The 67,884-nt window shown below is 40.3% G+C and overlaps 7 protein-coding genes across 8 annotated transcripts; 4 read left to right on the top strand and 3 right to left on the bottom strand.

Moving 5' to 3' along the window:
- Positions 1-8,671: 8,671 nt before the first annotated feature.
- unc45b (unc-45 myosin chaperone B) lies at positions 8,672-16,747 on the bottom strand. The gene is made up of 20 exons (XM_079222518.1): positions 16,679-16,747; positions 15,827-15,988; positions 15,678-15,714; positions 15,415-15,590; positions 15,071-15,160; positions 14,783-14,950; positions 14,492-14,657; positions 14,146-14,316; positions 13,843-14,014; positions 13,414-13,714; positions 13,118-13,212; positions 12,708-12,849; positions 12,486-12,626; positions 12,248-12,375; positions 11,887-11,953; positions 11,342-11,455; positions 10,868-10,983; positions 10,630-10,747; positions 10,354-10,509; positions 8,672-9,664 (listed from the first exon to the last, which is right to left on the bottom strand). Exons 2-20 carry the CDS (start codon positions 15,986-15,988, stop codon positions 9,392-9,394), a joined length of 2,793 nt encoding a protein of 930 aa, XP_079078644.1. The 5' UTR covers positions 16,679-16,747; the 3' UTR covers positions 8,672-9,391.
- Positions 16,748-18,668: 1,921 nt separating this feature from the next.
- kif2a (kinesin family member 2a) lies at positions 18,669-35,911 on the top strand. 2 transcript variants are annotated; one of them, XM_079222507.1, is made up of 22 exons: positions 18,669-18,795; positions 23,292-23,386; positions 25,912-26,034; positions 26,853-26,907; positions 27,205-27,321; positions 27,588-27,632; positions 28,936-29,036; positions 29,199-29,294; positions 30,103-30,160; positions 30,272-30,434; positions 30,647-30,737; positions 30,859-30,922; positions 31,032-31,123; positions 31,204-31,346; positions 31,637-31,841; positions 31,977-32,087; positions 32,183-32,250; positions 32,528-32,653; positions 33,594-33,741; positions 34,082-34,183; positions 34,923-35,058; positions 35,157-35,911. In XM_079222507.1, exons 1-22 carry the CDS (start codon positions 18,735-18,737, stop codon positions 35,240-35,242), a joined length of 2,286 nt encoding a protein of 761 aa, XP_079078633.1. In that variant the 5' UTR covers positions 18,669-18,734; the 3' UTR covers positions 35,243-35,911. The 2 variants fall into 2 exon arrangements, with proteins under 2 accessions (XP_079078633.1, XP_079078634.1); XM_079222508.1 differs by lacking the exon at positions 32,528-32,653.
- A 996-nt stretch (positions 35,912-36,907) lies between these two features.
- Positions 36,908-40,512, bottom strand: dimt1l (DIM1 dimethyladenosine transferase 1-like; the record flags this gene model as incomplete). Its single annotated transcript, XM_079222193.1, has 12 exons — positions 36,908-37,332; positions 37,467-37,573; positions 37,662-37,725; positions 37,832-37,896; positions 37,999-38,091; positions 38,234-38,357; positions 38,450-38,499; positions 38,582-38,675; positions 38,784-38,845; positions 39,519-39,605; positions 39,728-39,801; positions 40,455-40,512. 12 exons carry the CDS (start codon positions 40,510-40,512, stop codon positions 37,290-37,292), a joined length of 921 nt encoding a protein of 306 aa, XP_079078319.1. The 3' UTR covers positions 36,908-37,289.
- Positions 40,513-40,768: 256 nt separating this feature from the next.
- Positions 40,769-42,949, bottom strand: cenph (centromere protein H; the record flags this gene model as incomplete). The annotated part of the gene is made up of 9 exons (XM_079222429.1): positions 40,769-40,897; positions 40,981-41,138; positions 41,303-41,354; positions 41,950-42,013; positions 42,089-42,145; positions 42,265-42,333; positions 42,450-42,495; positions 42,576-42,631; positions 42,828-42,949. The coding sequence occupies 9 exons, from the start codon at positions 42,947-42,949 to the stop codon at positions 40,805-40,807; spliced, it is 717 nt and encodes a 238-aa protein (XP_079078555.1). The 3' UTR covers positions 40,769-40,804.
- A 1,518-nt stretch (positions 42,950-44,467) lies between these two features.
- Positions 44,468-48,933, top strand: LOC306739712 (betaine--homocysteine S-methyltransferase 1-like; the record flags this gene model as incomplete). The annotated part of the gene is made up of 8 exons (XM_079221754.1): positions 44,468-44,488; positions 45,003-45,135; positions 45,231-45,343; positions 45,453-45,644; positions 45,728-45,875; positions 45,979-46,161; positions 48,028-48,256; positions 48,470-48,933. The coding sequence occupies 8 exons, from the start codon at positions 44,468-44,470 to the stop codon at positions 48,585-48,587; spliced, it is 1,137 nt and encodes a 378-aa protein (XP_079077880.1). The 3' UTR covers positions 48,588-48,933.
- Positions 48,934-49,362: 429 nt separating this feature from the next.
- On the top strand, positions 49,363-52,368 carry LOC306740641 (betaine--homocysteine S-methyltransferase 1-like; the record flags this gene model as incomplete). The annotated part of the gene is made up of 8 exons (XM_079222870.1): positions 49,363-49,380; positions 49,923-50,055; positions 50,413-50,525; positions 50,636-50,827; positions 51,208-51,355; positions 51,445-51,627; positions 51,822-52,050; positions 52,253-52,368. 8 exons carry the CDS (start codon positions 49,363-49,365, stop codon positions 52,332-52,334), a joined length of 1,098 nt encoding a protein of 365 aa, XP_079078996.1. The 3' UTR covers positions 52,335-52,368.
- A 2,795-nt stretch (positions 52,369-55,163) lies between these two features.
- Positions 55,164-66,656, top strand: LOC306740066 (junction-mediating and -regulatory protein-like; the record flags this gene model as incomplete). Its single annotated transcript, XM_079222176.1, has 10 exons — positions 55,164-55,994; positions 58,988-59,161; positions 63,510-63,660; positions 64,263-64,432; positions 64,526-64,691; positions 64,899-65,071; positions 65,368-65,442; positions 65,531-65,626; positions 65,717-66,254; positions 66,349-66,656. The coding sequence occupies 10 exons, from the start codon at positions 55,164-55,166 to the stop codon at positions 66,654-66,656; spliced, it is 2,682 nt and encodes an 893-aa protein (XP_079078302.1).
- Positions 66,657-67,884: the final 1,228 nt, after the last annotated feature.

Below are 67,884 nucleotides of genomic sequence, written 5' to 3'. Positions count from 1 at the left end.
ATGATAAACTGGAACTGTCTGCCTCTCGAAACAGAGAGAAAACCACATCTTAACGTGTCAAAACTTCCATTTGGAACAAAGCAATGCCCACTGAATTTTGTCTACTAAAATTCTGTATTTTTGTAAATTACATAAATACAAACAAGCTCAACAATTGCTGTTGAGTGTGCTAAAGCAGCTTACCTGCTTTCAGGGAAGCTCTTAAAACTACCAGCATAGCGTACAAGAAAACCAGTTCACACTTTTTCCCTTTGGACTGGAAAAGCTATTTCACAGTTGCAGCCTTGCTGCCAACTACCAGGGGGAGAAATGTAGCACTTTCCTGTAAAGAGCAGTGATACTGCTGTAGTACTGAGGCTCAGGCCAGTAAATGAAAGGCTGACCCAATGCAACATCTAACACAAACACCTGGCTGATACAGGATACAGCACATATGGTGTCAAAAGGATTTAGCAGCTGTGTCTGCAGACTCTGCACACATGCAGTCCATCATTAACTTGGATTTCAAAAGGTCGAACTAAGGCTTTAAGGCATCTCAACATTAGCTATATTCTACACTGACATCAGGAGTTTAGTTTTTCAGATTTCTATTATTTTTATGTTTTGAACATGTAGCTTTCTTCTTCTGCCCCCTAATGTGTTACACAACCTCCAACATACTTTCCTCATTTCCTGGACAGACTTCCAGTTCTTCATGTATAGTGTAAGAGTTGAAGACAATCCTTCCTCATTATTTTAGAAAACAGCAAAAAGTAAATGTTGATACAGCAAACACTAGTGACTTTGACGCAGACACACTGGTGGTGCGAAATGCTTTATCCAAACAATAACAGAAAGAAGAATTTAATAAATGTAGAGTTTACAAATTACATTCAAATTCAAATGTGCGACCTCCTTAAACCACACATTCATTCTATACGTTCACTTACATTGTGTAGTTTAAATGATGGTAAATACGAAAACATAACCTCACTCGCTTCCTGACCTCTAAACAATAATATAAAGCATATTCTGTTCAGAGAAAAAGGCGAGTTGGATAGATATATCTATATGGTAAAGTATGTTGTATTAAAGAGAAATAACACTTTAATATCCGACCAGAAACAGTTTAAGCGCACCTGCGGGGTTTCACCTGTCGTAACACTTGAGGACGCATGTACCATGTACACCTGGACACGTAAAAACACGAAATGTAATGTAGGCTATGTTGGGCAACGGCCTGTCAGTGTAGTTCACTTCAAATCGTAACCAGATATCTAGATATCAAACTCATAGAAACCTTACCAGCAAATCGTCTTCTTCTGCGTAGCCGTGTAGAAATAATAATATGTTCCCTTAGTGTCTCAGTGGCTGCTGCAGTCCTCACAGAAAGCCCCTTCCTCAAGCACTTGGTCCTCAACAGATAAATAAATGCGGTTCAGAAAAATATCAGCTGTATGTGGTGTGTTTTCCACCACAAGCAGACTGAACTGAAGAGTCACTCCGCGAGAAGACCTGCGTGTCTCTGTGTTCCTGCCCCTGCCTGTCTACATGCAACCATGCCGTTCAGTGCACCACTGGACGCAAACAGGAAAAGCGACTCCAGTATGCCCCCTGCTGGCCCGAAACAGGTGGAAATCTACATCCAAGTCTTAAGTTTGTTCAGGAATAATATTTATTTAATTATTTCATTACATAAATTACAACTGTATATAAATAATATGGTATATTATTAGTAATAGGTTATTTACATCTTAATGCACATCCTAGAGGTCCTTAATGCTAGTGCATGATAAGGCAACTTGTATAGCACATTTCAACAAGGCGATTCAAAGTGCTTCACATAAAACCATTACAAGCATAAAAACATAATGAAGAAGAAAACACAATTTAAAAACAATTAAGAACGTTTATTTTAAAACAGTAAGAAACTGTAAAAATAAAATCAAAATATAGAATAAAAGTTGCAGTGCAGTTTAACAAATAAAATACAGATCACGAACGTATTTTGGCCCTAAACCAGTCAGTGCTTTATAAACCAGCAGCAGAATTTTAAAGTAAATTTATTTGTTGGACAGGAAGTCAGTGCAAAGACCCCAGAACTGGAGTGATGTTTCCTGGTCTTAGCGAGGACTTGGGCTGCAGCTTTCTGAATCAGCTGCAGCTTTCTGATTGAGTTTTTACAGAGACCTGTGAACACACAGTATTCAGTAACTTGTGGTGGATGCTTGCACAACAAAAAAATAAAATATAGACTGTTTCATACCTAACATGTACATAAAAAAAAACAAAAAAAAACTAAAGAATTACCGCATAAACATACTGCGGGTATGCCTCCGCCAACCAGTCAAGTTGCAGTTAACATCAGAGTAATTTTACATCCATGTAAATTGGATTCATCAGTTCATCCTTAAGTCCAATTAGATGTTTGTGCGATATTTGAAGAAATTAACCAAAGGATTTCCTGAGATATTTGGAAGATGACTAAAGTAAACTGTAGATCAATGAAGCAAAAACATCAGAAAAAAATTAGGCTGCAGGAGTTGAAGCTCCCTGATCACGGTGAGAAATAGCGCTGCCATCATCCAATCCAGGAGTATCACTAAAGATGCAAAAAGTCAGAATAAGTATATTTAAATCTACATTTACACATTCTATAAATTATATATGGTGCCTATTTAATGTGCACTAACCTCTCAATGGTTTCTCCAAGTCTTAGCAGTTCAGTCCCAGCAGGGTCACTGAGACAAATTTATATTAAACATGACAACGTGTTGGTAATATATCACAACAGATACACATATGAATAAAGGAACATTGTAAAAAACAATAATATATTTCCAACTACCTTGGCTGTGGATTTGGCTCTCTGCTTTGTCCCTTTTTTTGTGCAAACCGACGGTATATACACCAAGTAACCACTACTAATATTACTACTAGTGCTGGACCACCTGTAGAATCAAGAGATGGATATTTAAGATAATTGCAAGAGTATGTATAAACACAACACACCATACAATTTTGATCTCACCTTATTGTTAGCATTTGAAAGACAAACATTTCAACCCTCAGCGAAAGCAAGAAGACAGAGGATAGGAGGGCAAAAGCAAGTTGGATTAATAGCAAAAAGCATTATTTTCTTGAATTCAACAAATAACTTATCATGGCAGGCATGGGTGACATGAATGGTGAGATAAAGATGTACTGCTGGCTGCTGACAGTTTCTTGTTCAACAGCTAAATAAACATGTCCTAAGCAGCATCATAATTAGAGTTTAGAACTTACAAACTCCACCAACGATGTATCCATGTGCTGCATTGTCCCTTGTGGTGACTCCTGATGAAGTGTTAGCTAGAGGAAAGAGAAAAAACTCCAGTCGATGGTCAATCAAAACAGTGAGCTAATGATGTAAAGTGTATCTTTAGGAAAAACTCACCACTGATAGAAGCACAGATGTCTCTGTAGTCTAGTTGAGACAACAAGATACGTTTTACTATGTGTTATTAGACAGAATGGCATCAGTTATTGGTCAGAAAATATAATTTACATTATAAAATGGGACTATAGATACAATATTTTGGTTTTATTAGGAAAATATGCTGGGTGTGACATTCTAAATTATCCTTTGTATGAACAGTTCCATTAATCATGTTATGATACATATTGAACAGAAACATTACACATCCAGAATCTAGTCACGGGTGTTTCGTGTTGCATCTTGTAAAGACTGCACCAACCAGTCAGTCAGCAAAAGGAGACAGAGAAATTCAATAGCTAAAATTTGGTTGAGAATTTTACCAGTGTAATAGAATTTCCCTTTTACATTTTTAAGAAAAAAACACCTTCTGCTGGAGAGCTCTGACATGCAAAAGTGAGGCTGATTTGACATCATGCCACTTTCGTATCACTTCCAGTGAAACAGGGAATTAGTTGCTTAGACGTATAAATATCCATCTCAAGTACACAGGTATAGAATATCCAGGTTTATCAAAATTAGCACCAGGGTTTAAAAAAAAGGATGAAACTAATATGTGAGGCTTACACATAAAAACAAAACAAAAACAGGGATACTAATGTGCATGTAAACACACTCAATCTGTGAAAACTGTTTCAAGTTGACATCAAAGGGAATGATTGAACGAACATGATAATGTATATTACGGGCTTTAGAAAGTAAATGTAAGCACCTGTACATTTTGCGGACCAAATATGAACGGATTTCCCTTCAAAGTCGCAGTCACCACCTGTATCAATGGAAACAAATGCCCGCCCACCATGCTGGCAGACAGTATTGGGCGGTGGAGGGCCTCTACAATCTGCGATGCTGCTGGGATCGAAGAGCTGCTTGTCGTTGCAAAATATGCTCGTCACGTTATCGGCACATCCTGGAATCTTGCAGAAAAACAACTGTGCAGATCCTTTCCCACCTGTAACAAACGGTATTTCTATGAGATATCTCACATAAACTTGTATCTTATAATCATGAGCGGTGCAAACACGTACCTTGACTTGCTGTGACTGGAAAGCACTGAGCGAGTTCAGCAGCAAGAAGCGGCAAAAAGATGAAGCACAGCTCTGTCGAGACAAAAATAGAAATTAAACTGAAGGCTCTCTAATGGTTGATACTTGACATAGTTGAAATTTGGCAAATTGTCAGAAACTTACCATTCATGTTTGAGATCAGTACTGAAAAAACTTTCTGGATTACAATTCCTGTTGGAGAAAAGGTTTCCCATCAGAAACATAAACTTACAGCATTCCTAATTAGTCTATACCGGGACACCCTCCTGTCCTTACCACTCTGTCAGACTCAAGTCATCAGCTAGAACTACTTCCTCCTCACCAGCTTTGCCTCAGATCTTTTTGTTCCGTTTTCTTCGCCCCTCCATCATGTGTTTTTTTTTTCATAGCTACTTCCTGCACACTCACTTGACCTTCAACAAATAACAACTGTCTCCACGAAAGTGAATCTTGTTAGTCCTGCATGTTTCTTGTAAAGATGTGTGAGATGAAGTTTATCTTTGAGACATTTGAATATAGGTTAACAGTGATAACTGCATTCCTATTAATTAAAGAAGAGGTGGTTACTATAGTGAATATGTCTATGGATTTCAATTACTGGAGAAAAGCATGTTTGTACTACTTGTGGAAATACACAGTTTATTTAGTCTGTGATGACAGTTTCTGTTCCTTAGCGTATACCCCCATTTAAATGAATGGGTTGGACAAAAGCCGTTGACGTCAGTATAACACAATACATTACAAATGCACCACAAATTGCATCAGAATATTGCATCAGCTATTTAGCTGTTACTTAATAAACTGGCAGCGAAGTGTAAAAACATTTATCCCAAATGTAAACTTCTTCATTTCGACTTTTAAACATTGCATCAGTCTCTGATTATACTGTATGAGAAGCTAAACTATATCAGCGTCGGAAATACACGAGGGCAAAGGGCAAAACTGCCCCTAAGAAATATAAATTTGTCCCTGATATCACTAGGAGAGGGGCAAAAAATGTCCCCAAAATGTCCTCTAATAATTATGATAATTTAATCTAGCGCTATAAAAAAAAACTGTAAGGGGGGGAGGGGTTAAATGTTATTTAACAAGTTTACAAAAAAGAAACCTTTTTTTAAAAATGCCCCTGGATTTCAGTCAGTGGGGGCAATTTGTAAATGTCCTATCCTGAGCTATCTGCATGTTTGGCTGTTTGTAAACAGGTTAGTAGATGTATTAAAACAAAAATAATGATAAACCACCTGTGAGGAGTTCGAACTTTCCGGATCAATAACTCCGAATCTCTTTCCAACTTTACTGAACTCCTGGGAGGCTTGTCTTTGAATAAACGTACCTGACAGATCCACGCTCAAATCAGATAGCTTCCGACGTAACGTTCACAGCGCAGCATACGACTAAATCAGTGCGTTGAAAACAGGGAATAACTGCGAGAAAATGAGCTGTCATCCGCCAGTCCTCGCTCCTTCCCCCGCCTCTCAGCTGCAGCAGCGAGTTTATCGGGGGAATCGGTTAAATTCAGCGGTAGTGCGTTATCGCTCTCTCTCCTCCGTAAACTTCGGGACCCGGCTTACTGCCCGTGCGTTGGGATGCATCAAAGCTGTACGGCTCGCTTCTTCTTCTTCTTGACGTTTTACGGCGGCTGGCATCCATATAGATAGTGCATTACCGCCACCTTCTGCTCCGGAGTATGGAGCAGACAGTAGGCTCTCTTTACCCCAGAAACAAAACCACCCCAAAAAATTAAAGAAAAGAAAAGAAAGAAAGAAATAAAAGAAAGAAATAATTAACCTCTACACCTCATCCCTACATTTCAATTATACCCTATAAACCCCCTGTGTTCTTTAAGAACACTAGTAGTACCCTAACCTGTGATCTCCCACCCATGCTCAGTATTCCCTTCAGTGTACACTCATGCACCCCTAATTCCTTCAGATTCTTCCTCATCAACTCTCTCTGTGTCTCATGTGCCTTACAATTCACATCCGTCACACAGCCCTGTCTGGTGTTTGTAGTGTCTTATTGTTATTGAGTGCCGTATGGCCCAACCGTAGCCTTGTCAGCACTGTTTCCTCTCTCCTGTTCCAACTCCCCACCCTGGTTGCCTTAACGCTCCTTTGAATACCGTACAAGTGTCTCCCTTTCTTCTCACTGTCCCACCTATTTTGCCACATTTGATTGACGTTTTCCAATGTTAATACACTTGACCTCTGCCTTACTGATGCTAACCCTCATCTCTATGTCTCCTTTCTTTAATGCCCTCTTTGCCAACTTGTCCGCCCTCTCCTTCCCACTCACGCCTATATGTGCTGGAGCCCACATGAATTTAACCTGACCTCCCTGGCTGGTTATGCGTGTGACCGACTGAAGGACCTCATAGATGTCTTGACAACTGCATGAACGAAAATATCTTATACTTGATAGGACTGAAGCTGCATCGGAGCATATCAATACCTTTCCCTGTTTTGCCTTTTCCACCCATCGTAATGCCACCAGCACTGCCACCATCTCCACTGTGTAGACCCCTAGACTATCAGATGTCCTGTTGATCCCTACTCCTTTGCCTGGTATTGCCACCCCAAATCCTCTCACTCCTGTCTCAGGCTTCTTAGCACCGTCCGTATATATTTTCGTATATATTCACTGTATAGTTTCATTACTCAATATTCAAACCAATTTAACAAATCACCTGTGCCTTTCCCTTTTCTTTTGACATCTAACAGATACCAGTCAACTTCAGGCCACACCAGTGTCCATGGTTAACCACAGAGGGGCTTATACACAGACCAAACACCTTAAACTCCCTTGCAATGTCATTGCTTACTCGACCAACGTTATCTTTCTGACCCCTCCCATTCTCCCAGACCTCCTGCAACACTCCTTTTGCAGGGTGAGAATCATCGTGTCCCTGCAAATTAGCCCAGTAGTTTGCCATTAGTTGTTTTCTCCTTAGATCTAGCGGCATTTCTCCCATTTCTACCTGCAGGGCAGGGATTGGCGATGTTTTAAAAGCTCCACTACATACTCTTAATGCCTGCGCCTGGACCACATCTAATTGACCAATTAGAGATTTGGCTGCTGACCCATATGCAATGCTTCCATAATCCAACACCGATTTTATCAAGGCCACATACATGGTTCTCAATGATGAACAGCTGGCTCCCCACTCTAGTCCCTACCACTCACATCTCATCACATTTATAACTTTTTTGCACTTTTCCTCTACCCTCCTGATGTGGTCTGCCATTGTTAACCGTGAATCAAAAAGAACCCCCAGACATTTAAATGTTCCAACCCTTTCTAAGTCTTTCCCATGCGTCGTTCGCTTCATCCCATCCTTGACTATTTTCCTGGTGAAAAAGACAGCTGGACGGCTTTTCCGGTTTGGCGGTTTTAGGCTTCAAAATAAAAGCAAAAGCATGTGTCATTATTTTATTTTTTATAGTACAAATATCGCACCCTTTTTATTCTTGTTTTGTGTATTAATTAAATACTATTTAATTTCAATTCATTATTTTCATACAGTGTATTATATATATATATATATATATATATATATATATATATATATATATATATATATATATATATATATATATGACAGTTTAAAAATATATAGTACATATGACATTTTAGTTTGTCCTAGTTCCCATCATTTATAGACAAAGAAAGATGATAAAGATGCTTTTCTTTTATATATGTGTATGTAATGGTTTTCACAAAGGTAGCCTTTTTATCACAATCTGTATGTCTGCTATTTACAGTCAGTTGGTCTACAAAATTGGCTTCAACTATGTTTAACAATTTGTTCAAAGGACAAATCAAGTATGTGTAAGTCAAACTGTGGCTAGTAGGCCACAGTAAAATGTTTATATTGTTATTAGGTGTAATTAACATCAGTCTGTGTATGTTTTGGGTTTGGTTATAGCTCACAAAATGCCACAGTGGCCTTTCGTTTTGTCATTTCTACCGAGTGCAGAGTCAGTCACAACCGGAACAGCTACAGATCAAAGCTCAAATGTCTGGAAATGAAGGCCAACCTGTCACAACATTCCCCAGGGCGTAATGGGAGGAGACTGATTTGATCTGTTATGCTTTCGTTTTTTTCAAATAGCTTCCATGTTATGTGTCCAAGTGACTCCAAATCAACACACCTCATCATATTGGATTTAAGTTCTTCTTATTTTATTTCCAGAGTAGTTATACATTTTGGTATTTGCATCACTTGGTCACATTGCATTAAAACTCCTGAAAAAAACATGAATTTTGTTTAAATATATTTCAAAAAAATAGAACAATCACTAAAATCTTGCAGAATAAAACCTAATTTAATATCAGAGAAGCGGCCAAATGTACCCAACTAATAAACCAAAAGTGGGACGCATGTATGTGCTTTAAATTGACATTGAACGATTTAGGTTTTATTTAAAGGGTATATTTTGTCATCTAACCATGCAAATGCCAAACAGTAGGACAAACTGGTTAGTCTCAAAACATTAATTCACAGTAATGGCTCAGCACAAAATAGAACATAACACATTAATTTTTTCTTTATTTGTTTTTCATCCTAATGGGAAATCCATCATTTAATATTGGAGCAGGTTGGAGAATCCTTTTTTATTGTTTATTTCTTTTATATCATCTTTGTGTCTATATTACAGTACAGCCAAAGATAGAAGGGCGAGAAAGAGGGGACGACATGCAGCAAAGGATCCTGGGTCAAATGTGAACCCATGCAATAGGACTCAGCCTACATGGGCACTCGCTATGAGTTACCAGGGAGCCCCATCCTTTCATATCTTTGATGTGGGAAAAAACATTTGTAAAAAAGTTTTGTATTTAAAGGAAATAAAGAAGATTGTCCATGGTTGTTGTTTGTCTTGTTGCCAGCATTTTAAGGAAGGCTAGCGAATGGTTTGATGAGACCAAGATCCATAGCTTTGACTAGGCATGCGCGTGCAGCATCAATGGCATCCTGCCTCTTGGGATTGTCCTCCGCCTTGCCAATCACTGAGAGGATTTCCAGCAGCTCACTCTCCATCAACTTCTTGGCCAGCTCACTGTCATCTGAGTTGAGCATGTTGTAGACAATCACAATGCCACGATGCTGTATAGAAGGGATGGTTTGGAGACACAACCTCTGCAGGATCTCAAGCCATTGGGTTGTCTGTTGGGAGTGATTAGTTAGTCAAATGTGTGAATGATGAATCAAAAATGCTATAGAAGCTGCTTTTCAAACATTTTTGAACACTTGTAATTCCAAACAGTGGAATCCATGAGTAAATTAGTGTGTGTACAACTGTGATTGAGTTGTATTATTAAGTGTAGGAGCCATTGTTTTTGGAGGTTGACCAATAGGGCTCAAAGTCAGGACACTGCAACCATTGATGGTTCCATTTTGACGATTCCTTTTTCTTAATGTATCTCTTACAAGTCCCCTCTCACAACGTCATAGTTTAAAACTAAATCATTGCAGATCAGTTAACTGATAATGATAATGTAATGCAATTGGTAAATCAAACTTAACCTACAGTAACATAGGTCTGAGTTAAAAGGAGCTACAAATATTAGGCCCCACAAAAGTGTATGAAAATGCTCCCAAGTATCATGAAGGTTCATTTTGTTTAAGTATTAAAGAGTAATAACATAAGGCTTTTGCAATCATATACAAAGAAAGTGTGTGTTGACCAGATTGTTTTCTGCTGTGGATTCAGCATCAGTTCCTAAGGGAAAGCTATTTAGGAGATTTCTAGGTATTTCTCATAGTGGGGCAGACATACTTTCAAAACAGACTCTGATGTGACACTATAATTTATATTCAACAGCAAAAGCAGTACTGAACGCTGTTGTACATACCACGAGGGTCAGTTTGTGGCAGAGTTTCTTCTGAGAACCAGTGAGCATGGCGAGAGCTCCAGCTGCAGCTATCTGAAGATCGTCGTCGTCCTCGCCACATAGCAGTACCATCAGCTTCAGTTTATCATTGCCATCTTCCAGATAACGATCTTGGACCTAATACAAAAATAGTTGACATTTTCAATGCACTCCCACCTGTTGGACACATGTTTCTCACATTTAATATATGCATCCTCCATTATTAGGTGAGGTTGCTAGCTCTTGGTCTGTTCTCACCTCTTTACATGAAACAAGGTTGCACATGCATTCAGTGGCAGCCTGTCTGATCTGGTCATGATCTTCAAACATGTAGTTCTCAATCTCTGGCAGAGCTTTCTCTTTCACAATCTTTACTCTACAAAACAGATGAAGGTGAGAACTTATAATAAGGCAAAATCTGTAAATTGCAGTACAAGTCACTTGTAGGAAATTAGGCCTCACAGTGACCATAAGATTATATGGTGAAAAATGTTACCGTAGTTTGTCACTGAAACCAGCCAAGTTAGTGAGGCCTCTCAGAGCTTCAAAGTTCTGTAATCCGTCTTTGTCTGTTTGAAGGAGGCTAACTAAAGGTCTCACCACCTCGTACACCTGTCAAACAAGAAAGAAAGACAATTGTGTTGTTTTGTTGAACTATGAGGTAAACACCACATCAGCATATACATACTTAATTCAGAAACATTCCGATTCAGAAAGTGAGTAACAAACAACAGTATCATCAATCATCAGTATTGATATAAACTGAGATTTCGAAACACAACAGAATAAATGGTCCATCATCTATGATATAGAGAAACAAAAAACATAGGCAAAGAGAGGCAATGTCAAAAGCAAAAGAAGTGTGTAGTCAAGGGAAAATTAAGTAGAGTGTGGTACCTCAGTAAATTGCCATTCTCCTTCCCCTACCACCAAGGCATATAAACAAGCCCACTACTATTGTATGTCTTACCCTCTCACCGGGGAAAGCGATTTCTGGGTTGGAAATAGCTGCAATCTTGGCAATGGCGTGGCTGGCTTTCGTCTTCCCAGCATCTGTCCCCTCCAGTGCAAGTGGTATTAAAGCCTGAGGGCAGAGCAAGATGTGAACAATAGTGGGGGAATTTTGCAACAACCAGTTTATCCAGTGACAGTTACTGTTCGGAACATTTAACTAGTTATGGAACAGTCTAAATGTTATATTGATGTCTCTAAATGACCTACATAAGTAGAGAAAGATTGGCTAATGTTTAATAGTTATTGTAGCTGCTTGACATCTGTGCCACTGGGTCAGATTTTGCGCTACATCACATGAAATCATGCAGGGGCTGGAGCACTGGTGTTTGGAAACTTCACCTGTTTCGTCAGGGACCGCCAAAATTAACACAAAATGAAAGTTCCTTGAAGTAACCCTTATGTGTATTCAGTTCCTCTGGGATTTGTTTGGGGAACACTTGTAAAGACTTTGGGAAATGTCATAGATTCACTTGTACATTGCATTCCAAACCTTTCACTCACCTTCCCCCCACCCTGCGCTACAATAGTACCACGGTCTTTGGGATCCATTGACAATGCCAAGAAAACTCTAAAGATAAAAAATAGAAAATAGATTTAACATTCATGTATTTCGAAGCAATGTTGCAATTTAAGGAGGAATAAACAAATACTTGGATGTATACATTTGTACTGTAGCTTGCATTCCCTAATCTCTTTTTGGGGTTGTGACTGCGGACAAAAGTGATTTGTTGGCATCAGCTTCTCTGTAGCCAAGCTGTTATGATATGATTCATGATGTGTTGTGATGAGTTATATGTGTTTTGTAGATTCCAGTCAGTTGTACAACAAGTTTGATGAAGCATCAAAATGTGTCCCCTCCCACCTTGACAGCATCTCTTTGGTATGGTTGGTCAGGATGGAGCTGTCTGCTTTGACCATGCAAGCAAGAGCTGAAATGATTCCAGCCTTCAGCAGCCTTTTCACTCTCTTCTCGATAAAGTCCTTCTTGTCCTAAAAAAAGAAAGTATGCATATGAATAACAAAACCTGCTCTTCTTACGTATGTCAATTTATAGATTGTGATCGCCTGTCTAGTTTAGATTCCTTTTCTTTCTCTTTTACCTTGGGATGTTGTTCGGGCACATGTTGCTTTGAAAATTTGGCTAGTTGAACCAGCTCAGGGAGGACATCCTTCTTTTCATAGCAGTTGGCACAGTTAACCAAGGTGCAAGCTACTGAATATATGATTGTCTTATCCTTAGACTAAAACACAATGAAAGGAGAGAGATTATTTCTAACATATACTCAGATATACTCTATGTTTCTTTTCTGTTATTTTCATACCTTGGCCAGTTCAAACATAGCTTTCAGGGCAGCCTCGTCCTCAACAAAGTCATCTTTCACGTCAGCATCATTAGTCAGATAAGCTAGACCCTCAATAGCCCACTTCCTTGTTTTTGTATCAATTTTGGGATTACAGAGCCACCTAGAAGAGTAACAAAGGAAACCAATGGTGTGAAGGGGTATGATTGAAATGTACAATGACATTCTGGGGCTGTATACATAGTGAAAGGAATTATATCCATTTTGCATCAAAATTAGATAATAACTAATTCAGTATTGAGCATGTATTCAACTAATATTCAACTAATTCAGTATTGAGCATGTATTCAAAAAATACTGATGCAAGTATCAGTTTTCTCACAGATTTTCTACATCTATTACCATTTGTTTGCTGCTATGTGAATACTCACTTTCTGCACTGCTTGGCCAGCTTCTCTGTGGATCCCTCAGCAAACTGCCTTAAACCATAATCATCACCTCCAGCTGAACCCAGTTTACAGAGACCCTGGAGATGACATGGACATGAGTATGCAAAACCCACACAAAATCTAGAAGTTGTGTAGTCCAATTCACTGTCTAATCATGTTCATACCTCTAACTGTGATGTTTTCAGCATGTGTTGTATTGTTATTCTTTATTGTGCGTGGGCTATGGCAAAAACATCATAAAGTTCTATACTCTTCCATTCTTTCCTTGGCACACTCACCACCAACGAACGTATTTTAATCTTCTCATTAGTGGTCTTTTTGTAGACATCCTTTAGAAGTGAAACACCGTTGGTGATGATAAATGAGGCGCGGCTCATCTTAGAGGCGGCATGGATCAGCGCCTCTATAGCAACCATCTGGTCCACCTCACGTTCGGAGCCACACAGTGCTACCATCATCTCCATTATGCCTTGCCGTCCGACAAGGGCGTTACCAACATCGAAGGGACCCTGAAGCAGCCCGGAGATGGTGTTGATAGCATGAATGGTCCTGTCCATGTCATTGGGGTCAATTTTGGATCTGTGGAAAAGGAGGACAAGGAAGGAAAAAAGCATATAAGATGGCATAAGTTATGTTGGCTAGATCTACATTTAGAAACTCTTGGCTACAACACTGGTAAATGGTGAATCTGTATTTTATGGACGTACTTGATATATTCATCACAAACGTCCCTGAAGTTGTCTCTCTCTGGGTCACATGAGAGATCGTCATAGAGCTTGGTGAGTAGCACACTGGCAATCAGCTGAGTGTTCTCTGTCAAGGGAAGCTGGTCTGGCAGTTCGGGAACCTGACCACACACTTTGAGTATCTTCTTGAGACCTGGAGAACAAACACATATCCGTATATACGTAGATGTGGTCTGGCAAATGCATTTTGTCAGGGAGTCAGGGATGCAGAAATAGACTTTTGCTCAAACCAAATAAATGACCCGATGCAGCTGTCTGGCTCACCGTGGTCAATAGTGAAGAGTGCCTTGGAGTTGTCATTGTCTTTCATGTTAGTGCGCGGTACATTCCTGGTCAGAAGATTCAGTGCCTGGTCTCTGCCATGGCCAGACACCTTCTTACTTGCAACCATCTCCAGGAGAGAGAGGAGAATGGTTTTCAGGTCTTTTGATGTATCTGCAGATGGACAGATGGTAAAAACAGAAGAAGTATGTCTCAATCAGTAGTACTGTGCCAAAAGACTTAAAGCAGCACAGCCACAGCCATCTGTGATTAGATGGGGTTTAGTTAAATATTACAAATTATGCTTTGAATAAGTCTCAAGATGCAGGTCATTTTTATTCTGTCTCACCTAAAACCAAGGCCTCTTCTTTCCCATATTCCCTTTTATCTCCACCAGTGAGGGAGTCGTTGGTGCACTGGAAGAGGTTGCAGGTTGCGAGTGCAATCTCCTCATTGTCAACAGCCATGATGCTGCACATCTTATCAACACCCACCATGTGAATAATGGCCATGGCCTGTTTAGGGGTAGTGAAAAGAGTACATTTTGTGAAAAAAAGTCTTGTTGTCTTTCCAACTCTTTGATTTTCTTTTTCACTTTCACTTGCCTTTCACTTGACTAATTTTCAATGAGCATGCTCACCCGAGATTTGTGTCCTGTGCACATTCCTGACAAAGTGCGAACAGCAGACAGGATCATCTCTGGTTTGCCTGTCTCTATCATGTTGAGCAGCAGAGGCACTCCGTTATTCTCGAATATTCGCTCTGCTCCGGCATCCTCTCTTGACAGCACAATCAGGTTGTTGGCAGCCTAGACATAAAATAATATGTTGTTGAAGTGAAGCCACAACTATGCACACACATGTTATTAAACAATAAAAACAGAAAGGTCCTTGAATGTTTTTAATTTACACAAGAAGAAAATACCCACTTTTTCCCTCTTGTCCTTTTCCATTTCATCATCAAGGAGAATGTCAAACATGTTCTGTACCCTCGAATCTGTGGAGAATGTAGACTTAAGCTGTGGAGAATCAAAATGAAACATTTAATCATTTTCAGACGCTGACATGACCAAATCATACACATTAATTTTGGTTGTGCTTCAGCATAAGACCATCTTTCAAATTTCCTTATCTTAAAAAAAACATGTAACCACAACCAAAGCTATCTAATCAGATTGTTAAGCCAAAAGAATATTGTTGAATACATGTTGAAATGGTTCATGCATTTAAGCAAAGTAATGGATGTAGCTGTATTGCTCTTTTTAATGCTGACCTTGGCCTGGATGTCTGCTCCCAGCCTGCGTAGTGTCTCAATGAAGGTGGTATTCTTTGGTTCAATGGTGGCACATCTCTGCACATCTTTGAAAGCCAAATCCAGTTTTCCTAGTTTCTCAAGAGCTTGGCAACGTCGGTATAAGGCTTTAATATCTGCTGCATCGACGTCAATTGCTATGTAAGAGGAAGAAAGATTATAATATATATGTTTTTGGTGCCATTGCTGATATTAGAGGTTTAATCCTGTATGTATTTCTCTACCTTTGGATGCATCAGATGCTGCATTGGCAAAGTTTTCCTAAAGAAAAACAGAAACATTCCAAAAAAAATGTAAATTTGACAATTATAGGAAATATGCTATAGTTGGTATTCTCTTGTTTTTGTGATGTATGCTTTACAAAACTGCTTACCTTTTTTAGGTAGCATGCAGATCTGTTCCTGTAAATGATAGCAAGCACGTTTTTGTCCTTGCAGGCCTTTATGGCTTTACTGTAGCACTCAATAGCTTTGTCAATATCTCCTGACTGGAAGTGTTGGTTTCCCTCATCTTTTAACTGGATCGAGTCTCCCATCTGGTAAAAAGAATAAGGTGTATGAGTTGTGAAATAAAATACGACAGATCCATTAACTTTGGGTTTTCATGTCCACTTAATGTTTCATCACAACAATATCAGCGTCATCAGTCAATCAAATGTAAATGCAATATCTTAACGGTTTTCCAAATCTTCATACCAAAATCATTCATCAAAAGATAAAACACATACATACAACTATTTCAAATAAGCAAACATAAGAACAAATCTGAAGAACGGTTTTACAGTTTTTTGTTAGTTCAAGGATAAAAAAGTATATAAGAATATAAATATAAAAGCAGTTCAAAGCGTATATGCATTGCGTGTACTTATATTTGTAGGTTTACTAGAAATTATCTGTCAGCAAGCTAATGTTTTTTTAACTACTGTAACTAGAAATATTTATATTCTTACCATTGTTTGTAATCAGTGTCCTGCGGACCCGAGTTTCTCTTAGCAAATGGCCATGCACATGCTATCTCTAACTTTAAATGGCCTCCTGCCAGGCCTTATTTGGGCATGATCTCGTACCCCAGTTGGAGTCATACAACAAATGCCACTTTCCCAATGGACAGATACCATCTCGTATCATCTAGGCACAGTCTATTCCCCTACTTATCCTAAGTACCCTCTGCATACCTGAATGTCCCTCAAATAAAATAAAAAACACATCTGAAAGTTGTACAGTACCTTTCTATGATTGTGTGTTGTCTCTCTTGCTCTGCGTAGATGGTCCGGACCTAGTCGCTCAAATTTGTTACAAACTTTTTCTATCGCATATAACATATAACTTCCCCCAGCAACTCGTTGATATTTATAGAGAATCTCAATGAGGTGGGACCCGAACTGAGGTGTACCATGCATCACACAAAGGGGTTCACTGCAAGCACACTAAACCCCCATTAGGCAACTTTGTACCAGAGGTCATTATAAACCATTATTTCTTGTATTTAAAAAAATATCCTTTCAATTCCTTAGAATTATCCAAAGCTTTATGAATAAAAAATATTTTCCATTTAAGGATGTCTGTCAGAGTAACTACCTCAAAGATGGTCTGCTCCTGATAAGGTCTATTTAAGGCACAGACAGCTGAGAACTGACCAGCCCAAAGTGAGGGGGGTTTAAAAGACAAGTGTGTGTGGAGACACAGGGTTGGGGGGTGGACAGCTGCAGGACCAGGACCATAGAGGCTTCTAGAAAAAGAATGATCTCGAGCCCCATTAATTGGGGTTAGGCATTGTCTTGCTGTTGTCTCTTGTTTGTGTGTGAAATAGTAAAGAATACAAGAAAATAAACTATGTGGGGAACTGGTGATCTGCTAAGGATGTTTGTTTGTCTTCTGCCCAGGCAGGGACATCTGGAATAAGCATGCAGACATACATTAGAACAATAATTGATTTGAATATAACCCAATGAAGAGTTATGGCAGGGTGTCATCTGAGTTGACTATTTTTACTTTCAACAATATTAAACATATTTAGTCAATGATGTCAAATGTCACATGTGGTTATAATGACGTCACACACACACACACACACACACACACACACACACACACACGCACACACACACACACACACACACACACACGTATAGTGATAATAGGATTGAGCACTCTCTGGGGATGGAATGAAATGATTACTTGGACAGCGCGTACAATCTGTCCATTGAATATGTATTGGAGGAGGAAAAGAGGGTTTCTTTGCTTGGGCGGTATACTTGGACTATTCAAGCTCTGCCACCAGGTGGCAGGATCCATCCACTTAGTTTTGTGTTTGCCAAAGTGGTGCGAGAACGATTTAGAGTCTTTACTTTAGTAAACGCTGCAATGTCACGAATGCAAACACACTCTTGAAGAAAAAGACTTGCATTAAAACTGTTTAAGAACTAAGGTGAGGACACTTTTCACTGAACGAATCAGGCGCTCCCAGATGCCACCTTGATGGGAAGCTGCTGGAGTGTTCAAGTTAATCATGAGGCAGATGACAACACACGATGATAGTACCTGTAGTGACTGTATACAACATGTTTGGGTGAATGTTGAAGAAGACAGAAGCCAAGAGCAGCTACAATGCCTGTATTAAAAATCTTATTTTTTGTAAAAATGAAAAATGGTTGAATGTGCCATGAGCATGTTAATGTACTTAATTCTCTGTATATATTTAAGAGCTAAGAAGCAAAAAGAGATACAAAATGTATTTGCTATTATAGTGACTAAAGACCTGGAATGACATAATGTATTGTATGTTGATTTATCTCAACACTAAACATCTTGTTACAAACAAATTGCTGTTGACCCTTTTCACATCAGATATTTTGACAAGTTATAACATTCCCAGTACGGTTTTCCCTCTTAGTGCACATAGATTACCTATTAACGTTAAACACGTTCATTTATGGAAGCAGTATAAGTATAGTATTTATTTTTATCACAATCATACGGCAATGAGGATAAGAGCAATAAAGCACTTTTCATTTTTTCATTTTTCATTTTCATCTTGTTTTTTTTTATTTTACTGGCGGCAATGGTCTTCCATAAAGAGCAGATATTGCAATATTTTATTTTGAAAAATGCCGGACCGGAAACTATGTGCTATTCCTTCTAGCTAACGCTACGAAACGCTAGCTCATTCTACCGCCTGCATCTTCCTCCGCGACCAAAGCCTGACAAACACAAGAAGCTGCATTCACCCGGCACATAATAAGTCATTAGCCCCGTGTTTGTTAACTGTTTAAGTAATGTAGAATGGCGTCGTGTTTTGGGAAGATTGTCGTTGGTACTTATGTGGAGATAAAGCGCAGTGATGGTAAGTTTCACCCGGTCTAATATTTCCCCGTCGCACTGTGCAAGTTGTCAGCGGATCTTTGTTGCTGCGGTAGCTTCCCCTGCTGTTGAATACAGCAACCGTTGTTCCTGCAGAGCGTTGCGTTCACGTTAGCTGTAGGAAAACATGAATATTAGCTGTCAGGGCGGAGTAGTAATGCAACATGGCCCTTTGAATGAGATCTCACCTTTGTTAGCTGCGATTCAAGAGACATTTGTTGTTGGCCCTTGATTCATATCGTGAGACAACACCAAAGGCTTTCAATTGGGAATTAACGACGCGAAAATACCAACGACAGTACCGCTGAATAACGTTAACCTCAGTGGTTGTGTTCTGTCATGGACTGGAAATGTGATATGCGCTAAGCTAGCTCCATTGCTAGCCAAGCTAACGCGAGGAGCTAAACTGCTCACGGTGCCGGTGGTAACTACAGCTGTAAGTTAACGCTGTCGTGGAGTCTAACCACCGTCCAGTTAGCTTTACCTTTTGGCTGTTAGCTTATACCCAATATCATGCATTTTTTTCCAGGCTATTCATTGTTTACTGAGACTAATCTAACACTAGTTGTTGTGGAAACCCTCTAATTGTCCAGAATCAAGAGTTTTAAACAAACGACATGTTATGTATTGATAATAACACCGTAGACTGCAGTTACTGCATTGACTATGAAAATAGAAACGTTATAAGAACACCTCTCATGGCAAGGAAACGTATGTTAGATAATGTAAATGTTTTCAACGTTCGAAGTGCAACATACAGTCGTGTGAGAGACGCTTATGACTGATCTGTGCTTACTTCCTTACACATTTACTGCATATTATAACCTGCATATTATAAACCTAATCAGGAAGAAGCTGTGATTACAGGAGTCATTTCTGCTTTTTTTTCAAGGGTTAACAGGGGAGTCGACAGGGAAAAAAATAGGCTGCTTATTTTATGACTCTTCTCTAAGCTTTATTCTGCCTGCCCTGTGTAATGGTAGAGCATTGCTTCAGGGAGCCACAGATGACTGAAAAGTTTGTGTCATTGCTGCTAGCCCTTCCAGGATAGGGCTACACCCAGTTTTGCAGTAAACCCTGAAACAACTAATTCGGTTTTGAACAAAGCACTTGAATGGACAAACAGTTTAAAGCTAGTGGCAAGGGTGTGTTTTTAACTGACGCATGGTTGTTGTTGATGTCGTCCTCAACTCAAATCATCCCTGGGTGAGATGTGAAAGAATCACGCGGCAGGCAGAGAGACAGGCGGTCCCGTTTCCCTGCTGGTTGGTGTTGCCTCCAGAGCCGGGATTGCCCTCTCTCTGGGGGGGTTGGTGACGGGCTGGTTCAATTTCAAGCCAGATTCAGGCCACCACTCCATCTGTTACATCTAGCTCCCTAGATTCTGCCAGACGTTTATTGTGCTAGCCTGTGTTTTTGTCTGTGTCACAGTCAGCCCTGATGAGAGCAGGACCTCATATAGAATATCATTTAGTATGACTATTCAGTATATAAAATGAAGTTTATTTGTGTGCTGTTTAATGTTGTACATAGATTATCTGTTTCTTGGCATTCATTATTGTGTTAAAGAGTGTATTTTAAAGCAGAATTCTAGAGAGACATATGTCACCTACCAGCTTAGTGATTATGGACTGCATCATATTTCTCAATCCGTAACATGGTGCCACAGTTTCATCAATGAATCCCTTTGGTTTTGTTGTGAAACTGATGCTTTGAAGACTGTTAGTTATTTAGACTTAGCAGAGCAAAGTCTTTATCATCTGCACTATTGATAACTACATTTCTGCAAGCAACAACCTTGATTAGAAGGCCTTTTCGTGGGCAAGTAGTCTTACTTTTTACATTATGATTTTATCATGTCTTCGTCTTTTAATTTGTGCTTTTGGTTTAACGTCTGCTGTCAATCCTTGTTGGCATTCGCGCTCTACATCCACATTGTCTGGATCACTGTATTAAAACACACTGTATCATGTCAACAATAGGCCTGCATGAGTTTGGCCAAAATTATAATCACGATTATTTGTGATCAATATTGAAATCAAAATTATTTATAACAATTATTCTTTGATTTCATGGACAACATGTTTGTGTTGCACTTTCACATATAAATACTGCCTTGTCTTCCCTGTTGTGCACGTTCCTGCTAATGTACAAATAATGGCATCAAAATAAGACTGGTCCTTCATCTTCCATCTCATAAAAACAAAGTCAAATTGTAACAAAGCTTTTTGCCCAACATTACGTTTGACTATTATAATCTCCAGTAAATTACTGTTCACCATAAAATAAGTGGTTGCTGTGTGCTGGTTGTTACACCAAACATCTTTTTTAATTCAGCATTGAAAGACACTGACCACTTCATGTTACATGTAATTATTTCAAGCTGGTTTACTGTTGTAATGTCATTGTAAAGTTGTACAGTTTCCATTAGGATGTGTAAAACTAAAATGTGTAATTTGCATAATTAAACATTTAAAAATAGTTGTATATTGTAATGAACTTCAGCTTTACTGCTATGTTACGTAACAAGACTCGCACTCAAGTGGAAGTGGTTGCTCTGCAGTTACTTAGGCAGCATGTTGTTGAATAGAGTCACACAACCAATCGCAAGGCTGTGAGCTCACATTTGACCACTGACTTTAGCCAAAGGAAGCAGCAATGATTTGGAGGGCCTTGCCTGACCCTCTGTTGTCACCGTAAATCCTCTGAGTGCTGCAGTCACTGCAGCATGGCATGCTCTCAACACTCCTTACGTAGCTGTGTAAAACTAAGCAACATGTGAATGTTCCAGCCACATTTACTGTTGCCATGGTTGTGTTTTAACCTACTGTGTCATTTCCACAATGGATTATTTGCAATACATCATGTCTGGCTGTCTTTCCACTGTGCAGACCTATTGGCATAGTCGTTTCTGAAGTACACTCAAAAGTTGCATGTAGTCAAACATGTACCCCCATACAAGGAACAAGGAGTGAAGGGAATTATGAAAGGATGTGAATGATTTGATGATGACTTAGTTCACAGTCATCAGATCTCCATCCGATTGAACAACTTTACTATGTCACCTATGTGTTATACTTTTTTTCTGCCTTTTTAAATTAGATAATGCCTGTTTGAGTAGATGAAAAGTGATTTACTGTCAATGGAAAAGAATCATGTCATTGGCTCTCATAATGCTGAGCTAATGGGCTTTTGTTGCCCACATTGTAACATTGTGGCTTACTTTTAGATTATCGAGACATAGTAGGTAATAAATGGTTACTACCTCGCTTTTCAATTTATTTTTAATTTTGTATCTATTGTCTCTGTTAATAGTAGCACTGACTCATCTAATAACATAATCGTTTATGGGGACCACAGTAATTTCTGATGAAGGGTAGGGCCGGGTTGTCAGGTTAACAATATTATTGTTCATTAAATTTTTATGGCAGTATTATATATCACTGAATTTATATTTATTATTTATACAAAATGACCAAATTAATGTTGCATTTAAATGTGTAGCAATGTCCATTCAGATCATGTCACTTGTAATATATCTGGTACAATGTATTTTGTACACAACATTATGTATCATATAACACAATTGTCCAGTCACCTTCGATCAATGTTGATGGATTAAATGCGTATCAAAACTGCAGTTGATTTACTAAGTGTATACATTTCGTTTTTGTTTTTTTTAACGTTTTGCCAAATACAACCATTGTAAGGTAAACAGGTCAATCAAAGCAATGTTGAGCAGTTAAGAACACTAAAAGCATCTTTGCTCGCTAACTTCCTGCTTGTCTGAACAATAGATCCAGGAACATTGCGTTTCCCTGGATCATGCTGGGAATTTACAGTCAATTTACAGTGGGATGCCCGAGCAGATTCTCTCTAGCAAGTATTATTACACTGCTGAGAGAGGCAGAGAAAAGCATACACAGGCTGCAGCAGCTGTGCTTGTCTTTATGGTCAGTGATTCTCTCCAAAAGGTCATTATCAAACCTCATAGTCAGATCGTTCTAAGATAGAACTAACCTCAGCCGAATGCCTTACTCTTATTTGAAGCTTAAAAGACCTAATTGCCGCCTAATGTTTGAGGTGTCATCAAAATAAAATGTGCTGTTGGTAACTTGGTATAGTTTTAAGGAGCACAGACATGATTCCATTTAGTAGTGCATCATTTAACATTATGTTGTAACCAGCTGTTTTTTGTGAAGTCTTTAGGGACGATACAATTGAGATCATGATCATAATATTTATATTAGTTTATATACTGAAAGACAGATTAATTAGACTGGCAAAGCAATGATATGTGGTCCACTATTTGCATTACATGTAACCACATTTTTCACATGAGTAAAACTGGTTCAAATGAGGTGTTGCATAGCACATGCACAACCTTTATCGCTATACTTATACTTGTAAACAATACAAATATTTCCACCATGATTGCTACTAAATGAGGATGTTTGTGTTTCTCTGATACCTTTACAGGACGAATACACCAGGCAATGGTGACCTCACTGAATGAGGACAACGAGAGTGTCACAGTGGAGTGGATAGAAAATGGAGACACAAAAGGCAAAGAGGTAAATTATCATGTATTACCCCGTAAAGCACCAGCATGTGCTTATTTTTATCCGCGGCAATAAATAATGCATAAAAAAATGTTCAGGAGCTGTGGGGATTACACAACAAAGATGTTCTATGACAAAGATGATGCATTGCAAGCTGACTCGAGGCCATCTCCATTCTGAACACTTCTGAACACTGTTTTTGCAGTAATTTGAACAGTGAAATTGATATCTGGTAAATCAGTATCGTCCATCATCTGAAACTCTCTCTGTCTTTCTTCCTTCTTCTCTCTACCTTCTTCTCCATCTTTTGTTACTTTCTCCCTATTTTCTCTCTCTGGTTATCATACATTAGATATTGCTGATATAAAGTTATTAAAATTGCAATAAACATTAAGGCTCCCACATTTTGAATGCAAAAATCTCATTACTGTATTTTTATTTTTTTTACATTGCCTGTATTTTCCCTTTTCATCTTATTTTGCTGTGTATGGGAAGTTTCTGGACATTAGCAAAGAGCCTTTTGGCCTCACGTGGGGTTCTAACTCCCAGCCAATCACAGCATGCAGGGTGTGCAGTCCTATGAGGTTGAATACTGTTGCTTTGTCACGCCCCTTGGCATCTGATACATGAGGCACAAGCATTGCATTCATGGGCAGAAGGCCCACTTTAGCCAGTCGGATACAAAGCAGCCGTATTTTACAAATGAGAATGCGTTGTTACATTGCACACAGCTCCCCCCTCTCTCTCCCTCCTCCAATGTTTGCGTGTGTCTGTTGACCGAGGCGCACACACAACAGCAGAGAGGGCAGGATGAAGGGTGCCTTTTGGCTGTATTCATTCAAAATCTGTCAAAGGCAAAACCTCCTGGAGGGTTGTGCTGACGTGTGGGTGTGTTTATGGGTGTGCTTTGGAATGTAACTGCCATGAAACAATTAGAAAATAAACTTTGATTTCTATGATTCTTAGTGTCGCGATTTTCGGAGAAGCGCTGCCCTGTTCACACAGGAACCGCAGCGGCACGGAGATCCATACGATCAAATTTCAAAATGTTTATATTATTATTTGTTTGAAATAGCCTCCTGTCACTGCTGTTTGGGATTGTGGTTTTAAATTACGCTGGCTACTTATTTCACATATCAGTTGCATGGGCGGCAGGGCTCATCTACAGATAGATTTCTGACAAAGGTAAAAATTGTTTATTCAGTTTATTATTTTACTGCTAATCCAAAAAACAATTGTGTGTATATAATGTGGAACCAAAGTTCATTATTCAATTTATTTTGTGCAGCCCAAAATCACAAATTTACCTCGGAGGTCTTTACAATCTGTACACATACAACGCCCTCTGATCCAGCACCCTCACATCGGTACAGGAAAAACTCCAAAACTCCCCCAAAAAACAGCTTTAACAGGGAGAGAAAAAAAGGGAAAAATGCAGTAATGCTATCGGTAAAAGTAATGTGACAATAATAATAATAGTAGCAGTGGGTGTCATCAGGGCAATGGCAGGAGGTGAGAAAGTGTGTGTTTACCCCCGTAAACCATACCATAAAGGTGGAGCTGGAAGACCCTCTGCAGGTTCCTGGTCAGCTACAAGAGCAATGAAGATTGAGTAGATGGACGATGTGTCTGCGTTGCTCATCCGTTGAAGTCTACATTTGGTGGCTCTGGCACATTCTAATATCACTATTCCATCATATAAACTGATCTTAAATATTGCAAATGCTAAGTTTAAAGGAGAATTGTGTTTTAGCCCACACTGTAAATGGCTATTAATCATTTTGGGTGGCATCGTTCCTATCCCTTTTTCTTATCGACATTACTCCACACATAAACATCGCTGGTCTCAGAAATCTGAAACAGAGGTGCCAATCACAGTTAATTGTGATCACAGAAGCTCAGCCAAACAGAAAGTGTTACCTCATGTCCGGATGGATTAGAGTGTTACAACATGAACAACAGAAATTTATTCAGCGAAACTTTTTGTCTGATTTATATTGGACAATTTGGGCCCACAATATTTTAGCAATAATTCTAATATACATCACTTGTACATGGTCCCATAGTTTAGGAATGAATGTTAGACATCAGCGTTTGTACTGTAGTGTGTTTCAAGGAAAAAACATGAGACGCTGCTTTGCAAAAAAAAATTGGGGTGGAAAAGAGGCAATGCTGGGCCCTGGTAACTGAATATGAAGTTATAAACAACCAGTCTAATGTGTGTAGAGGTCTGCATGGTTGTACTGTAGCAGCTGGTGAGATGAACACGAGGACGGCACTGCTCTCTGACGCAGCCCTCCTTAGATTTATAAACACATTAGTCCTCCATAAAGTCAGTCCAACATTTGATCGTGTGGTCAGTTATTGACGAATTTAAAAAAAAGAAGATCTCTTCCTCCTACAGAGAAGCACAACAGCTTGTTCCTTTGGTCAAATGTGCTTCTCTTGTGAACTCGGTATAAGTCTAAAATGCCAAACATCCGTTAATTGGCGTTCATGTAATATGTTGGTATCAATACTTCTCTGTTTTTGGACAGATCGACTTGGAGAGTATATTTGCACTTAACCCAGATGTGGCTCCAGATGAGGAAATTGCACCAAGCCCAGAGACTCCACCCCCACCTACACCCACATCTGTGAAGGTCAACAAAATTGCCAAGGTGAGTACCTATATGCCACCTTGTCAACAACTGTAACAAATCGGTGTGATACGATTTGGATCGTTTCAACAAAAACGCAACTTCCATATTTTTCTTTGGATTGTCTACCTCCCTGTGAGGAAAAGAGCAGCTAAAGTGCTTACTCGTGGAGTTATGTGGCGGCAGTTTGCAGGACCTTAATATAGAACCTGTATCCTTCTAGGTAAGCAACTAATTGGTCCTGTTAAGTACACTGTGTGTGGTGCACAGTAGATTAGGACTGCTCCATTTTGTCACGTTGATACTGGGATTATTTTTGTTATATATTGCAATTGTGATGAAACCTGCTGTATAGTACAATATTAATTGTATAAAACATTTGACATTGTAAAAGGAGGTGAATATAACCTGTACAGAAATCACCCTCACAAAATATACAGTTACAGCCTTTTGTGATTTGGACTCGGTCTACACATTTATTTTTATACTTCCATGACCAGCCCAAACCACCACTTGGATGAACTGCAAAGATTTTGGTGGTCTAAAGTCAAGGTCACTGGGCCCTTGAGTCCATCTCATTTTGACTCAATGAGTTACTGCTTAGAATTTGGTAATCAAAGGTCAAGGTCACTGTGGCCTCGGCATAACTCAATAATTCATATGTTAATTATGACAATTTCACACAAATGTCTAAATCCCTATTCGCCTGGCTAGTATCACCCAGTGACCCAGTACTTTGTAATAATTGCGAAGGTCATCTGTGAGAAAGTGAAATTAAGAATCCCTGAACCCTATACCTCTTATCCTAGAATATATTAAGCCTTCTCTTTTTCTTGCAGAATCGTCGGACGATAGCCCCTATTAAGAATGACACTCCGTCCAGGGATAATAGAGGTTTGTTTCATGCATTTTTCTGTTAAATGATCTAATTATTCTTGCGCTTTAATCTTGAAAAAGGAACTTGGGAAAAGAAAAGCAATGATTTATACATTAAAGACACACCAGTGGCCAGTATTATCACATTGCATAGATCTCACCCGAGATCACGAGTTGCAAATTCTGGGTTAAAGTGATTTTAATTGAAAGTGTAAAACAGTGAGTACATTTTTAATACCACGCTCAAAAGTGGTGTGTTAGCAGCATGTGAGTCAAAATGTGTCTTTCTTCATCTTTGTGGATGTGTGTTTTCAGTGATTCCAACCAGGGCCAAGCAACCACCACCTCAACAACCAGAGCCTGCACCACCGCCCCCACCTCTGCAGCCTACACAGCTCACTCAAGCTCAGACACAACAGCAACTGCAGAATGGTAACGTGATTAAAGCAGTAGTTTGCTTTTAGTTAACCTAAAGCCTAAGATGTGACCTTTTTCCAGAAAATAGTATTATTAGGGAACCCATTGTCAGCATTTGCCATGAAGTTGAATACATCTCTTTGGGTTTAAATGCCACTTTTCTTCTTCTAAAATTGTGAAAAATGCCATTGCCTTTTAACATTTAGAGTATTTTTAAACAATTGATATAGGCTATCTGTAAAACTGTTAATGTGTTTTTGTTGGCCACATGTTTATCACAGAATCCTCACTTCACCCGATATCCAGAAAGGAGTCGGGACAGCTTTGTATGTATCACCTGCATGTTTCCCCTGCCCTCAATGCCTTATGGTGATTCTGATAGAGTTCCCAATAGAAACTCTAGTCTGATGACATGATTTTACACCCAAAATGTCTGCCAGATACTATCCCAAACTGTGGTGTGGTGGTGAAGTAGGACAAATGCAATCCATCCAGCAGACAGGCTCTCTGGGTATTAGAGGGGGAGATTTTTTTTTTGCTGCTGGTTGACTGCGCTGTCTTTTCCCTGCTGTCTGATTTCTGCTGAGTCACACGCAGGCACACACATGGAAAAACCTGTGGCACTGTGCGGCACTCCTCACGGCTCAGACGACAGCAATAACCTTTTTCTTATCATCCGTTCCTTTTTTAACTGCTCACTGTCATTTGATGAACTAAAAGGAGGAGGACGGGAATGCCTTGTCCTCTCACAGCTTGTCAGACAGAGTAACCCACAATTAGTGATGGTGCTGAATCTATCTTATACTGCCTTGTCCTGGTGCTGAGCCAGCTCATCTTCTCCTCCCAGATTAGAGCAGATTATTAATCCCTCTTCTCTTATAGTCTGTTTTCAGGGACTGGAGCCAACGCCAGGTCATGACTGTATTACAGAGCTTCGGCCAGGCTTTACAGTGGGAAGCTGTAGCAGCGAGCTAGGGCTAATCAGATAACTCTGTTTTTTTATAAACGTGCAAGCAATCAGACATGTATTTTTACTCTTGTTTGGTGTTCTTTAATTATGGTTTGTGATTGACCTGATCAATACTAATCTGTGGGTGTGTGGTGCTGGGAGATTTGGAATAAGCTTCTGTTATGATTGTAATCCTACTTGATTTGAAACCACCTAATTTTATTTCGAGTAATGGCAGTAATACAAGGCACATATCTTAATTGTGAGTGTCATGTTTTAGCAGTCTCTCGATCCAGTTGTGTTTTAGGATGCAGATGGATGGAATAAATGAGGAGAGAAGATTTTGAACATGCTGTAAGGGCCTTTTGTTGGTGATGTAGAGACAGAAGCTAGTGTTTATACTGGAGGCACTGTGTGCCAGCCACTGCATTGCAGTCTGTGCTTGAGCTGTATTACGGTTCTGCTTTGTTGGATTTAGCCCAAAGTCTCCCTTCTGTTTGAAAGACTACCATGAGAATGGAAAGATTCACAGAGGGAAAGGTACTGTTCCAGGCAAGCAAAAAGGAAGGAAAGAGGAAGTAGAAAAAAAACGTTTCGGAAAAGACCATTTTACAGAGAAAGGATGTTGGCATATCCTGTGAAATGCAGTAGAGTTACTGTTTCTCTTGTCTTTATGGCAGCGAGGAGGAAGTCAAACTGCGTGAAGGAGGTGGAGAAACTGCAGGAGAAGAGAGAGAGGCGCCGGATTCAGCAACAGGAGCTCAGGGAGAAGAGAGCTCAGGTACATCGATATTATTCACCTGTCTCCTTCCTAATATTTAAAATATATTCATGTGATCTTGATAACCACTTACGTTCTTGACAGAGATGATACAGTAAAATACAGGAGAATGATTAACCTATTAGTGAATAAGATGGCACGTCTCTTCTCGCCCTCCTTCAGGAGGTGGATACCACCATCCCTAACTATGAGATCATGTACATGATCCGAGATTTCCGAGCCAGTCTAGACTACCGGCCCCTGACCACAGCAGATCTGGTGAGTAGATGTAACTTATCTTTCTATCCTGATTGTTAGATGTAGGGCGATGGGTTAACGTCATCAAGTACATAAATATACAGATTTGCATAACATGTGTCGGCACATTGCAAGAAATTGCTGTGCTATGCGACTCTCCTGGAGAACAAGCTGCAGTTTAAATCATCGCCCTTGATCCTCTAGTGTCGAGGTATTTTAGACGGAGACCCAGAAATGTGGTCCTCTGTAAACTCTGCAAATTAGAAATGTCTTTTCACAGCAGTACAACTGCTTTGCACAAATGCCTCCGAAAGTATCCCGGAGCGCTTTGTCAAGACGGCACCGTGTCCTGTTCACCTTTCCTCCTCAGCCACGCATGACAAATTCAGATTCTAAACACACAGAATGTGTTTGTTAGAAGTAGTCTCTTATATTGATTTTCTAGATGTCTTTTTGTCGCCCTATGTTAAAAGTAATGTCTGCACTGCTGTTGTTATGTTTGTAAAAATACTGATTCTCCAGTTCAGGGAAAGGGTGGCTATGACGTACAGTCATTACATTAGTCAATGTGTCACAGCAATTCTTTGGAATTAGAGGTACAGTATTTTTCTGATGAGGCATCATATAAATAGTGTTTATTATCTTATTACGTTTTTTAAAGAAGATGATTCAGTAAAATACTTAAAAATAATTATCAATCAATAAATGTAATCAGAAAAAATCATCATCAGATCAAGCATAAAAAAAAATAATAATCATTGCAGCCCTAGTTAGATGTTGAACCTCAGCAACAATATAATAAAATGTTTGTCTTTGTTGCCCTGTCCAGATTGATGAAGAGCACAGAATATGTGTTTGTGTGAGGAAACGTCCACTCAACAAGAAGGGTAAGGTCTCCTGTCTGGTCTTGTGCCCATCATTCTGTGTTGTACTCTATTTAAAATGTTTTCCTCCAAAGTATTAGTGTGATTGAAAATCTTGCCTCTGCGTTGTTCCAGAATTGGCCATGAAGGATTTGGATGTGATCACCATCCCCAGTAAGGACGTGGTGATGGTTCATGAACCAAAACAGAAAGTGGACCTGACCCGCTACCTGGAGAACCAGACCTTCCGCTTTGACTACGCCTTTGATGACAGCACCACCAATGAGATGGTTTACAGGTTTGTAGCGACACTTTAACCAATCGACCAAACTGTTTAATGTGTTTGCTCTAACAGTTCGCAGAAGTTACACCTGACTATGATTAGAATAAGGCATAATTTTGCAGAACAAAATTAACATATTTCTTGATTGTGTACAAACTGTTTTAGATGTTATAGCTTTTCTTATACAGATAGTGGTGAAGAAATGTGTCCTTTATCTCCTCCTGCAGGTTCACTGCCAGACCTCTGGTGGAGACCATTTTTGAGAGGGGCATGGCCACCTGCTTTGCCTACGGGCAGACAGGCAGTGGAAAAACACATGTGAGTTGCATACAATGGGGAAAAAAATCCCAAACCACATCACTTACTTGAGATCAAACCTAATTGTTCCTATTGAGAGTTTTGCTCTAGTTTATTACCCTTGCATATTGTCATATTTTAGACTATGGGTGGAGATTTTTCTGGGAAGAACCAAGACTGCGCTAAAGGAGTTTATGCATTAGCTGGTAAGTCAGTGAGCTACGTTTTCTAGTGAGTACATGTGTTCAAATAAAATATGTTTGACTATCTGTTCATGTTTTGGTTTGCACTGGTGACATTTCTCTTTTCATGCAGCTCGGGATGTATTTCTCATGTTGAAGAAACCCAACTACAAGAAGTTAGATCTACAAGTGTACGCAACCTTCTTTGAAATTTACAGCGGAAAGGCAAGTGATGTGTTATCGTATGTTTGTTTGTCTCTTTCCTAAATGAAGCATTAACCAATGCTGACTGTGTGTATAATTAGGTGTTTGACCTGCTGAATCGTAAAACTAAGCTGAGGGTGCTGGAGGATGGGAAACAGCAAGTCCAGGTTGTTGGGCTTCAGGAGAAGGACGTCAAATGCACAGAGGAGGTTTTGAAACTCATAGAAGTGGGCAACAGCTGCAGGTAGAGCAACATCATCTTTACTGTTTGTGGTGCAAGATTTAGAATGTTTGTATTTATTCAGTATATGTTATTATATGATCATATCACTTATTTTTGTTCTGCATGAAATGAGTCCCTTATTTCTAAGTGGCTCTTACTAGAATATGATGTAATATTCCTTGTTCATGGCAAATAACATCAAGACAAGCACATTTTGTACCTTTTCTCCCTCCGACAGTTGTTCTTTTCTTGCTCTCGTCTCCCTTGTTTGCACTTTGTTAATTATTATGTCTCCTTCATCTCACCCCCAGAACATCAGGGCAGACATCAGCCAACGCCCACTCATCTCGCAGTCATGCCGTTTTCCAGATAATTCTTCGGAGGAAGGGGAAAATGCACGGCAAGTTCTCCCTCATCGACCTCGCCGGTAATGAGAGGGGGGCGGATACATCGAGTGCAGACCGCCAAACTCGTCTGGAGGGAGCTGAGATCAACAAAAGCCTGCTCGCCCTCAAGGTTTGTGGACAACGACGGCAGTAGCTCTGTATAAGACTGCTAAGCATTTACTACTAACTGTGAAATACTCAGTGGTTTGAAATAGTTTATTTTTTTTGTATTTTACCATACGATGTGTCTCTGCTTTCGTTTCAGGAGTGTATCAGAGCTCTTGGCCGTAACAAGCCTCACACTCCATTCAGAGCCAGTAAACTGACTCAGGTCCTGAGAGACTCTTTCATCGGGGAAAATTCACGCACCTGCATGGTGAATTAATTTTCTTCAATATCCTGTGTCCATGTCTTTATACTGTATATCTTCCAGATGGTATTCATTTTAATGATTTCTCTTTTTCTCCGCAGATTGCAACAATCTCTCCCGGTATGACTTCCTGTGAGAATACCCTCAACACACTGCGCTACGCGAACAGGTGGGAATATGTTGTCCAACAGTGATTTGGACAATGCTTTAATGCCCCAGGAACTAGTAGAACTTATACAATGTCATATAATTATAGCTCTTTTATTTCCTATATAATCCCCAGTGGTTTTAGATTTTAAATTAGCTGTGCCAATGTTGTTGTTGTACATTTCTCTGCCAACTCTCAGTAGTTCTGTCTGACTCTCTTGTATCCCCACTTCTTTTCCTGCTTTGTTTCCCTCTTCTCCCATCTTCTGCTCCTCTGTGTGGCTGGTGCCGCTGTGTAGAGTGAAGGAGTTTGGGATTAGTCCGTCTGACATCCCCTTCTCCCAGGGCGGTCAGGGGAGTCGCTCTGATAACTCGCCCACCAATACCTTTGACTATGATGACTTTGCTGATACCTCTCCCAGCAGGTCAAGCCCTCCCCAAAGCACAACACTACATGCATACACACAAAACACACAATGCATGCGCTCCCTCCAGGTATTTATCACGGTATGATATACACATCCATGATATAATTTTAGCAGTTTTCATGAACTTCATCAGCTCCACTGTCGTCGTGTCCTTTCTGTTCATCATCTGCATGACGTAACACTTTTCGTCCTCTTCCCCTGCTTCTACTTTTATCTTTAGTAAAGCTTTTTGACATAACCTTTTTTCTTTTCATTGACTCCTGAAGACCAATACATCTGTCTGTCTATGTGGGTGTCTCTTTCTTATTTGCTCTGTGTGACAATGCCAACTGTGAAAACTGGCTGGGATTCCTCACAATGAATGAGTGGCTGGTCATAACGTGCCTTAATAAGGTGTCAGGTGCTGTTTTGCGCCAATAATGACATTAAAGCGGCCACAAAGCTTTTTAGTAAAAGCACCCAGGATGAGCTTTTGTTTTAGCAAAGTCTCAGCTCTCACATAGTCTTAATTAATTATCCCTGTACCTGCAGGTCGATACAGGGAGGTAATACCTCATCAGGTCTGTGAAGCTTCGTTAAACATGAGCTCTGACCATCCAGATGCTGTGATTTAAATTCTTATGGGTGGCGTGTAGAATGGCATCTTATTGTTCAGGTACACCAAATATGTACTCTGTCTGTGAATCAAGTTAGCGTGCCCATTATGAGTGAATAATCCAATGAAAGAATGATTAGGGTTTGCAGAACGCAGAGCCAATGCAGTCATCTTTCTGTATGCATGATGTCACAGCTGCCATGATACTCCCATCCTGTGCTGTTTGTAAATGCCTTCGACCCCACAGTTGACATCATACCCCATCATACCCCATCCATGCACAGTGTGGCTCTGTGCTGTAAAAGAAACGGTCCCAACCAGGTTAATGTCTTTTCTCTGCAGGGTGAAGGAGCTGACAGTGGACACCAACCAAGCGATGGAGGGGGGGCGACCCAACATCCATCCTGTCAACCAGCTGGATCTTTTAGACGAGGACTGGCTGAGTATCTCGCCGCAGAGAGACGACCTCAAACTGCTCTGTGAGCAGAATGTGAGTACACAAGGTCTCGCAGTATATGTAACCTCATAACGCAATGTCAATATACAGCATATTGTGTTATTACTTTTTTCTTATTAGCCATTTTTTCGGCAACCGTTCAGCCGATCCACTTTACACGTGGCAGTTATATTTCTGAGGACCCAAGAAGGGCACCGCTGAGTGTGAAGTTGTTTGGATTAATCAAGATTAGTTATAAGTGAACAGGAATTTCCACTGGGATACAGCTTTTAGCAGTGATGTCAGAAAAAGATGTTTCCACTTTTTGTAACTGCTGAAACCATGTTAAATCTGCTTCTGTGGCCCTTTTTTGACCTGTAAATATGTTTCCCAGGAGGAGGAAGTGTCTCCGCAGCTCTTTACTTTCCATGAGGCAGTGTCTCAGTTAGTGGAGATGGAGGAGCAGGTCCTGGAGGACCACCGAGCTGTTTTCCAGGTCAGAATACTGAAGAAAACATACACAACTCTTTAAATACTCGCTCACATGCTGATGTCCACATACGTGATGACAGACATGTCATCTTTTAAGGACCTTTCAAATGTCTATACACATTGATGAAGTTATACAAATACAGTGGGATACTGACTACACTTTGAATAAAAGCAGTTGTCCATGTTCTCTCAAGAAAATGTAACACTTCTAATCTGGCAATCCAAAAATCTTTGACTTTCTGTGATGATTTCAACCATATTCACAAAGTCAAATGTGTTTCATAGTGAGCAGAAACGATTTTTGAACTATTTATTATTAAATTGTTTAGAAGCTCAAAGTCCTTTTTATAGATCTAGCCTCTTACAGGAAAAAAACCGACAGCTCAATTTGAAGAATGTCAAGTTGATGGAGGGGTCACCTACAGATGATTTGACTTATTGAATTTTAAGGCGTAGCCCTACTTCTAACACATGCATTTGTAGCTGCTGTGTGAAGGCAATAATAATTCAGTAATTTGGCCTCATTATGGTCAGCCGGCATACTTTGTTTCAGGACAAGGGGATTAATCATTATAAGACCACAGGTACGAACAATTCTGCAGTTTCAGAACATGCCGTGAACCTGACATTTCTTAAGAACAAATTTAAGAAAAATGTAGGCAGATAATTGTGATTTGAGACCCATTCTTCTGTGCTTCTGGCACGATTTCATCTCGGCACTTGTATGTGTCCTCTGTGAGCAGGAGTCTATCAGATGGCTGGAAGATGAAAAGGTACTTCTGGAGATGACAGAGGAGGTGGATTATGACGTGGAGTCGTACGCCACTCAGCTGGAGCAGATCCTAGACCAGAAGATAGATATCCTCACTGAGCTCCGAGGTATGACTGAAACACAAGTTTGGCCCGTTGATGGCAATACATCCTGCTCCAGCAAACACTAATCAATTTTTTTTTACGATGATGTCTTTTCCTCTCAGATAAAGTGAAGTCATTCCGCTCTACACTCCAGGAGGAGGAGCAAGCAAGTAAGCAGATCAACCCCAAGCGGCCACGTGCTCTTTAGTGAAAAGTGACCCATACAGAAATACAGAAGCAAAACCACTCGATGTCCAGCACAACTCGGGCTGTCTCTAGCAGCTGTGAAATTGGAATAAAAGGACAGTCTGATGTACCAACAGGCTCAAGGAATTGCATTTATTTTGATCCCTCTCCTAACAAAACTGGCTGTTCATTCACTATGGTCTCCTTAGAAAACGTAGGAAGGACAATAGTTGTATTTCCTTCATGGAGAATGTCTAGTCTTCCCTCTCTGTTATTAAATTATTTTCTTTTATACTTGTTTGTACTTTCTTTGAACAGAATCTTTTTCACCTGGTTTCAGAAGAGATCTTCATTGAACATGTCTTTAAGGTTTAACTTAACAAAACCAGTCTTTAATTTCTGGTTGCCCTGGCTGACATGTCTGCATGTGCACTCTGTGATACGTACGCCACTGTCGTTGGTTTTTATGCTTTTGGGTCCTCAGTTGGCATTGTAAAGTCTTATGAGCAGTCTCTTCTGTTTTTTCCTTCCTTCTCTTCTACCAGTTTGGAAGAAGCCTTTAACCACAATGTGCTTCTTCCTGTTTGTTTCTTTATGTCCCTGAGGATTTTACATGTAGTTTGCTTCAGTTTGTGCCATGTCGCTCTATGTGGCAACTGATTTAAAAACTCTGAACGTAAACAATGTTTAACACTTTGTTATAAAACTGATGCTAGAAAAAAAACTGCTATTAATACATGTATAGTAAAAACCACTGATCTACCATCGGTTGTGTTTCAGTGTTTGCACCGGATGTAATGCTGGATGAAGAATAAAAGTTCATGTGTTTCATTTAAATGGCTTTTGTGACAATACGTTATCCAAATATAAAAGGACTGATTAACTCATCAAAAACTGCCTTCCACCACACTTTGAGTCGTCACACTGGTATAGTTTTAATGTTGTGAGTATGTGTGCGAGTAGTCATGAAAAAAAATATGGTCCTGAAGACACCCACTGTTGTGGAAATAGAGGTGGTTTCTGCCAGATGTTTATATTTCTGTCTGGGGACAGATGTCATCATCGCGATAGCGTCACAGTGCAACATGCAGTCAGGAAACTTTACAGGTGTGTTGAGAGGAATATTACAACTTCTTTATGAAATGCTATACTATGAGTTTATGACATACGATACTATGACTTTGTTGCATCTGCGTTGGTGACAGCTGTGGCTGGAGGTAGAAAAACGATTACGTTGGACAGCGTTGTAGTTACACGTTGGGGCCACTGGGTGGCAGCAATTAACAATTAAATGACCCAAGAGTCCAAACGGCAAACTACAAACACTTCCAGTAGCGATTATCAAAATAAAGATTCCGAATACAGCTGTAGTTGCATATTGTAGCCACCAGAGAGCAGTAGTTCACTAGCGCTTTACACTACTAGGAAACACAATTGTCTAAATATACATACACATCCATGGACCAGCCTTCGGGAGCCATGTGGGTTACAGTGTTTTGCCCAAAGACATGCCGATCTTCCGATTAGTTACAGAACAATAGATGCAGCACCATTTAGTCAGATGGTGTTCACAAGGAACAAAAAAAGACTTCTGTACAATCTGAATTTATTTTAAGGAGACTGTGTGCACGCACACACACACACACACACACACACACACACACACACACACACACACACACACACACACACACACACACACACACACACACACACACACACACACACACACACACACACACACACACACACAAAAACTACCATTATCACAAGGTCTGACATTAACTGTAGATCACTTTAAGCTTAGAATATTCACCCATTACGGATCATTTTTCAATGAATGACAAACGCTCACACACACTGGAAGGCCCTCACACAACCGAGAGGGCATTTACAGCTTTCATCTGCCAAAAGCTGCCCAGGGACACTTCATCTATACTCATCGGGGTAAAATAGCACACTCAATATGAGCTCTTTAAATGTCTCTTACATCGTTCTTTGTACATTTCCTCCAAATATTTCAACAAAAGGAGGAGGAGAAAAGATCAGTCAGATGATCACTCTGCCATTTAAGTAAAGTGGATCCCTGCAGAGTTGAATGCATGAAGCAGCCTGAGGATGAAAAAAAACAAAAAAACTCACAATTAAAACAGGTAAAAAAATATATATATATATATTTCAGTAGATTATTTGAGGATAAAGGGTTTAAAATAAATAAGTAGATAAGTAGTAGCAGTCCAACTTACACCATGAAGTCGTCAATGTCCATGGACCTGGCTCTCTTCTCACTGAATTCAACCTCCTTCAAAACACTCTCAACCTTCTTGGTGATGCTGAAGTCTGCTGGCACTTCCTGTCAATATAGAGCACAAGTCTTTAAATTCAAACTCACTGAGGAGTGATCTTCAAAGTGCAGTCTCAAAAAAACTACACTGACTCACCACATTGTGTACAGAGCAGTGAATTCGGTAGTTCTTTTCCAGCAGCTGTTCTACCGCAGTGGACCTGGAAATTATAAAATCAATATGATCGTCTGTTTTCCCCGCTCATACTCTTTTGTCAGGACAGACTTAGATTAGTGTGGCCGTGTGTGCAGCAAGTAGGTACTCACTTGAAAGCTGCATTGAGGGTTTTGTTTTTCCTTACAAAAGCTATTCTGACCAGGCCGTCCCACTCCTTTTCAGGAAAAAAGAAAACAGTAAATATCTACAATGTACTTCCTGTTTTAACTACTGCATTGTCACAGCATTTTAACAACTATTAACAGTCAAACCTCACCTGGAAGTTAACTGGAGGAGGAGGGTTTTTCGGTTCTATCCTGACAACGCTTGACTCCACTTTTGGAGGAGGGCGGAAATTATTCTTCCCCACCTGATTAAGATGAAAAGATCAACACTGAGACACAATTGCAGCAACACCTGAACAAGCTTGATAAGAGGAAACACTGTCATGACATTTCTGTTTTCTAGAGCGTCACCGTTAGCGACTTAGACAAACGTGAGTGAACACTGACCTTCATGAGATGGTCGACTCGGGCCAGTAGCTGAGTGTTGATGGACAGTCTGCAGAACAGCTTGTCTCCAGGTTGGGCGACAAGTCGCATGGCAAACTCTCTCTGGAACATCAACACGGCACACCTGAGCAAAAGCAAAAAGAGTTTCTAGATGCTCAAAGGGGACGTAGAAAGAACACAGTTAGGACTCTCAGTAAGCCTCCGGGTGATTCTTACCTGAAGAAAGGCCGGTGCAGCAGGAGCTTGAAGACAAACGGTGACGAAATCTGCCAAATTAAGAAAAGTCAAGTTTGAGATAAATGTTTTGAGTGACGCTGAATCAACCGTGTGGAGGAAACACGTCTTTACCTGGTACGGTAAATTAGCCACACACACGTCAAAGAAAGGCAGATCTGCCTTCAGCACATCTCCAACTAATATTTGAAGTTTGGCCTGCATGGGTCTGTTGGAAAACACAACATCCTTTAATTAGATCATGTATTCACTTTGTGTTTAATTGCAGATACTATGCAAATATATGTCATGGCAGAGTGCTTCTTTCTCTACTCACGTGCACTGTACTCTTTTCTGAAGTTCAGCTACTAATCTGCCGTCCAACTCACAAGCCACCACCTGCAGAAACAGACATTTCTGTTAAGACTGAACAGTGACAATCAATGATTGTATCTCTTTTAACAGAAGAGGTGAATGAGAAATGTCAGCTGGACAAAGTCCAGGTCAGTTAGAAGCATGTTCAACTTTCTAAGAATTGCATTTGACTATAAAGCTAATAAGCAGCTACACTTGAGTGGTTATGTTCTCAAACTAAATAAATAATTTCTTGAAGTTAAGCAACTAATAACCCTGGCCACACAGCTAGATTCTGACCAAAGAAACGCCAGAACCTTTCCATTCAAACTCTTTGCTGTATGTTTAAAAGGTTTTTAAATGGTTCACAAGAGCTTTGGGCAAACACAGGACTACATGAAGTAGCAAAGTAACATCACATTGAAGTAAAACATTACAACTTCATCTTGGCATTTATTAAATGCATAATGTCTAACACCAGGGAGACGATGATGTATTCTGTGCCACCCATCTTTGCTTACAGAAGCATACACAGGGCTTATGCCCTATTTCAGAAGATGTTGGGGGGAATGTGAATACTGATCAAGCAATATCTAAACCCCAGCTTTAGATCATTGTTAATACATTATCTGATTATAGAATCAGAGTCACCATGGATGTATTCACATGTATAAGACGTGTTGGCACCAAAGCAAAAATGAATGCACTTTGCTCTCACCTTCTTGGCTTTTTCCAGCAATTTCACAGTCATGTTACCAGTTCCGGGTCCCACCTCCAGAACAACGTCGGTCGGCCTCAGGGCAGCCTGAAAACATAGCCACAGCCGTGGTTTAGGAACACTGTGCAGAATGATCCCCCGAGTAGTCTTTGCTTGCGCGTCACAAATGATCTGCACATGGACTTCTCGGTATCAGAGTGAACTGGTACCTTCTCAATGATCCCATTGACAACCAGTGGATTCTTCAGGATGTGCTGACCGATGCCGGTGTTGAACATGATCCCTGCAACAGATGGAATTGGGGCACTTTGAGCTGAGTTTGTGTGACGTTAATGAGTAAAGCAATTCATGGCAAAATAAGTTTAAGCAAGTCAAGGGCTCTCAATGTTTTGTCTCAGGAGTCAGCATATATGTGGAGAGTGAAACCTGCAACGAGACCTGTTGTTTTCCTACATTGTAAAACTCTTCAATGAGGGAATTAATAGCATTCATATTTCGAAGAGTATGATTTGGTATCTATATAGAGCTGATATTTGATCTACAATTCAAAACTAAAACACATAACGAACTTATTCAACCGGGGACTTGATTGGCAATAGGTTTGACATTAACTGATTATTTGGTGGACACTATACATGCCGAAACAACCACCATAAACTCAACAACTGAGTAATAATCATAAACAACACGGGGAGTCGCTCCTGGTTAAATAGCGTGTTTTTTTCTATTCAGTTTGGCGTTAATCTCACAGAATTTACGAATAAACGTGAAACTAACGTAAACAAATGTGTTATGTGAACACAGGACGTGACACCAGTGCGGCCATTAAAGCTAACATTAAACTGCTCGCTGTGTAACATTAGCAGTAGTGTTGCTGATTTCTCTGAAGCAGCTGATGTTTGCTATCGTGCTAACTTCTTCTTTGGAGAAACGTACCTTGGTTTTTCACCTCTTGGTGCTGCCTGCTTTTCCTCTCCGGCTTGACTTTAGGCATTTTAACTTGATTTTATTTCGATTGAAGGTTCAGAAATAAAAAATTCGAAACTATTGAAAATATACGTCTGCGCTCAGTAAACACGTGCAGCTTCTCGTTCTTCTTCTCTGACGTCCTGTGTCGTAGCTTCACATCCCTCCTGCCCCCTGTATCGCCCTCTGGTGGCAGCTAGACGTCATCTACATTCCTTTTTTTTTTAATTGATCACATAACAGTACTGGTTTTAGCAGATTTATTGATAATTTATTGGCCAATATAATACAGATACACATACAGTGAATTGATTCCTTCTCTAATCAGAAATGGGAAATTCTTCCAGCGTCATGGCAATGTCTCGAAGTTTGGGATCATCCAGCCAGTTGACTTTACAGGCCAGGAGGATGCCCTGAAGATACACACTTACATTAATACACATTGTACAGATACTGTATGTAATACAGCAACACAATTTCTGTTTAATATTTTTACCCTGAGGACGTTCTGTGTCATGACGGTCATCTTCTTGTATTTCTCAAGGTTCGCCTGGCCTCTCTCCAACACAGCTTTGTACTTCTCTGTATCTGGGTGCGCTGACGACATCAACTCATCCATCTCTTTCATTTTCTCATGGGTGAGCCGCTTCATCTCTATACACACACACACACACACACACACACACACACACACACACACACACACACACACACACACACACACACACACACACATACACACACACACAATGTCAGCAAAATGCACCGTGGAAAAACTAAATCAAAATATAGATAGATAGATAGATCATAAAACGTACCGAGCCTCTTTTTCTGTATTTCTGTGATTTCATCTTGAAAATCTCTTGACTCCTGTTAACAAAAAGGAATCCGATTCAGAATGAATTATCTCAATTTCACAGAACACTATAGTTGTATAACATTTTACATTGAGGTCGATCTATATTTTAATGAATAAAGAAAAGAAAATACATTTGCCTCTGTTGAGTTTCCTTGAGTGTTTGTTGTATTCAGCTATTGGTACTAATTCTGTTGACAGTCTACTTCCAGAATACGTATACCCAAAATTGTCTTGAATAATAACTTCATAAAGAGGGGCATGAACAACTCTTCTCAGCTATATTGTCTACAATGCCAGCCAGAAATGCACTACTTCATCTAATGTGGCGTCCGGAGACAGCAGCATGACAGCATAAACAGAGTGCCACTTCCTCTGATGGCAAAGCACAGTTACAAAACTATTTAATATTTACAATTATTTTTAACACGGTAATATAATTGCAGACAACTACTACACACACACACACATATATATATATATATATATATATATATATATATACACACATATATATATATATATATATATATATATATATATATATATATATATATATATATATATATATACATATATATACACACAATAGATAATGAGGCTGCTTACTTGCTGAAGTTGTTTTATTTGTGAACAAAGAGCCATGCAGCGATCATTCTCAGCTTTCAGGGCACTGAGAAAAACACAAGTGTCAAAATAATAAAAAATATGTTTTTTAGTCGTGTCAATATGTTGTGAATTGACTTACAGAGCCTCTGAATCATTCTGTTTCAGTTTTTCTCCAATAGCGTGCCACATCTGCATTCTGAAAGACACCCATGATTATATCAATGATTGGTCAAAGTTGACTGCTTCTTTATTATACTTCGATATACATGTTATGGAGGAAAACTCACTCGTGAAAAAAATATGTTATTGGTTTACCTGTGCAGTGTCAATGTGCTGTTAAAATGAACTGTCTTCACTCTGTCCAGTTCATTAACATAATCTGACCTGCAACATTTATTACAATATATATTTGTTAACAGTATACAATTTTAAATGGACTCTTAACTCACAGGTGGTCAAGATTTTGAATCAACATCAATAACATCATTATAAATACTCACAATTCTCTCTCAGCTTCAGATGTGCTGCACGATCTCTTACTTTTTCCTGTTTCAGGAAACAATATTAATGCTTTGTTTGTGCACTTAATGACAATTCAATTTGATGGATAAATACTTGGTATATACCTGATTGTAGCTGTACGGCCATCTCAAAGCACTGGTTGGACATCTGTTGTGTTATTCTAAAAACAGTAATTTCAGCAATTTAAAAAAGCTCCTAATCATTGTCTTATGTCAAGAGGTCATGTGCTGTCATGGGTGCATGATCCAAGTGGATGGGACTTTTAAATACTTGTGTAAAGATTGTGTGATTCATCAATAAACCAGCAGTCAGCCATAATAAAAGAAGTATTAATAAAGCAGATGTGGATATAGAACCTCAGCATGTCTGCAGGCAGGGCGTCTTTCTGTCCAGTGGAGCCGTCAGGAGCCGGACCATAACTCAGTGCCACAGCCTCCGCCATGTGGTGGAGGTTCCCCACATTGTCAGATGGGTCCATCACAAAACTGTGGTGGTTCCTGTCAGGACAAATCAGATATGTCAGATCAAAGAAGCTTAACCATTTTAGTATTTTAGACCCAAAATAATTAATTACTATTCATGTGCTACATGTAATAAGCTAATACCCAAGAAAAAACAGCCACACCAAGTGTAAATGTAACAGTGAGAAACTAATGAACTGGTTTATAAGACGGGCAACAGTGAGTGTATAACTGAATTGTCCAGCAGGATTTATTTGTAAGTAAGTTAATTTTATGTATGGGAAAAAATAAATAAAAGGTTAATGTCTGCCCATCACTTTAATTACTTCAACTGGTGAAATAGAAATACATTTTGCATGCATGTGTATTCTGTCTGTATGTATACTACTGCTATAGTAAATTATTTACTGTTTTATTACTGTTTATTTATATTACTTGTTTTTTAATTTAATTTGACTATCCTATGTGTCTCTTGCTGCTGTAATCCTGCAATTTCCCCACTTCAGGACTAATACAGGATTATTTTATTTTAAAAGAAGAATAAAATAACAGAAAAAATAAATACTCAGGTAATAACATTACAATTAACCAACGTAGCCGAGGTTATATTGAGGACCTTTGAGGTATTAACGCGTTATTAACGAACTGGGTTAAAATGGCTCACCTTCTTTGATTGAGGTTAACGTTGCAAGTAACTCTAAATTAAATAAAGACCACGTTATTCTTCCGGTCCTCCGACTAACGTTAACGTTACTCAGACATGACGTCGTCCTCTCTGCCGGTTAACGTTACACGTGTTAGTTACGGTACGTAACTAAGGATGTGGATAACAACGTTGACAATAACTTTACAGATTAAGTAGAAATCGTTCACCGGTTTTGTTTACATCCTTTTTCAGATTGAAATCCCGCCAGGAAGTGACATCACATTTCAGGGTCCCATCAAATTAAGCAGCGCCCCCTAGAGGCGAGAGGTTTGTCGACGTGGAAAAAACAAACGGTGCCACTGATGTTTCTCATTGCCTTATTAGATAATTATTATCTAATTTACTTGCATAATCAGATACTATCTAATAAGGTACTCTTACGTGTCATTGTTTTTTAAGGTTAACAGGGTCCAAAGGGGCCATTTTTTTTGCAGTGCCAGTGTCCAAACCTTCCGTTGAAAGGATTACAGATTGTGAGCATTGGTGTTCTGAATAAAATTAAAATAAAGATGACTACGAATTCTAATACATTTATAATTATTAATTATAATAATAATTAATATGCAAATACTCTCATCCTTAACAGGCGAGACAAACAAGACAATAATCTACAATTAACAAATAATAATAATCATGTGGTATAATCCGCTGGCAGCGACCGTGCTCATTGCTGCAGCGGCTCACTGCAGCTCTTGGTTTATGTCTTAAACGTGTCTGCCTAAATCTCGTGAGATATCATTTCAGTGACGCGTTTTAGTGGACAGAGACCATATTGATATCAGCGAGCGCAAGCCTGTTTCCTGAAGACTGTAGCGAGACTTTGTCGACGATGGAGAGCAAGAAGAGAAGGGTATGAGTCACGTCCAGGACCTGTCTGTCGCATGAATCTTGAACGTCGTGACCTCCGTGTTTTATAACGCTTTCCTTCGAGCAGTTAATTATTCAGTCCACACATCGCTTACTGCCTCCAAGTTAAAGAGCAACTCTGGCGTGTCAGTTCTGAATAGTGTGCGAGTTCTCCATTCGAGCAGACCTGTTATTAAACATACATAAGGATATTTTCATGCACAGTGTCTAGTAACAGACTTGAATAGTCTATGCTTCGGCTTCGTTAGCTATGGATATGTATACAACTTTTACGGTTTGCTCTGATATAATTTAATTAGGGCTAAACTGATTAGAATAAAACCAGGAGGCCTGACAAAAACTAATTTCAATTAGGCACGCTGCACCTGGCATGACCCAGAGTTATGTCATACCTAGTAATTGATCACAGTGTATAACGTGTGTGTGTGTGTGTGTGTGTGTGTGTGTGTGTGTGTGTGTGTGTGTGTGTGTGTGTGTGTGTGTGTGTGTGCATTCAGGGTATTTTGGAGAGTCTAAATGCTGGGGAGGTGGTTGTAGGTGATGGAGGTTATGTGATGCAGCTAGAGCGACGTGGCTATGTGAAGGCTGGACACTGGACACCTGAGGCAGCTGTTGAACATCCTGAAGCAGGTAGGTTGCATGTTACACTAGTAATGACATGAGTGGACTTTTACTTGCATACAGTCTTTTTCATAAAAGCCCCTTTTCCTATGTCTTTCTGCCAGTGCGGCAGCTGCACAGAGAGTTCCTGAGAGCAGGAGCCAATGTGATCCAGACATTCACCTTCTACTGCAGTGAGGATAAACTGGAGATCAGTGGCAATGTCTCCAGCATCACCGTCAGTACAAAACCTTTCTAATCAAACAGGAACATTGTTCTGTTCACATAAAATGATGAAAATGACCCAAATGTCAGTCTGATGGTCCACTGTGCTTTGTCTGATTCAGGGGGCTCAGATCAATGAGGCAGCTTGTGACCTGGCCAGGGAGGTAGCCAATGAGGGCGAAGCATTGGTCGCTGGGTGTGTATCCAAGACTCCCTGTTATGTGAAGAGTCACAGTGAGACTGAAGTCAAGGCCATCTTTAAGAAACAGATGGACGACTTCCTCAAGAAGGACGTTGATTTCTTTATCGTGGAGGTATGGGCCGCACTAAGAGGAATAACTGTACAAATGGCAACGGATGGTAATGTGCTTACGTTCAGTGTTTATCACTCCCGCAGTTTGTTGATCATGTGGAAGAGGCAGTGTGGGCAGTGGAGGTGCTGAAGACCAGCAGTAAACCAGTGGGTGCAACACTGTGCATCTCCCCTCAAGGAGACATGGAAGGAGTCCCACCTGGAGAGTGTGCTGTCAGACTGGTCAAAGCCGGTAAACTGGCCTTTTAGGATGTGGTACTTCAAGTTGGCACAAATGTAATCGTGTTTTCGGTGTGTTATCTGAATATTTGTTGTATGTATGTGTTCATGTGCAGGAGCTGACATTATTGGAATAAATTGCCACTTGGACCCTCTAACATGCCTTCGTACCATAAAGATGATGAAAGCAGGATTAGAGAAAGCTGGTCTCAAAGCTCATCTCATGATCCAGCCTCTGGGCTTTCACACACCTGAGTGCAACTTCGGTGGATACACCAGCCTACCTGAGTACCCCTTCGGTCAGTATGAAAAGACTGTTTTAATTCTACTAGATTATCATTATTTGATACATTGATGTACTGTCTTGTTTTTACACCAAACAGAAAACTTAGAGAATTGCAGATGGAACAGAAAATAGCAACACTTATGCTGAGGTTTAAATAGTTCAAGACACAATGTTAGCCAAACGAGGTCTATGGGTCTAGAACAGAGGTGGGCAAACTACAGCATTTTAATCCGGCCCGCCGAGTATTATAATTATTATAACATTAAAAAAAAAAAAAAGTTGTAGTAAAGACCGCTGTAGCGCTTCTCCGTTCCCAAGTTCAGTTTCCCGAAGCACGATGACCACAACAGACCAGCGTTGATGTTTCTTCATGATTATTTGTTGCACAGCGCTCTTTTAGGCTTTTCATGTGTGTTCTGCTGCAGCAGAAAGACCGCTGTAATGCCTTCTGCTGCGCACACACAGAAGAACACACACACCAAAAGCCTAAAAGAGCGCTGTGCAATAAATAAGCATGAAGAAACATCAACGCTGGTCTGTTGTGGTCATCGTGCTTTGGGAAAATCAAGTCGGGAACAGAGAGGCGTTACAGCGGCTGCCTGTCGTGTTCTGCTGAACTAGAGCGACACACAACACTTGCTGTGCTGCGCTGGTCAATTCCACCCCTCCCCCACTGATCCCACAGACAAGGGCGACACTTCTTTTTTTATTACCCTAATATACCGCAAAACACTGAAAAGCTCCACTTCTTTGCGGTCAGAATCCTTTTTAATTATGTCTAAAGCGTTAACTTTAGAAGAATTACGGTAATATGAATCACTTTCTGTCGCCGGAGACAGGGTTTGTACTACAACCGTTTTAGAGTTGTAAAATGAACTGACAGCTGCATGCAGAGTATTTTTCCTCAGTATAACTAACATAACTAACCACACTCGACCCACGGAACTGCGCCACCCTGCGTGCTCATGTCACGTGACATACAGGGTTCTGTCTGTCAGCCTCCTGCCATCCTCCTGCAGTGATCCCTTCTGTCACAATGAGTGGACCCAAGAAAAGACAAGTCAGACAGTGAGTGCAGAGTCTTTAATGAGGAGTAGACTGCTAAGTATTTTTTCACCGAAGTACGATCAGAGGCAGTATGTCTTATTTGCCAAGAAACCATTGCAGTATTCAAAGAATACAATATTAGCCGCCACTTTTCCGCCAAGCATGCTAACTATGCTAGCCAACAGTCAACGACAGAACGGACGGCTACTGCTAAGGAGTTGGCAGCCAATTTAAAAAGTCAGCAAAATATTTTTTCTCCGCCAAACTGCTATACAAGAATCAAGCACCAAGGCAAGTTTTTTGCTAGCTGGTCTAGAATTACACAATCCTGCACAAATAACCCAACCATGAAATTTTAAAATAAAATGGTATTAATCCCGAAGGAAACTCTTGTGCCAGAGTATGTGCTAAGATTACAACAGATGAATAACAAAAAACTATGCACATGAGATTTAAATGTAATATTGCACATGATGTGGTTATTGTTGTAAGTGTTGGATGATTTAGCTGTCCACCTGCATAAGGGGGAGGAGTTGTATAGTTTGATGACCAGAGACGTCCTATGGCGTTCTGTGGTGCACCTGGTTGCAGTCTATGGCTGAAGGTGCTCTGAAGTGAATTCTGTGTGGCATGCAGGGCATGAGAGGCATTGTTCAGAATACTGAGTACTTCCCTCAGCAGCCTCCTCTCTGTTATTTTGTATATTTAAGTATACATTCGTAAGGTATGTGAGAGTAGAGCTCATGTGTTGCTACTTTTTTTACACTTTCCAGTTTGATGAGAGCATAAATATAAGAAATGCTCAGACCTAATTATTTTATTCTTCTCTCAGCAATGGAGACCAGAGCAATGACCCGCTGGGACGTCCATCAATATACAAGAGAGGCTTACGATGCTGGAATTCGCTACATTGGTGGCTGCTGTGGATTTGAGCCCTACCATATCAGAGCTATAGCAGAAGAGTTGGCTGCAGAGAGAGGATTCCTCCCGCCAGCTTCAGAGAAGCACGGACTCTGGGGAGCTGCCCTGGAGATGCACACTAAACCCTGGGTCAGAGCCAGGTAACACTGAACAGAACAGCTGCTATACTCAAATGAAGCTGCTACATCTGCATTGAGATATTTTTTTAACAAAAGACTGGAAACTGTAGTATGTATTGTACAACAGTGACAGTTGTTACAAAGGAGAGGAAATAACAGGGGAAAATACATTTCAGTTCTGGATTTGCACAAGTGCTGGTTTCCAACTAACTAATCTACCGACATGTGTTTTAGGGCTCGTCGAGAGTACTGGGAAAACCTTTTGCCTGCTTCTGGACGTCCCAAATGCCCTTCCATGGCCACAGCAGCTGATGATTATGAAAAACAGCTGGAATCTAACAAACCAACATAATCTCTTATAGACACAATGTCTGATCAGATTATCCACTTTTTTATCTTGAGAATGAGAGTTAAGGATCTGATTTAACAGCCAGTTGTTTACAGAGATTTGTGAATAGCTTTGTACTGATTCAAAACGTAATAGGCTCTTTCATTATTTCACTGTATGATTTAGTCTGTCCAGTTGTCTCCTTTCATTACTTGGCTAAGCCATCAGTGAATCAACTTTCTTTTTTCCGTAACTGTATAAACTAACCCTTCATCTGATACATGTTACACAGTTTGCCTTTTACTAGTTACTAAGGATATTAGTTGTAAAACACCGTCCTGTATGTATCAGTTGTTGGTTGATTGTTTTAATCTGCTGTGAAATATTTTTACAACATAAATCAAAAAAATAAACTGATCTTGTTTTTCCAACAATCCTTTTTTGAAAAAAAGCAATGCTATATTACTGCTATGTTACTGCATATAGAAAACATATAAACAGATATTGTCTTTGTGTATTTCTGCCATTTATGTGCAACAGTAACCGCTGCTTTGAGAGAAGAAGAAAAGGTGTAATTGCTTAACATTCTCTCAAGTGTCTGACTGACAAATTGGATACTGATAGTTGCAATGTTCCTTTAACTTCCTAAACAGTTATATTGCCTCCACGCCCCTTTTCGCTGCGGGATCTTGTATCCAGAGAGCAACTCGTGCCTGTCATTGTTGTTTCTAGTTGTCGAGCTGTGATCTCAGTTGCTTTTAAAGTTGTGCAAGCTTGTCGGACCTGGATATTGTCTACAATGGAGAGCAAGAAGAGGGTGAGTGAAAGGAACACTGAAAGTTATCTCGTGATTTGACAGACAGGGGATTAAGTGAAACTGTGCGACGAGCAGGCAGGTCTTGTCCCGTCGGTTGTGAACATGGACTGAATTGCGGAGTACACTGTAACATATACTCTGAATATCATTTCAAGGGCTTGTAAACAGTAAGGGATTATTTTTAACCCGTTGGCCTATAATTCAGGATACATCGTAAATCTGAATATCTAAAATAATTATTTGGAGTATTTCACCACAATTGGCCAACAAAGAGAGACTCAAACCATTTCCAAAAGACCTGGAAACCCTGATTTAGTTTTTTCAAATGAGCAGAACTCCTCATGTAAAACCTGTTGAGGCAGTTAGCTGTCTCTAAAGTGAGCTCAGCATTTGAGTTTTAGCCCTGAAGGGATATTTCTATAGCATATGTTTGCGCATGCATGCTTTTTATGTGTACATTAACTGTGTGTGTGTGTGTGTGTGTGTGTGTGTGTGTGTGTGTGTGTGTGTGTGTGTGTGTGTGTGTGTGTGTGCGCATTCAGGGTATCTTGGAGCGACTAAATGCTGGGGAGGTGGTTGTAGGTGATGGAGGTTATGTGATGCAGCTAGAGCGACGTGGCTATGTGAAGGCTGGACACTGGACACCTGAGGCAGCTGTTGAACATCCTGAAGCAGGTATAAACCGCCCATGGCTGGATTAACCCAGGGGCAAAAAATCTGCCCCACTTATTAACCCACTCTCTGAATCTGTGCCAAGTTTCCATTAAACTTTAACAGATTATAAATGCACCTACATTGTGTCTACTCAGAGACCAAACCGTATTCCTGCAGTATAGGTCCCAAGCATCCTGTTGGTCATTTATTTGGGGTAATTTGATTTTACACTCTTATAGGAATATGTAATCCCAATAAAAACTAAAACAATAATTTATTTTGACAGTTGGCCTCTCTAAACGACAATGCAATCAGAATGTGTGAGGAGTCTATCTCTTTGAGTTGTTTCACAGAAGTCTCTCTATGTCTTTCTGCCAGTGCGGCAGCTGCACAGAGAGTTCCTGAGAGCAGGAGCCAATGTGATCCAGACATTCACCTTCTACTGCAGTGAGGATAAACTGGAGATCAGTGGCAATGTCTCCAGCATCACCGTCAGCACAAAGCCTTTCTAATCAAACAGGAACATTGTTCTGTTCACATTACATGATGAAAATGACCCAAATATCAGTCTGATGGTCCACTCTGTGTTTGTCTGATCCAGGGGTCTCAGATCAATGAAGCAGCGTGTGACATGGCCAGGGAGGTAGCCAATGAGGGTGAAGCATTGGTCGCTGGGGGGGTGTCTCAAACTCCCTGTTATGTGAAGAGTCACAGTGAGACTGAAGTCAAGGCCATCTTTAAGAAACAGATGGACGACTTCCTCAAGAAGGACATTGATTTCTTTATCGTGGAGGTATGACTAGCAAAATGATAACTGTATATTTATTTACAAGGAGATAATAGCTCTATACATAACTGTTCCCTTTTTTATCTCAATGTTTTGGTTCTGATAACCTCAGATAACCCCATGGGCTACCTGCCAAGTCCTCAGTGACAAAAAGTCAGCAACTAGCTGGTAAAGAAGGTTGAGCATGTAAGCAGCTTAAGAGGCAGATATATTTCCCGTGGGTTGGTGGAGACCAGACCTGAACTAAACCAAAGTATATAGGCTGTTTTTTCTTCGCACATTATGGCAAAATAAATAAATAAATTGATCAATTACATTTTCAGTGTTTTTATTTTTTACTGCTTCTTTTTTTAAGCCAAGCTTTGTTGATTGCATTTTCTCTGTAGTACTTTGAACATGTGGAAGAGGCAGTGTGGGCCGTGGAGGTGCTAAAGACCAGCAGTAAACCAGTGGGTGCAACACTGTGCATCTCCCCTCAAGGAGACATGGAAGGAGTCCCACCTGGAGAGTGTGCTGTCAGACTGGTCAAAGCTGGTAAACTGGCCTTTTAGGATGTGGTACTTCAAGTTTGACTTTGTGCTTTAGCTACACAATCTGAATATGTTTTATTTGGTCATGTGCAGGAGCTGACATTATTGGAATAAATTGCCACTTGGACCCTCTAACATGCATTCGTACCGTGAAGTTGATGAACGCAGGATTAGAGAAAGCTGGTCTCAAAGCTCATCTCATGATCCAGCCTCTGGGCTTTCACACACCTGAGTGCAACCACACTGGATATCTCACACTACCTGAGTTCCCATTCGGTCAGTATTTTCTTTTGTGTAGGAAAAAAAGATATAGGTGGGAAAATTGTTATTGTTGATCAGAAAGCAAACTTCCTATTGCATATTTATTGTAAGTATAAACAAGCAATGGTTGTAAGTCTAGAGCTGTTTATGCCACCCCATATATGCAGTTTGAAGAAAGAAAAAATGCTCATATTTTATTCTCCTCTTAGCATTGGAGACCAGATCAATGACACGTTGGGACGTCCATAAATATACAAGAGAGGCTTACGATGCTGGAATTCGCTACATTGGTGGCTGCTGTGGATTTGAGCCCTACCATATCAGAGCTATAGCAGAAGAGTTGGCTGCAGAGAGAGGATTCCTCCCGCCAGCTTCAGAGAAGCACGGACTCTGGGGAGCTGCCCTGGAGATGCACACTAAACCCTGGGTCAGAGCCAGGTAACACTGAACAGAGCAGTTGCTGCTCTTTTAGTTAGATTAGGCTTTGTTTTTTACAAAAGACAGTCAACAGTCGTCAGAGCTGACATTTACACACAAGATAATATATCAAATAAGGGACAGGATAACTGGGGAAAGAGTTTGTTTCTGCTTTGCACAACTGTTGATTTACTTCCAACTGATCTACCTACATTTGTCTTAGGGCTCGTCGAGAGTACTGGGAAAACCTTTTGCCTGCTTCTGGACGTCCCAAATGCCCTTCCATGGCCACACCAGCTAAATAAGGTTCATCAACAGCAAGAATAAAACATATTTTACCACAAGCACATGTGTCTACTGCACTATTCTGTTGAGTAGACTGTGACTATTCTGCATTCCTTATGTCTGACCAGATAAACAATGATCTATTGACTGTGTACTACTGAAATGTATATATTTTACATTAAAACAAAGCTTGTATTTTTTACTAATCACTGCATTTATTAGTTGTAAAATAAATGCAAATCTAGTGTGCAAGATGCATACCAGATTTGTTGCTGGATTGCAGAAATGTGCTGCTAGATCTTTCCAAATCTAATATTTAAAAAAATGTTGATTTGTTTTACCAGCCATAGTCTCTTCTCTCTCACTCTGTGCCTCACACATAGCCATTACAAGCCTGTAACTTATATAACACTGAATCTAGTCAGGTTATTCGAGGAGACACTTATCTGACAGTTATCCTGGTTCAACCATAGTAATAATAAAAATTGTTCATTTACCGCTGCGTCCTCACCCTCAAGTTCACTGAGATTGAACGAATTCAGATAGTTAAGTCCAAAGGTCGTGCATGGTCAATCCTTTCGGCTGAGTTTGTAAATTTGTTTGTCCGTTTGTCCAAGATTAAAAACTACTGGCCCGCTTTTCATGACCCCTGGTGGAAGAATGAAGCATGGGCCAAGGACAAACCCATTACATATTTTGAGAGAATTGTCCTTCTATTCATTCACTGGTGCTTATGCATTCTTAAATTATTTGTTCAACATTTTGTATAAATATGTAGAAGGCAGTTATTGATGTATTTCAATTACTCTACAATTGTAGAGCATTCTTACTAAAAATGGGTTTACATAATTTTGTTACGGTAAGGTACTAACATGTGTAATGCTGCGTTCACACCAAAAGGTTTAGGTTTGAACGCAGCATTAGCCACACAGACTCAAAAGCTAAAGGTTTAACCATGATTTAAACTTGGACTGCTAGATTCAACAATGCCCTTATCAAAGTCACTTTAACTTTCAAATTGTGTCATATTGATGAGTCATATTCTCTTAATTTCAAAATGAGAAAAATAAAATATTGTGGTATAATTATGTATTAAATGTGGTTCGTGAAAATAGGCTATCCTTGTAATCCAGTGGTAATGAGACACATGCATGAATATGCCTTCATAAAGTCACACTTGGTGGGGTTTTAGTGCATGTTGACTGTTTTGATAAGTCTATGACTAAACTGCGCTAACATGTCATAGTTGGAGTAAATCCATAGTAAGGTCGTCATGGACCTGAGCTTGCAGCTTCCACACTCAGTAAAGAGAAAATGTGGATTTATGGCTGAGATCTATTCATCTTTTTCAAGCATTAGAGATCAATGATGGCCATAGGACTTGAGACTGACATGGCTGCTGTGGATTTGAGCCTAACCTTATCAGAACTACAGCAGAAAAGCAGCAGAATGCAGAAAGTAATACTCTCACCACTTCAGAGATGCTCTGGTGTGTTGCTCAAGAGTTGCACCCTTAGCGTGTTTCAGTGAGAAGTATGCTTGAGATGAAATGTGTTTATTTATGTTAGCAACAAGCTGCATTTATTTGTTTCAAGATCACTTTAATTTGATTTTTTCATCTATTTTTGGAAACAATTGTGTTTTGACTAGATCTTGTCAATAATGCATTAACTTGTATAATGACTGGTAAAACAGTTGTATATACTTCAAGGCCGTAGAATATTGTTTATATAAGCTGAATGCCATCACATTGCTTATGCTGCAATGTCACTTTATACCAGTCATTCACAAACTTTTTTTTTTACATGAAATTATCTTTGTTGGAACATTATCTGTTAAATATATATTATAATAATTTCTCTATTTATTTGTGCATTGTATTAACATGATTATTATCTGAAAGCTTCGTATGCATGCATAGTGTTTCCTATACTGCAGCTACTCTGCAAAGCATCCCTTACTGCTTTACGTCAGCACGTCCCTACGTGTCCTACTCAAGTTGAGATACCAATGTTGCCTTCAAATGCTCCTCGGACACACAAACTCAATCTACTCTGAGAAGTATTTCGCAAGACTGTACCTTAACTATACTTTACTATTAATGTAACCATTAAAATACAAATAATTGTGATGTAACCATTAATACTACGGTTTAATAAACGGCTCATGATAAAACCAACAATATGGGGAAGGCTGGTAAAACTCTAATCAAAATGGTCATACTAAAATTTCGCTTGGTTTCTTTTCTACTTGGAAATTACGATTTTTCTTACAGCACATAAAGCCAACGTTATTATGTTTGCGTATGTGGGCTTCTTGGGCAAATGATGAAGAAAACATGGTGATGTTATGAGTTTGGAGACGATGCTAACCTTTCAGAAGACAACATCTCATTGTCACGCGTATTCAAGCCTCAGCCTGTTGTATTTGAACAACGCACGCCGCAGTTTTGGGGATGGTGCTTTATGATGAGAAGAGAGGTCTGGAGCCGAGCGACCGAGAATAACGGAGCACAGCTGACAGGGTAAACAAACGGTCGCATGTTATGTGCCAGAGTTGATTCTTGCATGGTGGCAACACGGCGAACGGTTGCAGGAGGTTGGGATAGGCAGACGTCCGAGTTTAAAGCAGGTGGCCCAGAGATGTAAAATGACACCGCACTGCTCCAAATCCATCCGCTTGAGCGAAGGAGGATAGCCCTGCAGGCAACATATCGGAGAGAAGACAGGGTTTGGGAAAGGCGGTTTTATCCCCGTAGCACATACCATTTTGCTGCATCCAGCTCTCACACAGTGCCAAAGTAGGGGTTGTCTGCACAAGCAGATTATTATTGTTGTTCCATGGCAGACATGTCCTTTACAATGGAGGATAATGTGGAGTCGGGATGGGTGGCCGTCCGGCCAAATGCGTTTGAGGAGAGGGAAAAGCATAAATTTGTTTTTATCGTTGCCTGGAATGAAGTGGAGGGTAAATTTGCCATTACGTGTCACAACAGGACGGTGCAGAGGAGAAGCTTTGGTAGGGACCCACCGACGCAGGCGACTGGCCAGGATGGGGACAAAACAAAATGGCCCGAAAGTCCAGTCAGAGATAAAGTGTCTAAGAGCCCGAGCAAAGGAGCCAAGGAGGCTGTGGTTAAAGGCTGCAGCCCTCAGACCAAGTCCGTCATAACAACTAATTCAAATCCTGTCCAAATTCAAGCTGTGTTTAAATGTGCAGCATCTCCCATTAGTCCCGATAACGAGGTGTTGACATCCTTAAGAGGGGACCTCTTGTCCTCACTGGACAGCTTGGACCTGGAGGAGCTGGACACTCTGAGCAGGGAGGACTGCAGCTGGGCCGGACTCTTCTCCTTCCAGGACCTCCGGTCAATTCACCAGCAGCTGTGCTCGGTGAACTCGGACATGGAGCCCTGTCTCCCGTTGTTCCCGGAGGAACCAGCCGGTATGTGGACGGTGCTGTTCGGCCCAGCCGAAGTGCCGGAGACCGAGATGGATGCACTTCGCTACAGTTTACAGGTGTACCTTGGCCACGCGCTCGATACGTGCGGATGGAAGATCCTTTCGCAGGTTCTGTTCACGGAAAACGACGACCCGGATGAGTACTACGAGAGCTTGAGCGAGCTGAGGCAGTCCGGGTATGAAGAGGCGCTCAGCCGCGCAACAAAACATCTGCAGGAGGTAAGTGTGTCAAGGATCTTAACTTAAACAAAAACAAGTATATTTTAAGCATCAATAATATATATTTCCTAGGTGTGAAATGTTAAGAAGATGAAAAGAGGTCACCAGAAGTTAGAATATGCAACAAGGCAAACCACAATCTAATCTCCATCAGCGTATAGGCAAGACAACAATATACAGACAAGGCCTTAAACAATTGCACATGGATGACACAGCTGACAGGGATACGTTCTCCGTCATTTTTGTATTCCTATGACAGCATTATTTTGGGAATACAGTGGAAAGACCAATGTAACTGGCTAGCGAGTGAGAGGGGAGAATCTGTCAAATTAGGTTGTAACTAAAGTAAGTTCTCTGTAGAATATTTTACTCTCAGCATGGCGGCTGTCTGCTGCTTACACAGCTGAGAATCAAGTGCACACACACACACACACACACACACACACACACACACACACACACACACACACACACACACACACACACACACACACACACCTGTTGATGTAATGAGCAAAGTCATCCAATGCTGCCTAAACCGGTCTCATTCACGGCCTGGGGGACAGTCACGGTTGATGCCAAAGGAAAGCTCAGGGAAAAGCACTTCTGATAAAGCATAGCAGGATGAGCCAGTCCCAAACAGGACGGGATGCTACCAAGATCATACTGTCAACATCTGGTTGTACTATCGTTATTATTCAGAGCATTATCGGTTTTAGTGGGCCTTTCTTGGTTGTTTGTATATTAAGACTCAAGTAATACACTACACATTTGTAATGATATTGAGTCACTTACTATAATATCAGATGTTATATATCAGATTTCCCTTTTGTTCTTATACTGTTAATGTCACAGAAATGGACAATCATTTTTCGACATATCGTATCAGGAAATAATGGTCGTAAATAGAAATAAATAGACCTGTTATTACTGTAATATTTTAAAATAGAATATGTATTCAACATCATTCTATATAAAAACAATAATACATACTTATGTTCAGATGTGTGTGAAAAAAGGTGGACGATCTGCAGGAGTGAATATTACTTTATTATAAAATATGTCTTTAAATTATACTATTAATAAACATTTCTGTGAAACACTTCTGCATGTGTAAAATATAATCAAACTGCTTTGACATGACACAGTGGAGACATAATGCAGACACCATACCATACACTACTCCTTTTACACATCTGCAACGCCTAGTGATTGATTAACGCTCTTAATATAAACAAACATTTTATTGATACTGGCTCTTACAATGTCCTACCAATCAATGGGGTTAGATTGATGCAGCCTTGACTTATGGAGCCAGAGAGTGCAAGAAGTCCTCTGAGAGATCAGGTGAGAAAGAGCATTAATGGAAGAGTTTGCATTAATAGCATCACCAAATCACTCAGGTCGGCTGACCAGTTGCTCCTGGTTGCTCCTTGAGCTTTAGGTTGGAGCACAGGGAAGACTGGGCCTCTGCAGCTGTAGCCCCCAAACCCAGGAAGGAGTTGCTTCTGCATGTTAGGCGAGCCCCTACACTGCCTGTTTTTAAATCCTGTCTTAAAAGACATTTGAATTCTCTCACTATGAGAGCTTCTATTCTACATTGTGGTCTTTAGTCTTTTAAACATGTCATTTGTGTTTTTATGGTTGTAAAGCTATATTCTGATTGTACAGCACTTTGGTCAACTGTTTATAAATGTGCTTTATAAATAAATGTAGGTTGGACTCTAGCGGAGAGTACATCAACTTTGTATTTATTAATCACAAAGTGAGTAAAGTAAAAATAATTACCCTATTTTATGCTTACATACATGACTCCAACAGTACAGCAAGGTCATAGTGAAATACATTTTAAATCTGCTTGTATGTGAACTGTCTTTGGAAAAGTAAGAAAGAGTCAAGAGACTACATCCATATACTGATATGTTTCTGGCCAAGGCGTTTCCTTTTTGTTCTGAATCTGGCAGTGAAAAGAGGCCGTGAGTAGCACAAACAAATCACCCACGTCATTCCACCCAGTCAGTTCCACACCCACTTCCTCACAGTTCAGAGACACACACACACTGAAAATATAAAGACAGAAAACCAGATGCAAGAAACTTTGCCTCTGAATTAAAAAACATACAACAGCAGGGCCATCAGTATTACATAATGTGCCCCAACCAACCCAAACAAATTAAATGTCCGTCACTGAATGGGATAATCAGTTTGTTTGAAGGTGTATTCATTCTTAAGATAGAGGAAGCGCTTCCTCTACTGATCATATTCAGGTCTCTGACATGGCAGTTTGTTTTGCCGTAGGATTGTACACACACACACACACACACACACACACACACACACACACACACACACACACACACTCACACACACACACAAACACACACAGACTGGCCTATTGATCCTCCGTCTCCATTTGAGTTAATGGCTATTTCAGTGCTTGCTGGTAGCCTGCAGGATTGTTCAGTCCGGCAGAAATGTGTGTGTATTGATCTTATTCCCAGCAGCAGCAAGGACTCTGCTCTCTCAGCCATGGGCTGTGCATCAAGACTGCGCTCATATATACTCCTATTATTTAAAGTTTCAAAGTACCATCTTACTCTCACAGTGAGGTGCATGTTTACATTCACTGCTGACTGACAATAAAGGATGTAGTTAAGAATGTTCTTCTGGCTTTTATACTCTTGTGAGGGGTTGATAACAGATTTTCTGACACTGCTAGTCTCACACAGATGTTGGCCTTCTGCTCAACTAAATGTCTCTGATTTATACGTAACAGACACTTGAAAGAATATACATCACATTATAAATCAAGGAGCTTCCAACTATCTTAATGTGTGTTTGTATGTTTCAGATTACATTCAATGTGGATAACTATGGATGCCTTATTAAAAAGAGATTGTAAAAGGGGCTATACATATTTATCTGTTCTGATATTTTGAAAGTTATTTGTTGACAATGATGAAATGAACTTCCTGGGTGTGCATGTAATGCAGCTGCTGGAGAAGCACAAGACCATGGACAGTATGGTGGAGCTGTTGAAGCTGTATAAGGAAGAAGATGAGGCCTATGGAGGACTGCTGGAGGCCTCCACACAGCTATACCAGTACCTGCTGCAGCCCTTCAGAGACATGAGGGAACTAGCAATGCTACGCAGACAGCAGATCAAGGTAACAATTTCTACCAGCTAAAACTCAGAAGATGGTAAGACATCCTTACTATTTGGGCCAAAACCTGTGGACCCAGTAATTTGCCAAAGATTTGGCAAACACCTTTTTGGCAAGCAACTTTCTGAGTCAAAGTTCTCACACACAGATGACCAGTTTATTTCAGAATTCAATTTCATTCATTTTGTGTAGCCCAAAATCTCAAATTACAAATTTGCCTCAGAGGGCTTTACAATCTGTACACATACAACACCTTTTCTCCCGGGAACTCAAATCGGCTCAGGAAAAACTTTCCCCAAAAAACCTTTAACGGGGAGGAAAAAAGAAACCTTAGGTAGAGCAACAGAGGAGGATCCCTCTCCCCGGATAGACAGAAGTGCAATAGATGCATAAGTAAAAATGGTGTACACTATTGGTGACATCCAACAAGGAGAAGATGACAAATATTACTAAACAAGTTGGTGTTTTTTATCATGTTTATGGTAGGTCAACACTATCATTTGAGTGGATTTTGTCTTCTAGGAAGCTGGCAACTATGCAGACCGGCCTAGATGTAGTGATGTATTTATCTACAGGCACAAACATAAAGGATTGCCACAGGAAATTCCCATGTCTCTAAAAATAGAGTCTGCTCTGAGCATATCATCAGTGTGTATATGCGCATGTTCGACTGGGATGTATTGTGAAATATGAATGCTCTTGTATATTCTGATGAGATGTAATGGTTAGTGAAGCAATGGGAGGTTGATGAGATGTATCTTATTGCAAAGAGAAGATGGAGGCTGGTGAATGGATGGATGGAAAGATCGAAATCATTATTGCAGTGTTGTTGACTCATTTATATTTAGCTCACAGACTCATAATAAAGTATCAGTATCACATTATTATGTAACATCCATCAATAAAGAAGCATGTACACACACACACACACACACACACACACACACACACACACACACACACACACACACACACACATATGTGTGTTAACCCTAACTTTTTTTTCTCATCAATCTACAATAACATGCTTGGCATCGCTGGAAACTCCAAACTCCGAGTCACCTAAACGCTACGTGACTCGAAACCCACAACGTCCGCTGTTAACGGAGAAACGAAGCACACTGACGAAAATCTACGTTCTTGCCGAAAGATTTCAACAAATATTGTGTTATTTTCACTAGTAACGGCAAATTGTGATTATTACAGTTCAACAGTAAAGCTTGGGCCAATGGGAAGTCGCAATGAGTCTCAGGGAGGACAATCTTTTAACCTAACCAAGTAGGGTTGTTGCCTAATTCTATCCTATTCTATACATCTCTGAACAAAAACATCGTCCATGTGCGGGAGGAGTCAGCAGCCACCTTAATCAAGTTAGGCTGACTTGACCATTAGCGGCCACCTGGTGGCACATCAACAACTATTTGATCATTCAGTCTGCCTAGACAAATCTGTGAATACCTCATACATCACGGTGGGGCTTTGCATTCTACATTTATCTACTTATGTATAATGCAGCTCTTCATTTATATATGGCGATTGATCCCTATTCATTTGGTCATTATGTATTTCAATGTTTTGGGGAGATGTTACTTGATATATTTTGGGAGAAGTTGTAGTAAAGAGTAGTTGAAGACATCCAGTTGCATCATTATCCATGGGACCTTGATTTATATGACAATATTTGCCTTTGCAATTTAGAATATATACTAAGTGAAGGTTGTTTTTTTTGCTTCTCCGTTTACTCTAAAATAGTAATATAAATATTCTTACTTACAATGGATTCATATTCCATGGCTTCTTAGCCTTCAAAGGAGACTATTACTGTTTCATTTGGGATAATTTTAGGCGTTTTTATCCTTATCCTTTGGCTTAACATAGCCACATCTAGATTTAACCTGGCACGCTGTCATTTAGCTGCTGATTGATTCTGACACATTTTTTGTATAAGAAACTAAGAGATTTGTTATAAATTAACTTGACCATCTTATGTGTGTGTGTGTGCAAGTGCTTCATAGTTGCCCTTAAACCGCAGTATCTGAAACAGTTGTGTGCTGTTGCCGTTGGGGGTTGAGTGACATCCTGTGAGGTGGAATGGAGCCCCATGGATCTCCAGTTTCCCAGAGTCTCACAGAGACATGAATAAGTTATGTTGTGTGTGGTCCTTCAGGTTTACCACAGGTGCAGGATGATGCTATGCTGGTACACTGAGATCAGCAGAAATGGAAAGATGGAAGGCAGAGTTAGAGGTGGGGCTGAATAAAGGTTATTAATTCCTGTTTTACTTAGAAGGTGAGGCACATTGTCCACTAAAGACATGAGTGTAAGCAGGGTGTTATGTCCTATATTAATACAAGTGAAATGTTATTCCAAAAGAGGGAAATAATTACATTTGTTTATAAAAAATAAGTATCAAGTATTAAAGTAAAGGCCAATGAGGCAGATTGTCCATGCCCCAAAAAAGGTAATATTTAGGATAATTTGTTACAATTGTTTAGTTCCATCACTTTGTAATGACAACTTTTTTAAGACCAGATTACATTTCTTGTGAAAGGGGAAGGTTTTTCAAAATCCTGATACAATATAATCTTGATTTTGTGTAACTGATCAAAATTATAATTGTGTTTTCTCTATAGAACACAGTAGTAAGATGATTATCTATTTCTTAGCTAAGCATATTGTTATATGCCATACATTTTCCAGCTGTTATTGTTAAAGTATTTAGAAGACAGATATTTAATTTAGATTTTTGTTGGTAACAAACGTCTCGGGCACATGCGAAATTGCTACTGAGAAAGACAAGTTAAAAAAAAAAAAAAATCAGGTCCTACCGAGATTTGAACTCGGATCGCTGGATTCAGAGTCCAGAGTGCTAACCATTACACCATAGAACCGCATACTCGTGGAGGAGGGCGTGGAAATTTAAATCTCCACGCCTCTATCTGTAGCGTGTAGTATCTGCAGTCTAGGTCTAGGTGGCGTTTTGGTGCAGCATGGCTTTCTGTAGCTGTTCTTCGTCTGAATTCACATAGTTGTAGGTTATATACTTATTTTTCTGGTTCATTTGTGTCCCTCAAATTTGGCGTTGTTTTACATTGTTTCTGTTTTTAAATATTTACAGCTATTGTTCTGTCCATTACACAGGCGCATTTTAGTTGTATTGTCTCGCTGTGTTGTATCAATATGTTTTTTGAAAAACATATACAACGTATATAAGTATAATAAATAGTCTTAGTGAAAAAATATGATTATGGAGGGAGAGAGGGAAGATGACAAAGATATGATATGATATATTGTAGAATATATTTTTGACAGCCCACTTACAAATAGCATGTTTATAGAGAATATCAGCCTTTAGCCAGTTTGTAAGTTCTTCAGGTCTTAGTATTCTCTGAATTTGTGTACTAAGATTTACAGTAACGCAAATCATTAGATGTAAAGCTAACAGGTCTAAAATTACACTATGTACAGCAATGGCAATTTTTTTTTAAATCAAAGGAATGAGCACTGGCAACCTGACAGCAGCAAATTGTAAATGATACTGGTGCACTGCTGAGTTATGCAGGGTGTGCTGAGGTGCAGCGAAGTTTCTTAGGGTCAGACAGAGATGCAGCTCTGTAACCTTTGCTGCTTATTTTAATTTGTGCTGCACAGGTAGCTTTTGTTTCCCTCAGATAGTTAAGTTTAGAAATGGTGAAATTAGTATTACATCTTCCTTTGATCCTCAGGAATAGGCCTAGAAGGCCTCTTACAGTTTTTAATTATTTGCAATAACAATCTCCTAGTTCCATCTAAATGGTGATTATGCAAGTTGGTTGAAAATTGGCTTGTATGAAAAATGGTGTTTGTATGAGGGTTTGAATAGGCACATGGTAAAAGTACAGCATCATGTCTGCTTCCATATACGGGAGTGTGGCTCCCTCTCCAGGCCTACCTTCCCTGGTGAAACCACTGAGATCCTGTTCCTCATACCTTGCAGTCATTTAAGTCAGACAATCTTCCTATACAACATGTGTCGCGATTGACTGTACTGTCATGTAAACCACCACAACACATTTGGCAGTAATATTTTCCAACCACCTCTAAATCTCAAATGACGCAGTATATCTCTTGTGTCTGAATTTGTATAAATGTGCCTCTAACTGCAACATTGCATTGGCTGTACCGTGTCACCTCAAATTAAATATAATTATAATATATGCATATCTAACACAGGGTGTACATATGTTTAGTGTATATAATTTATATTTCTTTGATCTTTATTTTTTTACAGGATAAATCTTTTCCATACTCCTTCACTGAGGCCTGTCTGTTCTTCGCTTTGCTGACAAAAACATGTTCATCCTCTCAACAGATTTCCATAGAGAATGACTACTTGGGCCCAAGGAGGATTGAAGCTCTAAAAAAAGAGGACTTTGACTGGCAGAAGAAAGCTCAAGAGGCAGTCCTCAACATCCAGGAGTTTACTGTAAAATACTTTGAGATCACTGCCAGAGCCCAGAAAGGTACATTATGCCATCACTGTCACTGTCAATGTCAAGTCAATACATCAGTGGAGGAATGACTTTGAATAATTACACACAGCACACACACAGTGCAAGCATTGGCCTGCTATTGACCTGTGTGTGGTTTTGAACGCAGGGCTAATGTGATTGTGTATTAATGAGGAAGTGCAGACAGCCATGGTTTGACAGGGACAGGAAGAAACAAGGACAACCTATTGATCAAACAACTCTGCAAGCGGATTGTCTCTGTGCAGGGTTACTCTACAATGTGCCCCTGCTTATCTCAGTTGCTCTCTACTACTGATTGGTCCATTTATGGTCTGACACTTATTAGATCAAAAATCTGGTAAGTGAGTGATTGCAAGTGAAAGAAGTTGCAATGTCTAAATGTGGCCAATAGATGTCTCTCTCTACATTACTGTAATATAGCGTCACTTTTATCTGTGTGGAAGTTTCACACAGTCACCTGGCCAATGCCTTTTGTGTGTGTGTGTGTGTGTGTGTGTGTGTGTGTGTGTGTGTGTGTGTGTGTGTGTGTGTGTGTGTGTGTGTGTGTGTGTGTGTGTGTGTGTGTGCGTGTGTGTGTGTGTGTGTGTGTGTAGGGGCTTATGAGCGTATGAAGGTGGACCAGCGTAAGTTTGGCAAATCTTCATGGACAGTGGTGGTGGAGCGCATGGAGAGACTCCGCTACTCTGTCGCCAAGGAAACACTGCAGCTCCAGAGAGCCAGGGAGATCAGTCTGGAGCAGAGGAAATGCACACTTCGAGAGGAGGTGTGGCAGTAACACTCAACACCATACAAAACACATAAACATACGCACACACACAAAGTTTCTTGGGTTGAGTTTTTTGTCCCGTCCCCTCAGATGCAGAGTCTGTGTAGCAGTAACGATGCCATGGCCCTCTTAGACCACATGGAGACCCAGTACTATGAGCGCCAGCTCCAACTGTACGACATCCAGGCTGAGATACTGCAGTGTGAAGAGCTGCTCCTCACCGCTCAACTAGACAGCATTCGCAGACAGATGTCAGGTATTTTGGCTGAATTCACAAGCTACTTTTTGCTTACAGGATAAGCTTGAGATGCATTATTTCATGTTCAAGAGTCCGGACAAGACATTACATTTCACAAATAAGTTTGTCTGAATGAATACTTTATGGCTAGTGTTTGTCAAACACATGACAGACCTGTACCTGTGCATTCACACACGTCTTTATATTTATGTACGTATATTTCAGAATTTCAAGATGAAGTGGTGTACTATGACACATTTGAAAGTGCAGATGATATAAAAGAGGACAATGCTGCTGCAGAGAGAGAAGAGCTGCGCAGACTTCAGGTCAGCGCTCGTCAGCTGGAGGCGAGAAGAGGGCGCATCACTGCCAAACGCTCCTATCTGAGGAACAAAAGGGTGTGTACACCTTATTCACATTCACACATGTGTGCATTCCTGAAGTGTATACACTATTCTACATACTGTTACTATTGAAAATGTGGAATGGAGTGTGTATTTTGTTAGATTGGGCTTCATATCAGAGCAGAAGTGATCCTTGAAACGTTGTCCTGATTAGCTCTTATGCTACAGTATATCACAAAAGACATGTTGCACCAAGAAACAGCTAAAAATATGCATTTGAATTGTCAGTATATGTATGATGCATGTGTCGATCCGTGTGTTGACATTTTTTTCCTCCCACCTTTCTGTAGGAGATCTGTGTATCCAACCATACTCAGAAACAGCAGACACGACAAACCATCCACAAGGACTCCATATCCCACCAGGTCTTACATGTCGATGTTTTTTCATAATAATATGACTCCTGTAAAGTATTGTCAGTAACATTCTCCTCTAAACCTCTACATGTGTCAGCTGAAATATGAAGAAGAGGAAGACGAGGAAAAAAAGAAAAGCAGAGTTAGTCAGGAGAGGCTGAGAACTCTAGACAGACTACGCACTTTCAAGCAGGTATGTGCCCTCCTATTAATGTAAATATCTCAACACTTACATTTTTTTTTCTCACGATCGACTTCCCTGTCTCGCTGTGTCTTTATCTAGCGGTACCCAGGTCAGGTTATTCTGAAGTCCATTCGACTACGCGTGGCCCACACCAGAAGAAGAGAGCGTGGAAGGAGCATGGAAATCAGTAGTGTGAGTGAGAGGGAGGAGCATGTGGACTGTGTCCAGGCGCAGGGTCACCCGCTGTGTCTCAGTACCAGTGTGCAGACGGACCCCAGCTCCACACTCACCACTCAGCCTGTCACAGTCCTCACAACATACCTTCCTCCTCTGCCTGTGCCCATTCCTGCTGACTCCTCTTGCTCTCCCTGCTCCCTGTCCTCACTACTGGCATCCCCCATATACCGTCCTCCTCCTCCCCCTCCCCCTCCACCTCCCCTGCCAATTACGGAAGAGCTTTTGCCTTCTGGGAACCCAGCCCGGCATGGGCAGAAGGTTGAGAGAAAAAATGCAGCAGAAGAACTCTCCCTCTCCCCACTTGGTCCATTTATGCCTCGATTCTTTGACAGCAGCCAACTGTTGAGTGCCCGGAAAAAGCTGAGGAAGACTCCAGAGTTTGACTCCCACAGCAGAAAAGGTACCGGAATTATTTTGGACCTTAGTAAACTCTTAGATTAGCAAATTGCAGTAGTCCATCACAGTGTATCTACCTCTTCTCTTCCTGTGTGCAGAGAGCTCTCCCATGGACGAGGTGCTAGCCTCCCTGAAGAGAGGCAGCTTCCACCTGAAGAAGGTCGACCAGCGGTCTCTGCCTCCTTCCACGGATGACAGTGACCCTAATAGCATCCTGGCTCAGATCCGAAAGGGGGTCAAACTGAGGCGTGTCCCCAGGGAAGAAAGAAAGGAGAATGGAGAGCTCCCGGCCTCCACCGACCCTTTGACCAGGAGCATCTATGAGGCGCTGCGCCGCATAAAGGAGGCCTCACCAGATTCCGACTCAGACGACGACGGGCTGGCCGCCCATGACTGGGAAAGCTAGGGTTCAACTCTTAGAAGCAACAACTAATACTTACACAGATGCCTGCACCCTCTGGCACTGTACTGTATTGTACTGTAAAGTGTTCCTTTGTACTGTACACAAACACAAAGTTACTCACACTAAAGCACACACAGCCCAGTCCCACATAGTGACTATGCCATTGCCCGAGTCATACTGAATATCACCAAGTCACCAACTGCTCTAAAGGTCTATGGTCAACCTGTTCCTTTGTTTTTTACATTACATTCACCATCATGAAGGACATCATTCATTTTTATTTCTACTGTATGTTACTGTGGTTTTATTACTGTATTCAGATTGTGTTGTTGAAAAGCTCTGCACTGGCCTTTTGTGGCTATTAACATTCAGAAACAGTACATAACACATTTACGACTGACAGTTATTCGTGAAACTGAAAACCTCATACAAAAAGCTATTTGTGCTGAGTGTGAGGTATGTGATTTTTTTCTCACTCGCTCCAAAGCATAAAATGGAAAATACTTTAACTGTAATCCCAATATGTAATGGGCATGGTTCATAATGGTGGGAGATTGAAATGTAAATAGAAGATCCTACTGAGATTTGAACTGGATTTACTGTCCAGATTTAAAATCATTACACAATCACCTCTGCTGAAGCTCTCTTATATTTCAACCAGTAAACTATGACTGTACCACACTACTGTATGCTGCACAGCTGGTTTTGTTAGTCACACATGAGTGTGTTAGTGTCCAACAGGACAACTGCTTGTCTAATCTGACACTGCACAAAGACTGTAAATCTTTTAGTCTGTCACACCACACTTGTGTCCTTCCCCCGCTCTTGTCTTCTTGCGACCTTCACCACTCCTAACTCTCACCATCTCTCTGGGTGACGGAAAATGTATCAACCCATCTGTTCGACCGCAACATATGGCCAGGCAGTGGGAGATATGGAGAGGCACAGTAGGTTTATCATTTGATGCCGAAACTAACAACATCTTTGAGCAGAAGCTGGCCACCTAGAGTGGGAGAGGATTAGATTAGCAGAGATGCAGTTTGGGCAGACTTGGTTGGTGATTCCCAAACTTCGTATGTGGGATAGTCACGGCAGAGCCGTGAAACTGTTCACTCTCGTTTGAATGATGGATGGTTTGTGGGAGGCTAGATTCTCTCAGCGCTGTAGGGAGTCACTTTGGGCTGAGGAGCAGGCAGTCGTGATGGATGTGGTTTCTCCTACCATCTTATTC

Source organism: Taurulus bubalis, assembly GCF_910589615.1.
Source record: "Taurulus bubalis genome assembly, chromosome: 8".
In the NCBI taxonomy this organism is placed as follows: Eukaryota; Metazoa; Chordata; class Actinopteri; order Perciformes; family Cottidae; genus Taurulus; species Taurulus bubalis.
Note: the sequence above shows the minus strand (reverse complement) of the source record. Positions and strands in the feature narration are given on the sequence as shown.

What these genes read in the sequence shown, in the direction of transcription:
- unc45b (XM_079222518.1), bottom strand. Translation starts at nt 15,988, where the DNA reads ATGGGAGACTCGATCCAGTTAAAAGATGAGGGAAACCAACACTTCCAG. An exon ending in GCACAGGACACAAATCTCGG is followed by an intron (nt 14,658 to 14,782) that starts GTGAGCATGCTC and finishes ACCCCTAAACAG; the next exon opens with GCCATGGCCATTATTCACAT. An exon ending in ACCAAAGAGATGCTGTCAAG is followed by an intron (nt 11,954 to 12,247) that starts GTGGGAGGGGAC and finishes TTTTATCTTTAG; the next exon opens with AGTTTTCTTGGCATTGTCAA.
- kif2a (XM_079222507.1), top strand. Translation starts at nt 18,735, where the DNA reads ATGGCGTCGTGTTTTGGGAAGATTGTCGTTGGTACTTATGTGGAGATA. An exon ending in TCAGGGAGAAGAGAGCTCAG is followed by an intron (nt 29,037 to 29,198) that starts GTACATCGATAT and finishes GCCCTCCTTCAG; the next exon opens with GAGGTGGATACCACCATCCC. An exon ending in AGGAGTTTATGCATTAGCTG is followed by an intron (nt 30,923 to 31,031) that starts GTAAGTCAGTGA and finishes CTTTTCATGCAG; the next exon opens with CTCGGGATGTATTTCTCATG.